Raw genomic sequence first — 72,089 nt, forward strand, 5'->3', positions numbered from 1 at the left:
ACCTTTCCTCTCTTAGGTACTGCAGTGGAGGAGAGAAGAAGATATGAGATCAGTAGTATAACAAGAACAACTGGCTTTCTGGCTTGCTCTCCTTTTCTCAGTGTGTATGTGTCTATTTCCTATCTCTCTGTCGCCTCTATCCCCTGTGTCCCCTTCCTTCCTTCTCTCTCTCTCTCTCTCCCTCCCTCCCATCCCCCTTTCTCTCTCTCCTCAGGCTGACATTGCATATGGAAATCGTTTAAAAAAAAAATCCTCCAACCCTAAACGCTACATATGCTGTTCTGACGTCTTTCTGTTGAAACTGTCTGAGTAGAGATACGTTCAGCCCAGAGAGAGAGAAAGAGAGAGAAGAAGAGAAACATTATAAATCTCTGACAGTGACTGTGTGGTTGGAGATAAGAGAGGGACCACTCTATCTATTCTTCCTCTGTCGGAGTGATGTATGCCCTCCTTTCTACCTCACGTGAAATATTATGGGACGTGTGTGTGTGTGAGATCTGAACACACGTTCAGTAATGTCTCAGCTCTTATCACCACTCACTCCATAGACACACACAGCTACACACGGACAGAGACGGGTACAAACAGGTTATTGTGGTAGAAGACTTATGGCCGCTGTGGCTGTGTGATAATGGTTAGAGGTTGGAGGAGCAAAGAGAGACATTACGAGATGGTGAGAGAAAGAGAGTTAGAGAAGGAATGCAGAGAGAGGAGAAGTATTTGACGGGAGGGAATGTGACAGAGCTAGAAAGAGAGAGAGGAGAAAGAGAGAGAGGAGAAAGAGAGAGAGGAGAAAGAGAGAAAGGAGGGAGATAGAAAGAGGCAACAGTTTTACTCAGATAATTTAGACAGTTGTGATTTATGACTTGAAGACTTCCATATTTCAAAGCTCCATATGAAGTCTTCATTTAGCTGGAACAGTATTTTCTTTACGATGCTCTATGGATCACAGCACCATATCAGAAGTGCTGGGGTCATTAAATCTTTCAGTAACATTTTTGTGTGGACCACCTGTGTGTACGGCATCTAATAAACTGATGAATAGTCACTTATATCACCCCATAGTGCAATAAGCCTTCATATCTGTTCATAACACTTTATAAATGCATGATATGCATATTGTCAGCAGTGTGGACCTCGGTATCAGGGTTGTGACTGCTGCTTTATCCCATGGGAGTGTTTGCAACACTGACTGAATCAAACAAATGTTATTTGTCACATGCGCCGAATACAACAGGTGTAGACCTTACAGTGAAATGCTGAATACAACAGGTGTAGACCTTACAGTGAAATGCTGAATACAACAGGTGTAGACCTTACAGTGAAATGCTGAATACAACAGGTGTAGACCTTACAGTGAAATGCTGAATACAACAGGTGTAGACCTTACAGTGAAATGCTTACTTACAAGCCGTTAACCTACAATGCAGTTTTCAGAAAATACAACAACAAAAAAGTAAGAGATAAGAATAACAAATAATTAAAGAGCAGCAGTAAATAACAATAGCGGGGCTATGTACAGGGGATAGGGTGGTCATAGACTGAAGCTAACAGACTACTTGTCAGACCATCTGTCCCTGAGGCGGTTATAAATTGCCAATCCACCTGTCACTCAAATGGCTTTACCAATCACACCTGCCCTCTAGAACCACCTATCACTCAGCTCTCTTCACCTAAGGCACATACATACACACACACACACACACACACACACACACACACACACACACACACACACACACACACACACACACACACACACACACACACACACACACACACACACACACACACACACACACACACACACACACACACACACACAAGCACATGTAAACTCCTTCCCTCTTCCCCCAAGGCAACTTCATCCACTTTTGCACAACTGTTATTGATGCTGAAGCTATATGACAGAGTAGTACAACATCCAAGCCTTCTCATCAGTATGGTTGAGCTACAGTTTACAGATACACAGCTGGGGTAGTCTAGGTACCTTCCCATCCCTTAGACATCCTACCATCTGCACTCTCTCCATCCCTTAGACATCCTACCATCTGCACTCTCTCCATCCCTTAGACATCCTACCATCTGCACTCTCTCCATCCCTTAGACATCCTACCATCTGCACTCTCTCCATCCCTTAGACGTCCTACCTTTTGCACTCTCTCCATCCCTTAGACATCCTACCATCTGTACTCTCTCCATCCCTTAGACATCCTACCTTTTGCACTCTCTCCATCCCTTAGACATCCTACCATCTGTACTCTCTCCATCCCTTAGACATCCTACCTTTTGCACTCTCTCCATCCCTTAGACATCCTACCATCTGTACTCTCTCCATCCCTTAGACATCCTACCTTTTGCACTCTCTCCATCCCTTAGACATCCTACCATCTGTACTCTCTCCATCCCTTAGACATCCTACCTTTTGCACTCTCTCCATCCCTTAGACATCCTACCATCTGTACTCTCTCCATCCCTTAGACATCCTACCATCTGCACTCTCTCCATCCCTTAGACATCCTACCTTTTGCAGTCTCTCACTTAGAAAAGACTGGAGGAGGAAAACGCATTCATCTTAGTGAGGAATGGAGGAGAATGACAATGTTTTCTCTATCTGTCAGACCCACACACACTCACACACACATGTTGTGTGTGTGTGTGTGTGTGAGTGGGTCTGTGGGTCTGTGTATGTGTGTCTGTGTGTCTGTGTATGTGTGTCTGTCTGTGTGTCTGTTTGTCTGTGTGTTTGTGTGTCTGTGTGTCTGTGTGTGTATCACACGTGTATCACACGTGTATCACACTGTCACATTTTACTCTCAGTACCAAAAGTCCTCACAAGAATAATAAACCAACTAACATTTTCCCTGTCCTGACTTGTAAAAAGGCTATTTTTGGGTTAGGGGTTGGTTTTAGGGTTAGAATTAGGGTTAAGGTTTAGGGGTTAGGGAATATGGGATTTTGAATGGGAACCAATTGTTGGTGCCCAAAAAGTCCTAACAGGTATAGTAAGACATAGCTGTGTGTGTGTGTGCTGCTGACATCACCAGCCCTCAGAAGGTGAAATGGATGTTAGAGAAACCTATAGGAAATGTGGACGTTCAGCACCACGTGGCAGTGGACAGCGACAGTTTGGCATGAGTTTCTATCTGAACATCTGTTTTAGTCAAATGTCCATTCAATTGGTAAACCCCTGGAGTCCTGGACAATGGGTTGTGATATCCTGACCTGAAATATATTTCCCTTATTTGTTTCCTACAATTTATAAGAAGCAGAGTAATTTCGCAGCGAGAGGAACATTATTTATTTTGCCACAAAGAGAACAGCAAACATCCAGGTTCCCTCCAATATAATTGACTCTCCAGTTATTATTTTAATGGGCTTCTGAAGGGTCTCTCTCTCTCTCTCTCTCTCTCTCTCTCTCTCTCTCTCTCTCTCTCTCTCTCTCTCTCTCTCTCTCTCTCTCTCTCTCTCTCTCTCTCTCTCTCTCGCGCAATTGGACTCAGAATTTTTTTTTTCCAAAAGTGTTCTATGGGGACAACTGAATAACCATTTTAATAAGGGTGGTCAGTGTGACTGCGTTCTTAGTGGGAAGGGGTGGGGCTTGAGATGTGTGGGTGTGGGTTTGAGGACAGACGCCTAGCCTATCACCTTGGTGTGACTTTATATGTTAAACAATACTATTTATCGTGTGTGTGTGTGTGTGTGTGTGTGTGTGTGTGTGTGTGTGTGTGTGTGTGTGTGTGTGTGTGTGTGTGTGTGTGTGTGTGTGTGTGTGTGTGTGTGTGTGTGTGTGTGTGTGTGTGTGTGTGTGTGTGTGTGTGTGTGTGAGAGAGAGAAAGAGAAAGAGAGGAGGGGTCAGACTGGTGGAATCAGATAATGGCTTTCCAACATCTGTGAGCCCTGAATGGAGCCAAACGGTGTGTGTTTTGGATTGGTAGCAGTGAGGAAAAAAGACGTCTGTTAAATCAGCAGTCGTGTTTCTGTCCGAGGGCTGTTATTGGTCATCAGAATCATATTACTGGTCCTTTGCATATAAAAAGAAAGCTGTCACAGTGAATGGCTTCTGCCCTAAGGCGTATTACACCCCTGGTGTGTGTGTGTGTGTGTGTGTGTGTGTGTGTGTGTGTGTGTGTGTGTGTGTGTGTGTGTGTGTGTGTGTGTGTGTGTGTGTGTGTGTGTGTGTGTGTGTGTGTGTGTGTGTGTGTGTGTGTGTGTGTGTGTGTGTGTGTGCGTGCGTGCGTTACTTCCATTATGAGGGAAACCGAGTGGACTACTGTTAAAGAGATCTGTCACATTTATTGTGTGATTAATATTATTTTTATTATTATAGTGATGTGGGATTTGTGTTGTACTTTTGCACACTCTTGTACACTCTTGTACTTGAGGCAGGGGCTATTAGGTGTAGGATCTTCAGACTATCTTTGCCGCTTCCTCACTGGTTCTGTAAAAGCTTCCATACACCTCTCTTTCATACATCTGTCTGATCCATGCGTGGATTCACCCATCCTTCTCGCCCTCCCTTCTCGCCCCATCCATCTTTCGCCGTCTTTCCATCAATCCCTACGTTGCTTCTCGAGTCCTCTCGTTATCTCTTCATTTTCTCTCTCACTCAATCTCTGTCTAATCCTGTCATCACTCTCTCTATTGCTTTTCTATCCTTCCATTTTTCATCCCTCTCTCTCTCTCTCCTCATGCATCTGTTGCTCTTCTTCACTGCTATGCTCATCCTCGCTCCGTGTCCTCTGTCACTTTCTCTGAGTATCCATCTAACGGTGAACACACGCGCACACACAACCACACGAACACACCCACACACACACACACTTACACAGACACACATTTCAAGCTGACCAGAATGTGTGTATGGACAAAATGGGGCAGGTAAATGAATTTCAATGATTAATAAATACTAGCTCGTTACGTCAAAAATATTGAAATTACACTACTTCTCATCTTTATTCTGTTGACGTGTAAGGTGAACAGTAGTAGCCTTTCCTCATACACAATGAGCCCCTTTATCTATACTTTCCTATCACATCTACAAGAAGTGCTAAGGTCCAGGGGGAGGATTTTGGATTGGGGGAAAGAGGTTGTTTGAGAGCAGAGACGGTCAGTAAAATATCCACAGTAGCTCCTCTCCAAAGTTATTACAATAACAGCCATGGGCCATCTGTCCATGACAGTACTTTTTAATAGCCGCCAAATTCAGTTCCAGAAGATAAAATTATATCATAACTTTAGCTGGAGATGGTTACTAAGGTCTGGTGGGCAGGACGCTCCATAAATCGAGCCCCTCTATTAAGCAGAGAGCCCCACGCAGGCAAGCATGCTTGCGCACACGCACACACACACACACACACACACACAGGCACACACACTTTGGTAACAGCCATAATGGAGTAATTATCCTTTCTCTCAGATCAGCTCCTCTGATTGCAATTTGCATTGATAACTATCTGCTGCTTTCCCAGTGCTGTGAAGCATGAGGCAAGCCATACACCAGATACACACAAAGACGATTATGCAGAGTGATATTTTAGCTCCATTGTTGTTGCATGCATTGCGACATCACCAATGGAACCTTTGGTAAAATTGAATCTGTACATTATGATGTCATACCAACACTTCAGTAGCCCGGATACTTCGAGTCGCTATACTCCGAGTCTATATTTTACGATGAATGTCTCTATTAAACGCTTTAGGTTAAAATAATTGGTCTTTCATGTTTTTTTAAACCCGCTTTGTCGTCTCTGTGCTGTCCACACCTATACCGTGGGTCTCCCATCCTCCTCAATTTTGCAAGTCACCAACCTCCATTGTTATAGAGAGATGGAATACTGTAGCACAGCATGTGCTATGTGAGTCTTAATACTGCCTCTTATACCGTAGGCCTCACATAGTAGGCTTTGCATCGCTACTGCCAATGTATTGAGAGAGTGGGATCAACTGAAGGGGGGCTCAATCTTATGATACTGCAGTGCAGAAGTGTGTACTCTACTCCATGCACTACAGAATTCCTGTCCTCGAAGGCAGTGGTAGCCTACACTGCCCCATTCTTCAACCATATAGCTTTCAATCCTCTTAGAGTGCCTAGGAGATAGGGTCTAGGCCTAGCCGAGATTTGAGATTCAGGGTATGGTCTGTGTTCTCCCCTTCTCTCATCTCATTACTTGTCTGGGTGAAGAAGATTGGGTGTGCAAGTCATTTCTTTTAAGCGAGATCACCGATTCTTCCCTGGATTTGGGCGCAGTTTACATTTTATTTCATCGGAACTATTTCATGAAGTACCTACTCACACTCGACAGCAATGCAGGCTATGAGGACTGGAGTTAAACAAAATAACAATGAAATGCATGTGGTGAAGATAAGCTAACTGCTGATCTTTGATTAACAAACATTAACAGGCTAATGTGACCGTGTTATGTTGCTGTCTGAAATCAGTTAGAAAACGATTCTTGCTTTTTTCCTTATATGTGGTGTTTTAGTTGTTGACAAGCTCCTGCCTCTATGGCACTCTATTACAAGGTAAACTCAGCTCAAACACAAACGGACCCTATGCTCTATGCACTTGGGTAGATCTGAAATGATTTGACAGGTGCTATTAATATGGTAATAACTCCACCACCTTTCCCTCTGGTAGACTAGGTGGAAGGTTCACCATATTGCTTACAGTATACAATCAAATCCTCTCATATCTTCACAAGTGCGTTAGAAACATGGTCTAGGGTTGATTTGCAATTGGACCCAGGAGGACCTTCAATGCTGCAGACATTTTTTGGTACCCTTCCCCAGATCTGTGCCTCGACACATTCCTGTCTTGGAGCTCTATGGACAATTCCTTCGACCTCATGACTTGGTTTTTGCTCTGACATGCACTGTTAGCTGTGGGACCTTATATAGACAAGTGTGTGCCTTTCCAAATCATGTCCAATCAATTGAATGTACCACAGGTGGACTCCAATCAAGGTGTAGAAACATCTCAAAGATGATCAACGGAAACAGGATGCATCTGAGCTCAATTTAATTTCGAGTTTCACAGCAAAGGGTCTGAATACTTATGTAAATTAGGTATTTTTGTTTTGTTTTTTATAAATTAGCAACAACTTCTAAAACCCTGTCTTCACTTTGTCATTATGGGGTATTGTGTGAAGATTGCTGGGGATTTTTATTTATTTAATACATTTTAGAATAAGGCTGTAACGTAACAAAATGTGGAAAAAGTCAAGCGGTCTGAATACTTTCCGAAGGAACTGTATGTTTTATAACAAGGATGGTCTTGTTGTTTGGTGGTTTACAGAAGTCGTCATCAGAGAAATGCTCGCTACAAACCCGTAGATCTAACGCACAACGTCTACAGTGGATGGGAGTGTTTATGCGTCTTTGCAGAACGACTAGCCAAACAAAGCCTAAGTAAATATGGGTCGTCCAAAGGAAGTCCGTGAAAAATGATCGGATTATATTTTATCATTGTGTTGTCACATGTTGGGATTGCACATCTGTGAACCATTTTCAGCAATATTCAGCAAATAACCTAACAACAAGTACTACTTCAGGCATGCAGTAGCGAGAGGAACAAGGAAGTGCACGCACGCATGCCAATATGCGCGTGCCAGGAATTATCGCTCAAGTTCATCAAAATGGATTATAACGTTGTGGATAAAGGTCGATATGACACAATTTCATTTGTACAACATCTAAAGACTTGCAGCACAATACTGAGAGCTTTACAGTTTGAGGAAATACATATTTGTGTCTTTTTGGAGCCTTTGTTCATGTTCTTGGACACCCTAAATCTCCAGAATGAGGCTCAGGAAATCAATTGCTGTTGGGGTAAGTTTCTCATAAACAAGTGAAACAATTGTAACCTTCTATAGCATGCAATTTACATAAAAAAATATACAGATTGGGGTCCTAAATAGTGAAATTCTGTCACACCCTGACCATAGTTTGCTTTGTATGTTTTATGTTTTGTTTGGTCAGGGTGTGATCTGAGTGGGCATTCTATGTTGTATGTCTGGTTTGTCTATTTCTATGGGTTTGGCCTGATATGGTTCTCAATCAGAGACAGGTGTTTTGCGTTGTCTCTGATTTGGAACCATATTTAGGTAGCCTGTTTTGTATTGTGGGTTGTGGGTGATTGTCTATGTGTAGTGTTTAGTGTCAGCACTATTTGTTATTTAGCTTCACGGTCGTCGTTTATTGTTTTTGTATTAGTTTCGTAAAGTGTTCTCTTTCTATTAAAATCAAGATAAACACATACCACGCTGCATATTGGTCCTCCGATCCTTCTAACTTCTCCTCCTCAGACGAGGAGGAAGACGACAGTCGTGACAAATTCTCCTTTAACATCATAAACAAGTAGTTCCCTAAACAATGGCCATCGTGGTGGAAAACAATTGCTGTTCGCCATCTTTGCCTATTCAACAAAGCCTATTTATGTAGTTGCTAATTCTTAACAAAAATGTTTTGGGGTGTTCTCATACGCTTAAAATGTGTTTTTGATGATTGCCTGAACAATGTGAGGGAAATGTTGATATAGCCTTGAATTGTACATCTTGTCTCATACAATCATTGGTTCCTGTAGGTGCTGGGTAAAGATATGTGTGGGAGATGGTCATGACCCCCTCTTCAGACCTTTTTTTCAGAACGCCCAGAATATGTTCTATAAATTAAACAAGAGACAGTGCCAGTCACATGCAGGAACCAACACTATGAACCATGCCTATGAATTTTTTTGTGTATAGCCATATATAAGAGAACTAATGGGACTGCCCCGGGAGAGCTCCTGACAGACGTGTACTACTACTACTCTCCAGCTTGCTGATAATAAAGAATGATTTATTTAAGTTAGATTAGGAGTGCCTGGTGGTAACTTCCACAATAACAGTCACTAAGATTATATTTGGTTGTGATCTTTTGCAAAATACCTATTTAGGATGCAGCAGTTGTTAGATAGAATGCTTACGTTTATTGACTTAGGCTGGTAGCAAAGATAGCCAAAGTGTATTCTTACTAGTTGATGTTTAAGTGTTTTTTAAATATAATGCAGTTGATTGGTGATAATGACACAAACATTCTATTACAATCCAATTATAATCCAAAAGTAGTGTGAAATGCACTCGTAAGCAACATGTAAATATCAAGTATTTTTGTTGGTGGTCTATGAGAACTCCCCCTCACGTGTGAAAATTGTATATAGCAACTCTGAGTATATGAGTTCCACAATAATGTCACAATGTGCAAATTGTTACATCTGAATGTTCAGATTCTGGATCTCAGGTATTCATCACCATGTCAGAAAAGTGACATCTCAATTGAGCATTGTGATGTCACGATAACATCATTGACAGCAAGTGTCTGTACTGAGACTTTATACCACAACATTTTGTGGTGCATCTGCTCTCTATATCGAAATAGATTCTGGGCACTGGCATACATACAGCTCTGGAAAAAATTAAGAGACCACTGCAAAATTATCAGTTTGGTTTATCTCTGGTTTATAGGTATATGTTTGGGTAAAATTACATTTTTTGTTTTATTCTATAAACTACTGACAACATTTCTTCCAAATTCCAAATAAAAATATTGTCATTTAGAGCATCTATTTGCAGAAAATGACAACTGGTCAAAATAACAAAAAATATGCAGTGTTGTCAGACCTCGAATAATGCAAAGAAAATAAATTCATTTTTAATCAACACAATAGTAATGTTTTAACTTAGCAAGATTTCATACATCAATATTTGGTGGAATAACCCTGATTTTCAATTACAGCTTTCATGCGTCTTGGCATGCTCTCCACCAGTCTTTCACATTGATGTTGGGTGACTTTATGTCACTCCTGGCACAAACATTCAAGCAGCTCGGCTTTGTTTGATGGCTTGTGACCATCCATCTTCCTCTTGATCACATTCCAGAGGTTGTCAATGGGGTTCAGGTCTGGAGATTGGGCTGGCCATGACAGGGTCTTGATCTGGTGGTCCTCCATCCACACCTTGATTGACCTGGCTGTGTGGCATGGAGCATTGTCCTGCTGGAAAAAACAATCCTCAGAGTTGGGGAACATTGTCAGAGCAGAAGGAAGCAAGTTTTCTTCCAGGTCAAGCTTGTACGTGGTGCTTCCAGCCTTGCTGAAGAGCCCCCAGATCATCACCGATCCCCCACCAAATTTCACAGTGGATGCGAGACACTATGGCTTGTCGGCCTCTCCAGGTCTTGCACCCACTGTGAAATTCACCAGCCAGCATTCTAAATAGTAGCATTGCAAAACCATAGGCCTATAGCTTCGTGAAACATAAACCATAGGCCTATAGCTTCGTGAAACATAAACCATAGGCCTATAGCTTCGTGAAACATAAACCATAGGCCTATAGTTTGGTGAAACATAAACCATAGGCCTATAGCTTCGTGAAACATAAACCATAGGCCTATAGCTTCGTGAAACATAAACCATAGGCCTATAGCTTCGTGAAATATAAACCATAGGCCTATAGCTTCGTGAAACATAAACCATAGGCCTATAGCTTCGTGAAACATAAACCATAGGCCTATAGCTTCGTGAAACATAAACCATAGGCCTATAGCTTCGTGAAACATAAACCATAGGCCTATAGCTTCGTGAAACATAAACCATAGGCCTATAGCTTCGTGAAATATAAACCATAGGCCTATAGTTTGGTGAAACATAAACCATAGGCCTATAGCTTCGTGAAACATAAACCATAGGCTTAACATGAGAAAATAACGACCACATAAAAATCTACTTGTTTCCATTAAAGCTATAGGCTACTATTAGCCCATTGATAGGCAGCCACGTAGACGTCGCAAATTCAGAACCATGGACAGCGATCGGTAGTCTGGGGATTTAGGCTGGGTTTCTGTATAAGCACTTTGTGACATCTGCTGATGTTAAAAGGGATGTATAAATACCTTGTGAGTGGCTGATGCAATTACTTTTTTTTGGGGGGGGGGGGCAAAACTCAGACTTTGTTGGGGGTCCAGAGAAACTGCGCTATACCAGTGCTACTCAATCAGTGTAAATTCCAGAGGCACCGCCCTCTACTTCATGAGTCGGATTGAGTAAACCACCCAAAGATATGAACCAACACATACGGATGCACCTGACCCATCAGTGTGGCCCCGTTCCCAGAGAGAGAGACATCCCTCAGCTCACCTGGGTGATTATGCTTTTGAATATCTCACTCACCAGGAACAATGCCTAGCCATATCTCAGGCACCCCTCTCACTGGGACGAAGGAGTAGTCAAGCAGACATCCAATCAGAGAGGAGTGCTACCAGCTCCAGATATAGTGCCTGCTCATCGGTGAGCCACTACCCAGACCTATCCGACCTCCAAGCAGCTATGTTGGAGGAAAGAATGAAGCTCATGGCGTTCAATGAACTACAACTTCAGCTAGAGCAATATCACGACGTCACCGTAGTGACAACACCTAGCAGCCGAAGCCAGTGAGGCTCAGCGGCAACGGAAAGAAGCTCAGCGTTGACAGGAAGAAGCTCACCGGGCCCGAGAAGCAATAGCTACAGAACTGAACAGGCAGCGGCATCTACAGAAGGCAGCTAATGAACTAGAGCTAGCCAAGCTTGTCGCATCCTTTCTTAAAGAAAAGGATGAAGGTGTTGATGCAGCCAGAACCCAGATGACTCAGCCAGAGCAGAGGAACCCTTCACCAACACCATATCATTTGGCAGCTTTGTGTCTGTCCCACAGACACAACCACAAAACACCAACCTAAGAGAAAGAGGCGGAGTCTATGAAGACTCATATCCTCTTCTCCCTGCCTACCCGAGGCACTCATCCACAACACCCATGCTTCTGCAGCCATTTTCAGCTCCTGTGGTTTCCCAACCTGCTCCAGCTCCTGTAGTGCTGTAATCTGCTCCAGCTCCTGTGGTTCCGCACCCATCTCCAGCTCCCATGGTTCCGCACCCTGCTACAGCGCCCGTGGCTCCACACCTTAATCCAGCACCCATGCTTCCACACCCTACTCCAGCACCTGCAGTTCCATATCCTGGACCAGCATTACCAGTGCCACATCCTGTTCCAGGATCAACACCATACGCTGTTCCAGGTGAACCCTATTTGCGACGTCTACGTGGCTGCCTATCAATGGGCTTACTTACTTACTTTCTTACTTAAGAACACAGTGCCCCCACTGCTGTGTTCTCCAGCAAGAAACCAAAAATGTTCACTCAAACAGAAGAGGAAACAAACAAATAGTCACTAACAACAACCAAAACGAAACAGGTGGGGTTCTAAGAGGGGTTCTGAAAGACACTCATGGGGGTGTCCACTGAAAATGGGCTAGCAACAACAACTGGTACCTAAAAGACACCCACAATGAGCATCCACTAAATTTGCCCAAGAAAAGGAAAACAAAATAAAAACCCACACCAAACTTAAAGACAGGAAGCAAACCAAAAAGTAGAGCAAAACAAAAACAGGGAAGATCAGATAAAGGATTGTTTTTTAATAAATCTAAATAGGGAGAGCCAACTAAAGGCGTTAACCCTCCACCAAAACTCAAGCCAACTGGAGCACTGGGCCAGCCGCTCTTAAATATAACCTATGCCTTCTGACTAATGAGTTGACAAGCCAGCACAGGTGCAACACATACTGAGTAATGAGTTGACACCAATTGGTGCCCAACGTGCTAACATGCTAACATCCAAACCTCGAAAAAATGTATGAAAAAACCAAAGCCTGTAACACCTTCCCCCTTAAGACAACAAATATATCCTATATTTTTGTTGGACAAGTTTGCTCACAACAAACAGATAACAACTTCCATTTCACAACAGGATCCACATAAATGTATTTCCTCCTCCAATATAAAATGGTGTTTACGGGTTCTAAACACTTAAAATCAAAACAAACAGGTGTAACACATACTGACTAACGAGGTGACACCAGCGTGCTAACGTGCTAATGTCCAACCTCGAAATATAAATGGAAAAACCAAAGCCTACAACACCACGAGCAGAGCGAGAAATCTGCTTCAATCCTCTTCAACACAAGTGAAGACCCAAGTCTCAAGGAGCCTGCTCAATCCACGGAGAATTCCAATCCCAAGCCATACTGACCTCAGTGTGACATTAAAGAACAGTTTCTTAACACGTGAAGAGTTTAACAAGCTGAACACAGGACAGATCCTCAAGTGGATAAAGGATGGACAACCTTGCTAGACATGGAGAGAGAAGAACCTAGCGATCCTTCACGACACCATACAAAAAAAACAGAAGAGCTTTCTCATTGTGAGTGTCCCTATGACCAAGGTGTACCTGGACAGGCCGAACTGTTCGCCGAAGGTAATGCTGAAGGTCGTGAAAGTCCAACTTCACTATGGAGGCGGAGTCCTGGAGACATGTGCCGTGCTCGATGATGGCTCGGAGCGTAGCATTATCCTGCCACAGGCTGTTCTTCAGCTAAACCTCACTTCTGAGCCTGAGACTCTCATTCTCAGGACAGTTTCAAAACATGTTGTGCAACTGCAAGGTGCCTCAATTACCTTTGATGTGTCCCCCCCATGCCTTTCAAGAAGTATCAGCTACGTCAGGCATTCACCACAGACACCCTAGGCCTTTCCGAACACTCCTGCCCAGTAGCAGCTCTCCAAAGGTGAAATGTCCACCGCTGCAAGCTGCCTTTGCCACCGGTGGACCACGCTCAACCTCTGCTGCTGATTGGTTCGGGCATGCCTCACCTCCTGATACCCATACAGCCAGTCTGTAAAGCCTCACCTGGTAGACCCATCACTCTCCACACTGAACTCGGCTGGACACTGCAAGTGCCTACTAGCTTTGTCCACACAACACCAGCTGAACAACAAAACCTGCTCACCACTACCATTTCACCTTCCACCAAGCTCTTTAGAAATGTGGAGCAACTTTGGCAGATCGTTACCCGTCCCTAGTTGAGTGAGAAGCTAGTGACTTGCTCAAAACAAGACCAGCAAGCCATGATGCTACTCATAACGTCCACCTCTAGGATAGAAGTTGATGGCGTTTAGCACTATGCGCCAAGGTGTACTGCCAGGAGATCAAGAATCTGGAGACGGCAGGTAGCTCCACTGAGTCCTGGTTTATATCCCACCATATTGTCCATCACAGTGGAAAGTATAGGATTATGTTTAACTGTTCATTCCAGCATAAAGGACAGTCACTTCTCCTCCCTGGACCAACCTTAGGACCATCCCTGCTCGGTGTCCTCCTCAGATTCCGTCAACATGCCGTAGCTGTGAGTGGTGACATCAAAGGCATGTTTCACCAGATCCGCCTCTTACAAGCCAACAGACCTGAGCTGCACTTCATCTGATGGAACATGAATAAAACTGAAGAACCGAGCATCTATAAGGGGCAGTTCTTGTCATTCGGCATGACTTGCTGTCCCTGTTGTGCCATCTACTCTCTGCAGAGACATGTTCAGGAAAACAGAGAGGCCAACCAAGTCCTTGTGAAGTCAGTGAAAGAGTTATTCTACATTGACAACTGTCTTCGAAGCATCCACTCTGCCGATGAAGCTAGAGACTTCGACAATGTACTGCGCCAGTTACTCCAGACTGGAGGCCTTGTGATACGCCAGTGGGCAAGTAACATACCAGCTGTCATTGAGCACTTACCCCCCAAGGCCAGATCAGAAAGCAGCGAACTGTGAATATCCCACAGTAGCATGGATCTCAAGGAGCCTACCCTTGGGAAATATTGAAACTGCCTCTGAGACTCCATGAGATACAAGCACCGCAATGTGGAGCGCTCCGAACCTACAAGGAGGAATATCTACAGCGTGCTCGTCTGTCAATACGACCCACTAGGCTACATCGTGCCTTTCACAACCCGAGCCAAGGTACTCGTCCAGGACCTGTGGAAAGAAGAAATAGGTTGGGACGACCCCTTTCAGCCTCAGAGCCTCCTGGGTAGATGGCTTGTCTGGGAACAAGAGATTACTGACTTGGTCCAGATGGAACTCCCCAGAAGTCACAGGCCACCATATGCTGACACCCCAAAGTCGACCAGGGACCTCCACATATGGCTATGTTGCCTACATGCGGACTGTGGATGACCAGAAGCAGGTACACATCTCCTTCATTCTGGCCAGGTCTCGCGTCGCACTAAAGAAGCAGCTGTCGATGCCACGCTTGGAGCTGAGTGCCGCCCTCACTGCAGCTCAGCTGGCCAGCGTCCTCCAAGCAGAACTCACCCTGCCCATTGGACAAGTCATCCTCTGGTCCGATTCCACCACAGTCTTTCATTGGCTTATGTCAGAATGGTGTAGATACAAGGTCTTTGTAGGAACTTGTGTAGCAGAGATTCAGGACCTTACAGATGTAGCCAACTGTAGGTATGTGGATCCCGCGAACAACCCGGCGGATGACATCACTTGGGGAAAGACCTTGAAATAGGTCTGCATCGAAGGCCGCATTGATAGCACCAAGGCCTTGAGTTCCTACAACACTCGGAAGATCAGTGGCGATCAATGCCTTCTGCTGGCCCAGAGCCTGACAACAGTGAACTGAAGAAATCAGCCTTCTGCGTAAATGTGTCGGTCAGTTCCAGTCCTCAGCTCCCAGATATCAGCAAGTTCGATACATGGAAAGGCAACAACTAGATCCCCACACGGGGCGGATGATCCACATTCCAGTTCACCTAGCAAAGTAGCAGACTACATAGCTGCAGAGAACCTCTTCCTGAAGCAAGCACAGAAATAGTTTCCTGAATAGGTCAAACTGGTCTAGACCCTCTAACAGTCATCTGGGTCCCTTGTCTGCTGAGGACGATAAAGATTCAGGAATCCTCTGAGTTGGTGGTAGACTGCACAGAGCAGAGCACCTGGAGATGGATGCTATGCACCCCATCATCTTGAATCCGCATAATCTGCTGACCAAGTCTCTCATTCAAGATTTCAACGAGACTCTCCTCCATCCTGGCCCAGAGAGGGTTCTGGCAGAACTGCATTGCAGATACTGGAGGCCATCCAGAAGTTCCAGCAGACAGACAATGCCAGCCCTGTTGCGCCAAACCTGAAGTTCCTAAGATGGCAGACATTTTTTTATTTAATTATTTAACCAGGCTAGTCAATTAAGAACAAATTCTTAATTGCATCAACGACCTGGCAAGAGGCAATAGGCTTCTTGTGGAGACGGGGGATTAAAAAAAAACAATGGCAACAGCACAAACACAACAGCAAACAAACTGTGGATGTGTGTGTGTGTGTGTGTGTGGTGTGTGTGTGTGTGTGTGTGTCTGCAGACATGTGTGGTGTGTGTGAAGTAAAACGACATGCTTCCTTACATAAGGTAATGCAAACTAGTGGCAATTAGAAACAACTACATGTCTCAACAACCTGCTCATCTACTGTATTTGACCTTTGAACTCCTCCAGGGTCACCAGGTCCTGTGGCTTTAGGTTGGCTTGGAGGGAATTCCAAGACCAGGGGGCTGAGTAATGAAAGGACACTTAAAACCTGTTAAGGCTAGACGTTCCGCTAGTGGAATTATATTTTTTGAAATATTTAACTTTCATAAAATCACAAGTGCAATACACCAAAATAAAGCTTAACTTCTTGTTAATCCAGCCGCCATTTCAGATTTCAAAAAAGCTTTATGGCGAAAGCAAACCATGCGATTATCTGAGGACAGGGCCTCATCATACAAATCATTTTCAACCAGGGAGGTGCGACACGAAAGTCAGAAATAACGATATAATTCATGCCTTACCTTTGAAGATCTTCTTCTGTTGGCACTCCAAAATGTCCCATAAACATCACAAATGGTCCTTTTGTTCGATAAATTCCTTTGTTATATCCCCAAAATGTCCATTTATTTGGCGCGTTTGATTCAGAAATACACCGGTTCCAACTCGCCCAACATGACTACAAATTATCTAATAAGTTACCTGTAAACTTGGTCCAAACATTTTAAACAACTTTCCTAATCCAACTTTAGGTATCCTAAAACGTAAATAATCAATACAATTTAAGACGGAATATACTGTGTTCAATAGCGGATAAAATCAAAGTGGAGCGAGTTCCAGGTCGCGCGGACCAAACAAAAGAGTCCACTTGGCTTGACACTCAGTCTGAACAGCCCTACTTCTTAATTTCTCAAATTAAAAACATCAACCAATTTCTAAAGACTTGACATCTAGTGGAAGCCAAAGGAACTGCAACCAGGTGCCTCATAAATCTAGTTTCCCATAGAAAACCAATAGAAAACACAGTGAACTCAAAAAAAAGAATTCCTGGATGGTTTGTCCTCGGGGTTTCGCATGCCAAATAAGTTAAGTTATGTTATACTCACAGACATTATTTTAACAGTTTTAGAAACTTTAGAGTGTTTTCTATCCAAATCTATTATATGCATATCCTAGCTTCTGGGCCTAAGTAGCAGGCAGTTTACTTTGGGCACGCTTTTCATCCGGACGTGAAAATACTGCCCCCTATCCCAAACAGGTTAAAACTTCTTGAGAATACAGGGGGTGCTATTTTCCCATTAGCATAATTTGCTCTACAGATTAAACTGCCTCTTATTCAATTATTGCTCTTACTATATGCATATAAATAATACCATTGGAAAGAAAACAATCTCTAGTTTCTAAAACCGTTTCAATTTTGTCTCTGAGTGATACAGAAGTCATTTGACAGCACTTTCCATGACCAAGAAGAAAAAAGCAAGATGTGTATGCCAGCTTCAACGCTCTGCCTATATATGGTCGTGCCCCCTATGACCCGAAACACACCTCATTGGCCTTCCTCTGGGTGTCAAGAGGACGTCAGAGGAAAAATATCTTGTTTATCTGGGACTGACGTGAAATGAGAGCTAATTCTTTGGCGTGACCGACAACTTCCGGTTGTCTAAATCGTGCGACTTGTAGCTGCGATTGTCTTCTGTTGTGCGGCCATTATGGATGAAAACTATCTCCGTCTCGAAGTTTGTTTGATACATGTGACCAGATCATCGTAATGTATGTTTTTTCAATATAGTTTAATCAGATTATTTGAATTTTTTCGGGAGTTTTGTGGTGTTCCGTTGTCTGATTTTATTTACGTTTGAGAGATCCGTGCCACTCGACCAGTACCTGTGCTAAATGGAGTGGGAAAGGAACAATTCTGAACGGAACCAACGACTCATCTTGACAAAGGACACTTTGATCAACATTCTGATGAAAGATCAGCCATAGTAAGACCCAATTTACGATGTTATATCATATCTGTTGTGCATGTGAACTGGCCGTGGGCGCCTAGCCGAATCTGCCTGGTATAGCTATGCTAATTTAGCGCTACATTTTGTTTTCGTTATAAAACATTTAATAAATCTGAAATATTGTTTAGATTCACCAGATGTTGGGCTTTCAATATCTGTACGCTGTGTATTTTTCTGAAATGTTTTAAGATGAGTAATTCGTTATATGACGTTGGTCTCTGTAATTGTTCTGGCTGGGTCAGCACTATTTCAGATTGCAGCTGCAATGTAGAACTGTGATTTATACCTGAAAAATGCACATTTTTCCCAAAAAAAACTATGCTATACCATAAATATGTTATCAGACTGTCATCTTATGAAGTTGTTTCTTGGTTAGTGGCTATATATATTTTTATTTAGTCGAATTAGTGATAGCTACTGACGCAGGAAAAAGCTGTTGGGAGTAAAAAAATCGTGTCCTTTGCTAACGTGGTTAGCTAATAGATTTACATATTGTGTCTTCCCTGTAAAACATTTTAAAAATCTGAAATGGTGGCTTTATTCACAAGACCTGTATCTTTCATCTGGTGTCTTGGACTTGTGATTTAATGATATTTAGATGCTACAAGTTACTTGTGACGCTATGCTAGCTATGCTACTCAGTGGGGGGGGGGGGGGTGGGGGGTGCTACCGGATCAGGGTTGGTGACTCGTGAGAAGTTAATCAAGTCAATACGCAGCTTGATATTCCTGACAAGGTTCTCTACATGGGTGGTGAAGCTCAACTTCTCATCCACCCAAACTCCCAGATATTCGTAAGTTTTGACTTACTCTATAGAATGTCCTTCCAAGTAGTAATAATGTGGTTTTTAGTGTTTAGTATTACAAAATACCATGCATTTTGTTTTACCTACTGCTCATCGGCAGCTGTACAGTCGTGGCCAAAAGATTTGAGAATGACACAAATATTAATTTTCACAAAGTTTGCTGCTTCAGTGTCTTTAGATATTTTTGTCAGATGTTACTATGGAATACTGAAGTATAATTACAAGCATTTCATAAGTGTCAAAGGCTTTTATTGACAATTACATGAAGTTGATGTAAAGAGTCAATATTTGCAGTGTTGACCCTTCTTTTTCAAGACCTCTGCAATCCGCCCTGGCATGCTGTCAATTAACTTCTGGACCACATCCTGACTGATGGCAGCCCATTCTTGCATAAGCAATGCTTCGAGTTTGTCAGAATTTGTGGGTTTTTGTTTGTCCACCCGCCTCTTGAGGATTGACAACAAGTTCTCAATGGGTTTAAGTTCTGGGGAGTTTCCTGGCCATGGACCCAAAATATCGATGTTTTGTTCCCCAAGCCACTTAGTTATCACTTTTGCCTTATGGCAGGGTGCTCCATCATGCTGGAAAAGGCATTGTTCGTTACCAAACTGTTCCTGGATGGTTGGGTGAAGTTGCTCTCGGAGGATATGTTGGTACCATTCTTTATTCATGGCTGTGTTCTTAGGCAAAATTGTGAGTGAGCCCACTCCCTTGGCTGAGAAGCAACCCCACACATGAATGGTCTCAGGATGCTTTACTGTAATATGACTTTACGTCTGAACTTTTGCCTGGACCTGCCCGTGCGTCGTGAGTTTAGATTGTGTACTGAACGCGCAAATAACAAGGAGGAATTTGGACATAAATGATGGACATTATCGAACAAAACAAACATTTATTGTGGAACTGGGATTCCTGGGAGTGCATTCTGATGAAGATCATCAAAGGTAAGTGAATATTTATAATGCTATTTCTGACTTCTGTTGACTCCAACATGGCGGATATCTCTTTGGGTTGATTTGTCGTCTGAGCGCCGTACTCAGATTATTGCATGGTTTGCTTTTCCCGGAAAGTTTTTTTAAATCTGACAAAGCGGTTGCATTAAGGAGAAGTGGATCTAAAATTCCATGTATAACACTTGTATTTTCATCAACATTTATGATGACTATTTCTGTCAACTGATGTGGCTCTCTGCAAAATCACCGGATGTTTTGGAACTACTGAACATAACGCGCCAATGTAAACTCAGATTTTTGCATATAAATATAAACTTTACCGAACAAAACATACATGTATTGTGTAACATGGAGTCCTATGAGTTTCATCTGATGAAGATCATCAAAGGTTAGTGATTAATTTTATCTATATTTCTGCTTTTTGTGACTCCTCTCTTTGGCTGGAAAAATGTCTGTGTTTTTCTGTGACTTGGCTCTGACCTAACATAATCGTTTGGTTTGCTTTCGTTGTAAAGCCATTTTGAAATCGAACACTGTGGCTGGATTTACAACAAGTGTATCTTTAAAATGGTGTAAAATACATGTATGTTTGTGGAATTTGAATTATGGGATTTCTGTTTTGTTTTTATTTGGCGCCCTGCAGTTTCACTGGCTGTTGACGAGGTGAGACGCTACCGTCCCACATACCCTAGAGAGGTTTTAATGAGAGAATCACTGACATGATGTCAGCTGGTCCTTTTGTAGCAGGGCTAAAATGCAGTGGAAATGTTTTTGGGGGATTCAGTTCTTTACATGGCAAAGGGACTTTGCAATTAATTGCAATTCATCTGATCACTCTGCATAACATTCTGGAGTACAGTAATCCCTCGTTTATCGCGGGGGTTACGTTCCGAAAATGACCCGCGATAAGTGAAATCCGCGAAATAGAAAACTTTTTTTTTTTTTACAATTAGCAACTATTACATGTATACAAATACAGTGACTCACGTGTAGGCCGTTTCGTCGACATTATGGGTTTAGGAGATGTTCGAAATTACAAGATAATTTGGCCAACTTAATGTAAATTTGCCAAGCTGTTTTATGTACGTACACATAACTGCACGAGACGACAAAATGATAGCACAATTCGTAGCATGTTTTGATACAAGAAGCGGGAGTGAGTTTTTAGCGAATCAGAATGCAGAGCACAATGCACCAAAAAAAAAAAAAAATGCATTATGAAAATCCGCGAAATAGCGAATCCGCGATAAGTGAACCGCGAAGTGGCGAGGGATCACTGTATATGCAAATTGCCATCATACAAACTGAGGCAGCAGACTTCGTGAAAATTAATATTTGTGTCATTCTCAAAACTTTTGGCCACGACTGTAGAAGCCACCCTTCTACTCTACCAGAGTGAATTGTTTCGGACCATTCGTTGTAACGAAAAGACATGGGACATTGTCTACAAATGCATGACCTATCGCTGCAGCCACCTGGACCTCCTGGAGAGCTTGGATGCTGATGCCTTCCCGATGCCTTTAAGAAGGTTCATTGCACTTCAATGGAAGTCCTACGAGCTCCTTTCGGACAATGGAACAAACTTCATTGGAGGAGACCGAGAACTGCGAGAGGCCTTTGAAGGCGATGGCCCCCCACCCAAAGGAACAGTTGGGTAAACAGAAGGTAACATTCCAGTTCAACCTGCCAAGCGCTCCTCACTTTGGTGAGACGTGGAAAAGAGAGGTGAAATCAGCAGACTACTCTCATGGTCATACTCAAGGAACAGACCGTCACTGAAACTATGCTACACCGAGCCTCCTACTCATTGGACGCTATGACTCATCTCTCCCTCGGGCTTTATATGACTCCAGTAGCATCGTACAGAAATGCAGCTGGAGGCATAGCCAAGTCCTTGAACAATAACGTTTGGCCCAAGTTCATTCACCACTACCTGCCAAGTCTACAGGAAGACAGAAGTGGAGGAAGGGTTAACAGGAATTTACTGTGGATCAAGTGATTCTCATCATGGACTCTCAGCTCCCACAAGCTCTCTGGCCTGTTGGAAGGGTGACTCATACTTACCCTGGAGCTGATGGCCGTATTAGGACTGCTGTTATCCAGGTCAAGGGTCGGACTTACCAACGTCCAGTAGCCCAGCTGGTGCAGCTTTCAGCCATCCTTGATGATGATGCAGCAGAACCTTCTACCTACAACGGATTTTGTCTCTGGTTAGAATATCTTAGCAAACAATTCTTATTTTCTAACCATTATATTAATCACTGCGAGTGAATACCAGAAATGTAAGTACAGTATTTGTTTTCCCCATGTTTTACTGACAAGTGGTCAATAGTTTAATAATATTTTAGTTATTATTACAGCATTTTTTGTAGCTACACTACGTGAACAAAAGTATGTGGACACCTGCTTGCCGAACATCTCATTCTAAAATCATGGGCATAAATATGGAGTTTGTCCCCCCTTTGCTGCTATAACAGCCTCCACTCTTCTTGGAAGGCTTTCCACTAGATGTTTGAACATTGCTGTGGGGACTTGCTTCCATTCAGCCACAAGTGCATTAGCCTCTCTGGTACAAGTGGGACGGTAGCGTCCCACCTCGACAATAGCCAGTGAAATTGCAGGGCGCCAAATTCAAAACAACAGAAATCCCATAATTAAAATTCCTCAAACATACAAGTATTATACACCATTTTAAAGATAAACTTCTTGTAAATCCAACCAAAGTGTCCGATTTCAAAAAGCCTTTACTGCGAAAGCACACCATGCGATTATGTTAGGTCAGCGCCTAGTCACAGAAAACCATACAGCCATTTTCCAGCCAAGGAGAGGGCTCACAAAAGTCAGAAATAGCGATTAAATTAATCACTACCCTTTGATGATCTTCATCTGATGGCACTCCCAGGTCTCCATGTTAGACAACAAATGTTTGTTTTGTTCGATAAAGTTCATCTTTATGTCCAAATACCAAATTTTTGTTTGCGCATTTAGTCCTGTAATCCAAATGCACAATGCGCAGACACTAAATCCAGACGAAAAGTCAAAATAGTTCCATTACAGTTCGTAGAAACATGTCAAACGATGTATAGAATCAATCTTTAGGATGTTTTTGTTATAAATCTTCAATAATATTCCACCCGGACAATTCCTTTGTCTTTAGAAATTAAAGGGAACGGAGCTCGTGCTCACGGCTGCGCACTTGACTAAACTAAAGGCTTCCAACCAGACCACTGGTTCAAACAGCTCTTATTCGCTCCCCCTTCACAGTAGAAGCCTGAAAAAACGTTCTAAAGACTGTTGACATCTAGTGGAAGACTTAGGAAGTGCAATCTGACCCCATAGACACAGTATATTGGATAGGCAATCACTTGAAAAACTACAAACCTCAGATTTCCCACTTCCTGGATGGATTTTCCTCAGGTTTTTGCCTGCCATATCAGTTCTGTTATACTCACAGATATTATTTTAACAGTTTTGGAAACTTTAGAGTGTTTTCTATCCAAATATACCAATTATATGCATATCCTAGCTTCTGGGCCTGAGTAGCAGGCAGTTTAATTTGGGCACGCTTTTCATCCAAAATTCCGAATGCTGCCCCCTACCCTAGTGAAGTTAGTGAGGTTGGGCCATGATGTTGGGCAATTAGGCCTGGCTCACAGTCGGCGTTCCATTTTATCCCAAAGTTGTTGGATAGGGTTGAGGTCTGGGCTCTGTTCAGGTCAGTCAAGTTCTTCCACACCGATCTCGCCAAGCATTTTTGTATTGACCTGGCTTAGTGCACAGGGGCATTGTCATGCTGAAACAGGAAAGAGCCTTCCCCAAAGTGTTGCAACAAAGATGGAAACACAGAATCGTCTAGAACGTCGTTGTATGCTGTAGCATTAAGATTTCCCTTCACTGGAACTAAGGGACCTAGCTCGAACCATAAAAAACAGCCCCAGACCATTATTCCTCCTCCAACAAACTTTATAGTTGGCACTATGCATTGGGGCAGGAATCTTTCTCCTGGCATGCACCAAACTCAGATTTGTCCGTTGGACTGTCAGATGGTGAAGCGTGATTCATCACGCCAGAGAATGCGTTTCCACTGCTCCAAAGTCCAATGGTGGCGAGCTTTACACCACTCCAGCAGATTGGCATTGCGCATGGTGGTTTTAGACTTGTGTGTGGCTGCATGGACATGGAAACCCATTTCATGAAGCTCCCGACAAAGTTATTGTGCTGACGTCGCTTCCAGAGGCAGTTTGGAACTCGATAGTGAGTGTTGCAACCGAGGACAGACAATTTTTTATGCGCTATGTGCTTCAGTACTTGGCGGTCCAGTTCTGTGAGCTTGTGTGGCCTACCACTTCGCGTCTGTTGCTCCTAGACGATTCCATTTCACAATAACAGCACTTACAGTTGATCGGGGCAGCTCTAGCAGGGCAGATATTTGAAGAACTGACTTATTGGAAAGGTGTAATCATATGACGGTGCCACGTTGAAATTCGATGAGCTCTTCCGTAAGACCATTCTACTGTCAATGTTTGTCTATGGAGATTGCATGGCTATGTGCTCAATTTTATACACCTGTCAGTAACGGGTGTGGCTGAAATAGCCTAATCCACTAATTTGAAGGGGTGTACACATACATTTGTATATATAGTGTATCTAATGTTGTTTGCTACATTTTCACCTGTTCTTGTTGCTAACTACTTGTATTTTCGTTTCAGTCATTGGAATATTATAACAGATGAGAGCTGTACATCTTGTTTTGTTATTGCTCATTTAATATGTGCCTTATCTTAGTATTGATGCCATTGTATTCCTGTTTATTATTTCCAGACCACATTTTATATTGATAAATGGACAGTTAATTGGATAATCACAGCTGAGTGACATTTGTTCATCTTCAATCAACATTAAAGAACCCTAAATCATAATTCAATGACTCAATCATGGACACTCTTACTGACAGTTGTGGCTGCTTTGTGTGATGTATTGTTGCCTCTACTTTCTTGACCTTTGTGCTGTTGTCTGTGCCCAATAATGTTTGTACCATGTTTTGTGCTGCTACCATGTTGTGTTGCTACCATGTTGTTGTTATGTTGTGTTGCTACCATGCTGTGTTGTCATGTGTTGCTGCCTTGCTATGTTGTTCTCTTAGGTCTCTCTTTATGTAGTGTTGTGTTGTTGTGTTGTCTCTCTGTTCGTGATGTGCGTTTTGTCCTATATTTATATATTTTTTTGTGTTGTGTTCAGTTGCCTATCACTCCATGAGGTGTGATGATGGGCATACCTGTGCACATAACACTAGCGCCCAAGTTGGAGCTCCACTCTCCTCTTGAAGACATTGCCTGCTTCCTGACCTAATAACAAGCTAGCATGTTCTGCTAAAGTGCTTTGTATAGCCAGGGGTTGGTCCTCATGCAGTTGGAAATTTGGGACAAAATATCCAAAGGTAAGTATTATTAAATCAACTTTTCAAAATGCTGATAGGCCTAGGCCTTTTCTACTAGTTTTGAACATGTGGTTTATTTAACCTTTATTTAACTAGGCAAGTCAGTTAACAACAAATTCTTCTTTACAATGACAGCCTACATATGAAGTAGGCTATTGATAGCAAGTGCCCAGTTATAATTGTCCTTCCATTTGTGCATATATTTTGAGTGTTTACTGTGTTTATTTGTTGCTGCTTCTCAGAGCTATGCTCATGCACCTCCGCGCTCTACAAAGAACCTCACCTGCGTATGTGTATGTGCACGAGAACTCAATTTATTATTTTATTAAATGAGATGTCTCAAATTGAGTGTATCCCGGTTTGATTGAGAAAGTCCTGTGAATATTATGTGACGTTAATTTATGATGCTTCTAGACTTTTATGGCCTTCAGTTTATATACTGAATGAGATGTGTATGTACTCCTGCTCGTTGAGTCAATGGTTTTGCCCAGGTTGTTGCCTAAGGTATTTCGACAGGCTTTGCCAGTGTTCTGTAAACTCTAATGGGATAGTGTCTGAAATGTAGGCTGTATTTTAACTCTCCACAGTAGCCTAGGCCTACGGGCCTATCCGTAGCATGTTTCCTTAGACCAATTGTTGTTGCAAGCCCTTTTTTCATTATTTGTTGACATTATCCACTGCCACCATCACTACTATATTATATTTGTATGAAGAGAACCACAATTTTTTTACCTTATCCTCTGTCTCCTGCCTGCCTACCAGCCCGATCGTAAGACACGTTTACCCTTTCACCAGGAGTTAAGATATACACACACATTCACACACAAAAATCAATAGGATATGGCCATGACAAGGTCTATCTCTGGGAGAGAGCGGGCTACAGCCTGGCCGTCTGCAGGTCTATCTCTGGGAGAGAGCGGGCTACAGCCTGGCCGTCTGCAGGTCTATCTCTGGGAGAGAGCGGGCTACAGCCTGGCCGTCTGCAGGTCTATCTCTGGGAGAGAGCGGGCTACAGCCTGGCCGTCTGCAGGTCTATCTCTGGGAGAGAGCTGGCTACAGCCTGGCCGTCTGCAGGTCTATCTCTGGGAGAGAGCTGGCTACAGCCTGGCCGTCTGCAGGTCTATCTCTGGGAGAGAGCGGGCTACAGCCTGGCCGTCTGCAGGTCTATCTCTGGGAGAGAGCAGGCTACAGCCTGGCCGTCTGCAGGTCTATCTCTGGGAGAGAGCGGGCTACAGCCTGGCCGTCTGCAGGTCTATCTCTGGGAGAGAGCAGCCGTCTGCAGCAGTAGGTGGCTGAGAGAGAATTTCATTTAAACAGTACCACATCTTCTGCCTATCTCAGAGGCTTAGATGCTGTACTTTAAATCAGTGTTTCTTTGCACCCCTCCCTCCGATGGTCAGCTGACACAAATGTAGTCAGTGCTCATGCTACTTTTAATCTAAGAGTAGAATCATAGCTTGCCAGTCCATGCTTTAAATAGGGTTGATAAAGTCTGCTTTACAGCTTCTACTTGTTCGGCGGTTCTGTTGTTGTTTAACCTAATAACCTATAGGAGAAGATGAACTGATGTTGTTTCAGCTGATTGTATCAACCGTCAGCATTCTATACTTCCCTATTTCACTTTTCACCTGGTAGCCTATATCTCTCAAAACACACACACACACACACACACACACACAGTGGTGACAAGGTAAAAATTATTTCGTTCTGCCTCTGAACAAGGCCCACTGTTTCCTGGCCGTCATTGTAAATAAGAATGTGTACTTATGTCACGTTCCTGACCTTATTTCCTTTGTTCAGTCTTGTTTAGTTGGTCAGGACGTGAGCTGGGTGGGCATTCTATGTTATGTGCTTCTATGTTGGGTTTATTGTTTGGCATAATATGGTTCTCAATCAGGGGCAGGTGTTTGTCATTGTCTCTGATTGGGAACCATATTAAGGTTGACTGTTTTCACTGTTTGTTTGTGGGTGATTGTTGCCGTGTCTGTGTTTGTTCGCCACACGGTACTGTTTCGTTCGTTCGTTTGTTCCTGTTCGTTGCGTTCTTTGTTTTCTAGATTCACATCTTCAGGACTGTAGCGTCGTTGGTTTCGTTTTGTTTATTGTTTTTGTTCGTGTTGAATAACTGTTCGAATAAATATGGATACATACCACGCTGCAATTTGGTCCTCCTCTCCTTCAACCAACGACGAGAGTCATTACAACTTAACTGACTTGCCTAGTTAAATAAAGGTTAATTAACAATAAATAAAAACATGAGAGAGGGGAGGGAACAGAGAGACAGGACAGTATCATAAGCTTTTATTATGATATTCTTTCAGGCCTACTCTACCCTGACAAAACGTTTTGTGAGGTGGTCCTAGGCTTTATGTTTGGTTTGTGTGACAGTTGACAAGAAAGCAAGTAAAAGCACCAACACCATAGAACAGCTCCAAGGCACTCACGTGGAGCCGAGGGGGAGGGAGTTGACCCGTTGTCATGGGAATGAGACTTTGTTTTCTCTTCTCATGTTTTATGAGCCACTAAACTTCCAAGCAACACAGTAAGCTAGCTAATGTTACTACGACTCCATCGATAATACAAAGAAAAAGATTGTTTTATATAGAAATATTTATTGTTAAACTTTATCGGACTGCTCGGGGGTTTGGTAGTAATCGAGAATCGGCTAGATGAGCAGGTGAGCCAGCAAGCTATTCAGCTGAGCATTACAGTAGCTAGCTAACGTAGCTAGTTATTAACGTGAGTTATTGGTTACAAATATGATGTGCCAATGTGACAAACACAGTGCTTGCACAATGAATCGCTGATATGACAGGCAAAATTTTTTCAAACGAGACATTGTGTCTCCAAGAGGTATCAACTAGGCCTAGTATTAACGTATGTAGTTGGGAGAGTGCTTGCATGTAACGACGTTAGCGCGCTGTCAGTAAGTGTCTAATGTTGTTGTTTCCAGACTTGAATGTGTGGGGAAGTCTTCCAAGGTTCCACAGAAGCAGGTAAAACGTGTTTATTTTGTCAAAGACACGATGAAACAAGACATGTTGGGAAGATGATTTTATTTCAGATAAATATTTAATTTGTATGTGAACAAACAATGAAATACATATATTCATATTTTCCCTGCTATTGATATAGGTGGCCCCTGCACTTCTTGAGACACACATGCCTAAAGGTATGTAGGCCTGTGTAAAGATCTGGTATGCAGGGTGAAACAAACAACCACTGCTGTACTTTCCATTCTACTCTGATCTGGATTTATGACACCCTCCCTTTCTTCTTTTAGTTCTAGAAGCCGTGGGAGCCAAGTATTTTACTGCCGCACCCCGGTAAGAATTACCAGCAAGACCAGTTCTAACTATGTCATAAAACATCAGACATGGTGTTGAGTTTCCATGACAGAAAGTTGCACATCACAAGTTGATGTGATGCAAACGTTTACATATTTTTGTGTGTGTGTGTTTTGGTATTTTTCAGAAGTAGCCTTCCTACACAAGCAGTATCAAATCCTATGAAGGTCGGTAAATCAACACTAAGAAAGCACAAAAACCCTAACCCCCCCCCCAAAAAAGAAAACCCTATGCTATTGCATTTATCATTTATTAGTCTGTATATCTAATTTGTTTTCCACCCAGGTCACTCCACCGGGGAGATTCGACGTGCTCTGTGAAGGAGGTGTGAATAACATTAGTGTTGGGTTCGCTGGACCGCCTGTGATCCTCAGCCAAGACCTGAAGATGAAGGATAATAAGAAACCACAGCAGTCGGCTTCAGCTGTTACAGGTCAGTAGAATATGACAGGACTACTAGAGTAGAAGAGCATTCCCACTGGGCACACGTTGGTTGAATCAAAGTTGTTTCCACATCATTTCAATGAAATTATGTTGAACCAACAAGGAATAGACGTAGAATTGACATCTGTGCCCAGTGGGTTGTTATAGATAGATTGGTAGATTGAAACATAGAGAATCTAACTTTGCACCAATGTTTCGATCTTTTTTGCATGACTGCTGAAAAATGATGATGATGTTTTGTGGGGCAGGAGGAAGAGTGTTTGTGCAGCCACGGGCCCAAACTACCCCCTGCTCTGCGTGTGTTCACCCTCCAGCGGAGCCCCTCCCCCCTCTTGAACCAGAAGGGGAGGAAGAGCACACTGAGGAGGATGATGATGATGGTGGTGAGGCGGATGATGATGAGGAGGAGGGATACAGGGCTCCGCTGGAGCTGATGGCTGAGGTAAATTAACTCTTCAGTTCATGTCAGACCAAGTCCCACATTAGACTGACTAAAAATGAATACATTCATATCAGATGTCATTTTCCCTGATTAATGGAGGAATTCAGATTGCTGGTTAACAATGAGAGGCTGGGTCTGCCTGGATGGACTGTGACTCCCATCTGTGTCTGTGATTTCAGTTCCTCAAGTCTGTAATGGAGAAAGACTTTGTGCTGGCAAAGAAACTGTGTCAGATGAGTAAGCCTGTTTCTCAAATGAAAAAGTTCTGTCATTCATTGTTTTGATTATATGTGTGCATTTTGTTCATGTGTCTCTCATTGCATCAATCAACCAATTAATGAATGAATTAGCCAACCAGTGGATGATTGATGTGTCTATGCTCTGTTCTTCCAGTTCTGGTCTATGAACCAAATAATCCAGAAGCCAAACAGTTCATTCCTCTCATCCAGGAGAGGCTGGAGAGAGGTGAGTGGCTCCCTCCAAATCATACACATGCACACAAAGGTTATTGTGGGAGAAGACTTTTGGCCACTGTGGCTGTGTGACAATTGTTGGAAGTTGGATTCAAGTGGTCACACTAACCCTAGTTCTGGAGAGTTACTATGTGTGCAGGCTTTTGTTCCAACACTGACACACCTGATATAGCTAATCAAAGTCTTTGCTTTGTTCCTATACAATGTTCCATCAGAGCAAGAGGAGAAAAGCCAAGATGATGATGATGATTGTTCGGACTCCGGTGATGAAGATGACTCTGGGAGTGATCAAGACTCTCCTCAGAGCTCAGATAGCTCCTCCTCCTCCTCCTCCTCATCGTCGTCAGATGAGGAAGAGGAGCAGGAGAGGAGACACAAACCATGTCCACCCTCTTACCTTTCCCCATAGCTGTCAGTCGCCAGCACAATGCCCAGTCTGACAGTGGAAACATCAGTTAGTTTCTTTTCCTTTTGTATGAGTATATAGATATTAATTGTGTCACTGTTTTGCATTTCACATTTGCACATTGCCTTGGTGAGGCCATCACAGCATACACGGTTTCCTCATCACCATGTCCCTGTTTAATCTTCATGTAAATAACACAATAAAGTTCAGCATCATGACATCTGTGTCTTTCTGGTTTCTTCTACACAAAGGGTTCGTTTGACAGAAGTACTCAAAGACTAAGTGGAAACGTACTCTACATTTCTAGTAGAACCAGTATTATTAATAGACCCTTCAACACCCATACATTTCAACATAAACGCAACCACACAGATCATTTTCAAAGTGCCTGTTAATTTCTGAGGAGGTTGAGTAATAATGATCTCTAAAAAGTCCTGACGGTGAAGAGAACAAGTAGAGGGAGAGAAGACCAGAAAAGTAGGAGATGATTGAAAGAGGACTGAGAGGGTGAAAGAAGAGGCATTCGGCAGTGGAGTGCACTGTGTGGAGTGGACTGTTTGGAGTGGACTGTGTGGAGTGGACTGTGTGGAGTGGACTATTTGGAGTGGACTGTCCACTCCAAACGTCACTTGCACCTTTCTGTGTGGAGTGGACTGTGTGGAGTGGACTGTGTGGAGTGGACTGTGTGGAGTGGACTGTGTGGAGTGGACTCTGTGGAGTGGACTGTGTGGAGTGAACTGTGTGGAGTGGACTGTGTGGAGTGGACTGTTTGGAGTGGACTGTGTGGAGTGGACTGTGTGGAGTGGACTGTGTGGAGTGGAGTGGACTGTGTGGAGTGGAGTGGACTGTGTGGAGTGGACTGTGTGGAGTGGAGTGGACTGTGTGGAGTGGACTGTGGAGTGGACTGTGTGGAGTAGACTGTGTGGAGTGAACTGTGTGGAGTGGACTCTGTGGAGTGGACTGTGTAGAGTGGACTGTGTGGAGTGGACTGTGTGGAGTGGACTGTGTGGAGTGGACTCTGTGGAGTGGACTGTGTGGAGTGAACTGTGTGGAGTGGAGTGGACTGTGTGGAGTGGACTCTGTGGAGTGGACTGTGTGGAGTGAACTGTGTGGAGTGGACTGTGTGGAGTGGACTGTGGAGTGGACTGTGTGGAGAACACTTCCCATTGGAGCCCTGCTGCTTAGGACCTTGAAGTTTACAAGTGAATTCCCAAAGATCCCTCAGGTGTGGCTACTCTATTTTAGTTTGTTTTTTACTATTCAGCCCATAGGCCTAGGCTAGGAGGTATAGGATATTTATTTCCAAACATGTGGTTTCAATACAGCATAGATAAGAGCTATTACATGACTCACAATTTTTGGAAATAAACTCCATCAATGCTCCTGACCACATAGATCTATCAGCATAGTCGTTCCCGCCACCTCGTGGTCTAGAGCCAACATATCATTCCCAATCTAGCTTCACAAGCCACAAAACTGAAGATGATACACACACTGTAGCCTAAATGTGGACAATGACACAATAAGAAAATGAATAGGCTATCGATTGTCCATTTCTTGGTAATAACATTTCAGGCATATGTCTAGTTGCACAAGAATCGAGCTGAGCAAAAATGAGTCCACCCCAAGTCTATATCTGGTAGGCTACGGTTGTCCAACTAATTTTTTCAAATGTTTCCTTTGATTGAAAGGTGCAAGTGACGAAAAGAAAACCTCCTCTGTTGTTTTTGGTCGTTCCCTAAGATCACCTTTTAGCTCTAAGTTAGTAAGTAGCCTATTGAGGACGTGATGTTTATCAAACTTCCCAAGAGTGACACTTAGTGATTTTATCTTACAGGAGAGGCATTTCTCATGACAATCACACCTTCTGAAAAAAAGTCTCCCTGTGTCACAGAAAAAGGGGACACGTCCGTGCTTCTACACCTGCATTGCTTGCTGTTTGGGGTTTTAGGATAGGTTTCTGTACAGCAGAAACCAGCTGATGTAAGAAAGGCTTTATAAATACATTTGCTTTTGATTTGATTTGATTTGTCGGGAAGTGGGGAGGTTTTTCGTATCCTTTTTTTCTGTCACGAGCAGGAGAAGCTTAATTTTGCGCCAGAGGGGGGAAATGCTATGACTCACGCGTGCGTGCGTATATAAGGGGATAGGCGATTCACGCACTAATAAATAAATTAAAAATGAAACATTCTTGAGGGAAAAAAGGTCACTGGCACGCTACTGGATGTAATTTGTCTCGATGTCGTTATTCCGGTGTTGTTGGCTTTGAACTGTCTTGCGTCTCAGAACGTTGGGTGGATAGAGAACTGTAATTCGGTTGTTTGGTGGTAGTTTCTCTCGACACGACAACCTGTGCACCCGCAGACGGTAAGGTAGCGTATTGCCTCCTAGCGCCAGCGCTCTCACGTTTCCTAACAGCTTTTTTTTGTAATAGGCCTATTGATTGATTTTTCCATAATAGTGAGATATTTGTATTTCTTTTTTAAAGATAATGTTGCACAGCGCCCAGCAACTGCAACATTTGTTGCGATCCACATTATTATTGGGGTAGAAAATAGGATGGGATTGGATAGGAAGGAATAAATATTATAGCAAACGACCTGTCGCTTAAATGTTCGGATTTCCAAATCTCTCTTGTTCAAAAGTGTGTTATTATGAAAAAATTAACATGTTAATAGCAATGGCAGTCAATTGTTATTTATTAACCTATATGAGTGGCAGGATTCATTCATTAGCCTTACTATTTTCTTATCAATAATGACATTAACTGATGCTGGCTTCGCTGTGGTTATTCAAAGATCATCATAATTGAAAAATCGATATGCTATATGTCAATACATTTTCCAACGGATTTCAGTAGAATATCATTGATCAAGTGTCTGTCCAATATATAATTTTTTCTCACAAAACCCAGATTTGTTTGAGAAAATTAGTCAAAGAATTCCATAGCGCGTAATTATGAAAGGCTATTTCGTTTTGCATATTCCTAATTCTGAATAGGTCTGATAAGGATTATTTGTTTGTGGATTAGACGTATTTATTTACTTTATATTGAAGACACGAAGACCTTTGTTTTCGTGCTCTTTGATCAAAAAGTAGACTGAACAGTCTGGTGCTCTTCGCTTAGCTTGAGCGCCCAAGACTGATGTCTCAGAGATGGGGATGATTTCGCTCTAATGACCCATAAAAACGTCACTGGGGACAAGGTTCTATGTCCAATTTACTGCTTAAAACATGTTTTTTTCGTTCATTTATATAAGGTAGAATATAGTGGCTATACATTTGTCAGATTTGCAGCCTTTATTTTGGTCCAATAGAATTGAATGCACGCGATGTTATCGTTCAAAAGCATTTATCTCGCTTCGGCATGTGCATGCAGCTCGCAGCCTATTGACGTTCGAGAATAAATGATTCCGATCGTAGAGGCAGATAATAACAGCAAATGATGCATCATCCTCTTCCTTCACTGCACTGATACTAAAGCTCGATTTCACTGATCAAATTCAGCTTAGGCTGCCTATTTTAGGCTATTCCAAATAAATAATGCATAGCTTTCAGAAATAAATGCAGTTATTTATTTGTTTAATATTCAGAGCCATCAATCTTAACCCTTGGCCGTTTGTTTTCAGAAACCGGTTGGATATTTCCGTTGAGAATCTGATAAGAGTCCCGGAGCGCACGGGAATAACGGAGGACTAATGGCCACGTCTGAACCGACAGCCACTGGCGGGGACCAGGACCCCAACTCTGCCAATTTACGACCTTCATCTACAAGTAAGTCTCTCCTTCCTCTCTCTCTCCCTCTCCCTCCCTCCCCCTCTGCCTGATAAAAACGAGTCTCACCCAGGCTTTTTACCGTGTGGGCCCTGTCGTTAATCATTCCGGTTAAAAACAGAGCTATCACAGCTGCCTGCCGCTGTCTAACGGATCAGCGGCGTGCACTGAGAAACGGACCTCCTGTAATCGCCTCAAAGAGCGTCGTTATAATGTCCTCAGCGCTATGGATCCAGAAAGGAAATAGTTTTGGAATATAAAATATACAATTATTTGGAATAACCCTATCGAATTTCCTTTTTCTTTTTTTCTTTTTTTTACCAGACCTATCAAATAATGTTTTTAAAAGATGTATGTTGTAAAGCCTATAACCAATAGCCTAAATGTATGTTCATGCACTAATTTATTGGCTAACGATATTTTGTATGCAAGCATTTCAATTCGTATTTTTTTATTTTAAATTTAGATCATTTATCCCCTCAAAATCCTTGCATCATGTAGTCAGTCCTGCATGAGAGAGCTGTTAACAGCGCAATTACGCAGGGAATGGCTGGTAATTGCAGCCACTCCGGTGTTCGTGATGATGGCTTGCACTCGTTTTGTAGAGACCCGCTTGGATCATTTTGCCACCGAACACTGAGAGAAGGGGACATTTAGAAACGGATTACTGAAATTAGCATATTTGTCTAGGCTACCACTGAAAGTTCAATTTTCGTAAAGAAAAAGCCCCAAACCCTCCTCTCTACAGGCCTAGTCATATTTCGTTTGGAAAATGTATAGGCCTGAAGGGCTAGTTAACCAGCCAACATGTCTGCCATTAAAACCATTGGCCTAATATGGAAAAATGGCATCATAGGCTCAATCAACAGAGGAAGAATGTGGATACATTTGTAGAACAGTAATACGTCTGACATTTTTTCAGGTTTGACAGAGTGCATAATGGTTTGAAAAAGCCTGTGATGTTGTTTTTGTGCTCTGCCTGTTTCTCTGCTGCTGCTGTTGGATGTTGCTATTATCTCGCTGCCACGCTCTGTCTCACTCGCGCTGACCTGAGGCGGCTCGTGGTGTCTCTGTGTGTGAGTGTGTCTCGGGTAGCGCTCGCCTTCATGCGCTCTGAGTGACACCTCGAGCCGTTATGTCTGGGTCTTGCATCCTAGACAAATAACACCATCATGAAGCTCATATGCATATAGATATGCCTTGTTACCGTCCCATCGCTTTGCTCTGTATGCTTGTGTTTTTGTGTTGCTATGATGGCATTCTCCATCATACAATTCCAAAATAAGGTAGCCTATATGCCTAGTTTTCACTATACTGTCTAGTGTGTGTGTGTGTGTGTGTGTGTCCCCGAACAGCCAGCTAGACATCGCCAGCTCGCGCCAGTCAAATACTGTGTTTCACCTAATTAATTTCTGCTCTCTTTCGCGAGGTCATTTCACGGGTGTTTATTTCAAACCGCCCCTTCACCGGGTGCGTGCCAGTATTTATTAAACCGGCGAGCCTCTGATGGCCCATTATGATTGGACTGTGTGGATTCGGACCATTCGAATGTTGAGGAATAATAACCGCGAGATAGGGTGAAGTTCCCCAAGACAATGATCTACTGCTGCAAGTGTCTGCTTCATGCTTCTTCACTCCGTTGTGCCATGCATTACCATACGCTTTATAAAAACTCATCCGCTGTCACCCAAATCACACTATTCATATATTTCAGAATTTGATTTTCAAACGTTCTCCCCAAACATTCTGTTTTAGACTATGACGCGTGGATGCAAGGCTGCACGCGGAAACTGGGTTTGAAGATCTGTGGTAAGTTTTAGACCCATAAACCATCATGGATACTATATGGAATACTCTGATGTTAGAGCAGGGCCGTCCCGGACTGTCACTCCACATTCTCATCTCCTAAAGGTCAGTTAGCGATTAGCTTTAGGCCACGCGATGCGCGCCGGGGTTCCCGCGCCGACCACCCCATGTCTCTTCCTATCCATATCTCTACAGTTAGCAAAGGATAGGATGTAGGCCCACAATACGGCAAGTAACAATACGCCTCAGAAATATAGAAACATGTCTAAACAAAGAAGATTTATCGTGAGATGGATGTGTCCAATATAGGCTAGTTGTTTTTTATGCTGAGTTAGCTGGTAACATGTTTTGTGCACATAGGCTAGGCCTAAATGTTGCACCTTCTAATACCTTTTTATTTTATAAAGCCCTTATCATAGATTTTTTAAAGCATTCATTTCCTCTCCTTTCCGTTTGGAGGCGACTATGGATTTGGGTCCCTTCATGCAAAACTGCATTTTTTTATATCATGTAAGAAATTGTATAAGATACTGGTAACTTGTTTTAAACGGCCTTATTATAAAATTATCCACCTCGTCCTATTGTCTCCTCTTGTTCTCCTGTCAACAGTAAACGTTTTACTAACAATCACCTGCGAGCCTTTTAAATGAAATGTGACGATGTCGATGAGATGACGTGGAGTTTTAGGTTTGGTAAATCTGGGAGGTTCCATAAGGTCTCTGTTATCCAATCAAGCCAAGGTGAAACGATTGAATTCAGGATTTTTCCAACAGGATTCTTAGACGACCTGTGTTTCCTGGGCACTATACGTCTAGGATTGGTTTGACGTCAGCATTCACATTGAGAAAAATATCCTTTCTTTAAAAAATCCTTCCTACCTTCACTGATGTCAGACCTACATATTTTTTGTGGCAGGATTTGATCATGTCAAGAATGTCAATGTCATTTAATTGGAAATGTAGGCATTGTTACCATGGCTTCAATCCAAACACAAACAGGGGATGTAATTAGCCTAAAATAAATGGATTTGAACTCGAGAGTTACGATGCAGGCCTGTAATTCGTACCGAGGGCCAAAGGAAGTAGGGCACCTGCCCCTTAATGTGGAGGACGTCCCCTGCCGGAGAATAATAACACAATGTAACCACCCTCATAACCCTGAACATAACCTTAATAACGAAATAATTCACCACAATGCACGAAGAAACATGTTTATTCGATCAATTGATTGACTCGTTTTATAGAGGACATTGTTTTGGCCCTATGAGTCATTTTCACATTTGTGTGCGTTGTGCATCAGGACCAATAATTTACATAGCCTACCTTATCATTCGAATATGTGGACATAGGGCTAAGTGCTTATAGGGTACTTTTATGCACGATAAAGACATTATTTCGTTTCTATAAATATCCCCTCGGGCTGATAAGTAATATAGCTTTGTGCTCGAGTTTGAAATAATTTTTGTGAGGAGGAAAAAACAGAACAGTGACAATGGTCATCATAAATGGTTCCGAGTGTTAGATTTTGTTCTATGACAGTGTGGATTTACAGCCCATAATAGTTGTCAGGTCCTATCAATCAGTAAAGAAACACGTTCTGTGGATGAGGGAAGATTAACGAGAACCATATCAACCGGTAGCTTTTTCGAGGCCGCTGCTCTCGTGAGATAATCAGTGCCCAATGTGCCAACCGAGATTAGCGGAATAAATTTTAATGAAAGGATCTCTGAAACAGAGACAGAGTTTGAGAGAGCCTGCTCTCTGTCTTATTCGATATTGTAAAACATTTTTTTATATCAGATTTTCATAGAATAATTTACTGAAAACTGCATGATGTGAAAATAAGTGTTTAAATCCTTCCATAATTATTAGGCCTAAAATGACCTTCTCTGGTGGTAGCCTGCCAGGTTATAGGTTTTTCTCTATAGGTTTTTTTCAAAGATCAATGGGCTATTAATAGACACGGACTTTCATAAAAAATAGACTAGCCTATCCAGAGGTCGTAAAATATCTCGCATCCTTCATTAACCCCACTCCATAATGTCTGCTCTATGAGTCGGTAATGACATGGACGCTGCGCTGGGCCCTCCACACAGCCCCTGCACGCTCAGGCGTGAAAAGTCCGGGGGGAAAGGAGGACATTCACCGCTGGAATAAATGGGGCATTTCTCGCTCTCGCATGACTGGGTTATGGGTGGATGTCACCGGGCAGGGTAGGGCCTGAGCCTGCCTGGCCTGTGAGCCTGAGGGCAAGACACCCATGCAAGCACACACACACTACCCTCTTCCATAGATTGATCCAAAACCCATCCACTGTGGGGATCACCACCCGAGGTTATAAGCGCTGTCTGGGAGAGGACACCATAAATAATGTGTTGCCTTTGTAACAGACCTAGATAAACTCAGGTCTCTGAATAAAAGTTATTATCGGGTTATTATCTAGCGATGTTGGGCGGTGGTAACCGAGCATGTTCCCCTTCTCGTGCCCCTCTGTGTAACACCCTAGGGTTCCTGCAGAAGAACAACAGTCTTGGGGAGGAAGGCCGGCTCGCAGGCTCACTCTCAGAACGCCAGAAGAACCTGTACTCCTGTGACAACAGCGACCGGGATGCCCGTTTCCGCCGCACTGAGACCGATTTTTCCAACATGTTCGCGAGAGGTGAGAGATAAGGAGTTCATTCTTGCGAGACTTTTAATATAACCCTACACGTTAGTTATCTAATTCTTACATTTTCTAACATTTAGTGAACCGTAGCCTAGGCCTATATTTATAGGCCCCCTTCTGTAAAAGGGCGTTCAGCCTCTACTTTCGATTTTCTTTAAGTTTTGTAAATGCTTTTTCCGTAATTCTTCTAGACTTACTTCCCGCCAAAAACGGAGAAGAGGCGACTATGCAGTTCTTGTTGGAACTTGTGGGCATCCTCACCAACTACGTCAGGAAGACGTTTGACCGTTCCACCAAGGTTCTGGACTTCCACCACCCTCACCAGCTGCTCGAGGGCATGGAGGGATTCAACCTCGAGCTCTCTGACCAGCCAGAGTCCCTCGAGCAGATCCTCGTGGACTGCAGGGACACGCTCAAGTACGGCGTGCGAACAGGTATATACATTAGACTACTAAACTGGCCACAACTAAGTTACATGAAACAGGCTACAGCTGTAAACCAGACGTTTCCTTTTCACGTTTTCAGGACAGTTTGTGTGCATTAATTACGTTTCCAATCTTTGCATTTCTTATATTTCCCATTGTGCAAGTTCTTCCATAGTTCTTCCTTTGAGCAGTTTAAATGAGTGTGAAATGAATAAAAAAGTAATTCTCTCACCAAGCCAGGCAGACTCAAATCTTATTGCCATTGGAAAAAGCATTAGCCTATAAAGATAATTAAGATAGGCTTTTGTTTCTCTCCTTCCTTGATAGGAAATTACATGAGAAACAAAGACGGTTCATTCTGCATTTTTAGGATACATTCCAATCCAAAACAACCAATATTGCTGTAGGCTTAAATGGTTAGCTTAGTCTACATGAAACTTGACCAACCAGTAGGTCTATAGTCTACAAATATTTCCATATTGTTTAGGCTTCTTAAAAATGTTTAACGCACCGTTGTATTTTTCTTTTTAGATATGAACATTTCTTCAGACGTTATTGGGATACAATTTGTGTTCTCTTTATCACAGTGATCTGCTCGTGTTCACAACACTTGAGTGAAATGGAATGCTACACAAAACCATTTAAGCATAAGCTGTTCCCTTGATCAGCAACATCCAATCACAATGACGGGTCATTCCTTGATTTTATTAAACCAAGTACCGCCCGCGGGGACTCAAGCCTGCGTGGGATTTTACAAGCCGTTAGGAACGACAACAGTCAAACTGTCCTTTGGGTTTACTTCCTAAAGACCTTTAACTTAATTCACTTGACATTTACACACAAAGTGACGATAGTTTAAAAAACATTGTCGCACGATTTATGAGTTTGTCTGAACAATTAGCCTATGGCAGTTGAGTCTCATGCCTTCATTCCAATGAGGCTATCACGGGCCCCTGTCCACGGTGCTGAAATATAGCCTATCACGCGGGAGCAAATCCACTTCGCTTTCGTATCTCTGATATTGCGCTCTTTAGTTAGTTAGTCAGTCCGTTCGTCTAGGGGGCTACATGACATAAATACAATATTAGTAGCCTAGTGATGATTGTTGTTGGTGAATTTCATTCAAACATAAACTTCAAGCTCTGTGAGCATCTAGGCTAGCCTACTCTAAATGTCATGTAACCTTGTTATCAGTGGATAAGTGCAGTGTCCCCATCTAGTACCTCGAAGGCAAATGTTCCACTGCATCTCAGGTCCCAATAGGAATACAGCAAAGAGTGAATGTGGGAGTTTCAGAAAATAACCTGTCTGAGTTCATATCAAATGGTTTGTTTTCATTACAGGAAAGAACACACACTGGTTCAACCCTTGTAGTAGATGTGTGTTTTTACAAGGTTATAGAAACCTTGCAGGCAAATATTCCACTATGTTTAATTTTCCTTTGTAAAGTCCCATTCAGATAGAATCTCTTATCTCTGTCTCTCTCTGTCCCAGGTCATCCACGGTTCTTCAACCAGCTGTCCACGGGGCTGGACATCATTGGGCTGGCTGGGGAGTGGCTCACCTCCACAGCCAACACCAACATGTGAGTCATACACTGCTATTTTTGTGTGCCTAAAGGTGTGTCGACATCACTGTGCTGACTAGCCAACGTTTTCAGGATTGTTCTTCGTATAACGATACAGTCGGAAAGATAATATGATGATTATAGTTTGCGAGAAAGTCCCAGTGGTTTGTTGTTGACATTTCAAGGATTTACGCCATGAAGCAAAAATAGAATCAAATCATTAGTTCTCAGTTAGTGTGGCTCTCCTCATATCTGCTCAGTTACAGTACTTTAGGGTTGAATGAAGGCCAAGGCCTTTGATTGGCTAGGTCAGAGAGGTTTAAGATGGCTGTCATATGGGCTTGTTATATAAAATGTTTGTTTTTTCATGTGACTGCTGTTGGCACTGTACCAACCGTGTATTGAACAGCAGCCCTGAATACCATACATCTCGGATAACACGCACACACCTTCACACACACACATAGACACACACACAGACACACACACATGCCCCATGGGCTGGTTAGATTGTATATTGATCAAAGCTCAGTGTCATGGTGGTCTAATCTGATAGAGGTTATGAAGCCCTGCAAAGCTAAACAACACCAGATACAGGACACATCATACAGGACACATCATACAGGAGCGTGAGTGTGTGTGTGTGTGCGTGTGTGTGTAGGTGTGTGGGTGTTATCTGAGATGTATAGTATAGGCTACATAGGCTATGGCTATGGAATGGGCCTACCATTGCAATTGTGACATTGGCTACTATAACATACATATTAGGCTATAGCCTTGACACTTAATATCACCAGTATTACAATAAGTGCTCTATAAAGTGAAAGCATTATTACTACTCACCAATGTGTGTAAGCTAGGCCTATTAGATATTAGAATCATGCCACTTCACTTGCGCATTGATTCTGTCTGCAATTTTCTGCCAGGCTCCCTCTCTGGCTTTTGTGACGGCGGATGTATTACCTTTTTCAGTAAATGGAACATATTTGTTGTATTTTGTTACAATTGTTTCTTGTTCTAGAGTAGTGAAATTTTGGTCTCTGTCTTTTGACTCCATATCTATCGTTTTCTCTGTCATCGACATGTGGACCTTTTTGAATGTTGCGTGCTCGCGCCAGTTGTCAGATCAACCAATCTGCGCTTCTCTTAGCCTAATAGCTTAAAGGGGAAGCAGCCGTTCTGGAACCAATAAATCCTGGACTCCCTCATCTGGTTAAGACAAGCTGGATATCTTCAGGAAATCCTGAATTTGATAAATCATCTTTCTGGAATACCCCTCTGGACTACAAGAAAGACCATAACAACAACACAGGAAGAGAGGAACAACGTGTAAATAACACAAGACAGGACTATGAGAGACCAAATTAACAACAACACAATACAGGACTATCTATGAGAGACCAAATGAATAACAACAACAATACAGGACTATCTATGAGACACCAAATGAATAACAACACAATACATGACTATCTATGAGAGACCAAATGAATAACAACACAATACAGGACTATCTATGAGAGACCAAATGAATAACAACAACAACAATACAGGACTATCTATGAGAGACCAAATGAATAACAACACAATACAGGACTATCTATGAGAGACCAAATGAATAACAACACAATACAGGACTATCTATGAGAGACCAAATGAATAACAACACAATACAGGACTATCTATGAGAGACCAAATGAATAACAACAACAACAATACAGGACTATCTATGAGAGACCAAATGAATAACAACACAATACAGGACTATCTATGAGAGACCAAATGAATAACAACACAATACAGGACTATCTATGAGAGACCAAATTAACAACAACACAATACAGGACTATCTATGAGAGACCAAATGAATAACAACAACAATACAGGACTATCTATGAGACACCAAATGAATAACAACAACAATACAGGACTATCTATGAGAGACCAAATGAATAACAACAACAATACATGACTATCTATGAGAGACCAAATGAATAACAACACAATACAGGACTATCTATGAGAGACCAAATGAATAACAACAACAATACAGGACTATCTATGAGAGACCAAATGAATAACAACAACAATACATGACTATCTATGAGAGACCAAATGAATAACAACACAATACAGGACTATCTATGAGAGACCAAATGAATAACAACACAATACATGACTATCTATGAGAGACCAAATTAATAACAACACAATTCATGACTATCTATGAGACACCAAATGAATAACAACAACAATACAGGACTATCTATGAGACACCAAATGAATAACAACAACAATACAGGACTATCTATGAGAGACCAAATGAATAACAACAACAATACAGGACTATCTATGAGAGACCAAATGAATAACAACAACACAATACAGGACTATCTATGAGAGACCAAATGAATAACAACAACAATACAGGACTATCTATGAGAGACCAAATGAATAACAACAACAATACAGGACTATCTATGAGAGACCAAATGAATAACAACAACACAATACAGGACTATCTATGAGAGACCAAATGAATAACAACAACACAATACAGGACTATCTATGAGAGACCAAATGAATAACAACAACACAATACAGGACTATCTATGAGAGACCAAATGAATAACAACAACACAATACAGGACTATCTATGAGAGACCAAATGAATAACAACAACACAATACATGACTATCTATGAGAGACTAAATGAATAACAACAACACAATGCAGGACTATCTATGAGAGACCAAATGAATAACAACAACAATACATGACTATCTATGACAGACCTATCTATGGAAAACTGAAACAGGTTTCCCTCAAGAATTTCCCTGTATTTAGCGCCATCCATCATTCCTTCAATTCTGACCAGTTTCCCAGTCCCTGCTGATTAAAAACATCCCCACAGCACGGGATGGTGTTCTCAGGGTGATGAGAGGTGTTGGGTTTGTGCCAGACATAGCATTTTCCTTGATGGCCAAAAAGCTCAATTTTAGTCTCATCTGACTAGAGTACCTTCTTCCATATGTTTGGGGAGTCTCCCACATGCCTTTTGGCGAACACCAAACGTGTTTGCTTCTTTTTTTCTTTGAGCAATGGCTTTTTTCTGGCCACTCTTCCGTAAAGCCCAGCTCTGTAAAGCCCAGCTCTAAGCGTACTATGGACAGATACTCCAATCTCTTCTGTGGAGCTTTGCAGCTCCTTCAGGGTTATCTTTGGTCTCTTTGTTGCCTCTCTGATTAATGCCCTCCTTGCCTGGTCCTTGAGTTTTGGTGGGCGGCCCTCTCTTGGCAGGTTTGTTGTGGTGCCATATTCTTTCTATTTTTTAATAATGGATTTAATGGTGCTCCGTGGGATGTTCAAAGTTTCTGATATTTTTTTATAACCCAACCCTGATCTGTACTCCTCCACAACTTTGTCCCTGACCTGTTTGGAGAGCTCCTTGGTCTTCATAGTGCCCCTTGCTTGGTGGTGCCCCTTGCTTAGTGGTGTTGCAGACTCTGGGGTCTTTCAGAACAGGTGTATATATACTGAGATCCTGTGACAGATCATGTGACACTTAGATTGCACAAAGGTGGACTTTATTTAACTAATTATGTGAATTCTGAAGGTAATTGGTTGCACCAGATCATATTTAGGGGCTTTATAGCAAAGGGGGTGAATACATATGCACCCACCACTTTTCAGTTTTACATTTTTACATTTTCTATGAAACAAGTAATTTTTTTATTTCACTTCACCAATTTGGACTATTTTGTGTATGTCCATTACATGAAATCCAAATAAAAATCAATTTAAATTACAGGTTGTAATGCAACAAAATAAGAAAAACGCCAAGGGGTTGAATACTTTTGCAAGGCACTGTACATGACTACACGAGAGATCCCAGACAATCCAGTGTCACAACACATGGTTATGAGAGACCAGACATGCTAATAAAACAAGATAGTGACAGAACAAGATTAAAAATGAGAGATTTCTTTCTTAAACATTAGCTTAGCCAATCACCCTGCTAGGAAAACTCGATATCATCTTTCTGTTGGAACATTGGAACGATGCTCAGAGAGAGAGAGAGCGAGAGAGAGAGAGAGAGAGAGAGAGAGAGAGAGAGAGAGAGAGAGAGAGAGAGAGGGAGAGGGAGAGGGAGAGAGAACAGGGACACAAAAGTGTGACGCACACACACTCATCTGCACACACACACCCAGTCATATTCATACACACTCACACGCACACCAGTTCAGCCTGGCCCAGATTCAACAGATAGTGTTAGCGCCCCATTGACGGCAGGCTCATTGTGAGCTGGTCTTAGCAGATAGCCCAGCTGGGCCCCACACTGACACACAATGGCCGCCCGGCGGCACTGAAAACCCTGTCACACTCAGCGACTGCCTGTCCCGGCTCCCTGTGGAGGACTCATCCTGGCTCTATTGTCCCTGTGGGTACGGACTGGCTCTCTCTCACACTCGCACAAGCGCACACACACACTCTCACACACACACATGCACACGAGTGACACAATGATTCGCAGAGTCACTTAGGGGGTATGGGTTGGGGAGAGTGCCCTTGATGATTATAATAAGGGCATTTAAGGGCTGTCCCATGGGACAGGCAGGTGACTGAAGGGTAATTTTCACCCTGAAAAGACCAATGATTGGCTGTGATTGTGATAATGATCGCCATTATAGCTATTATTGCCCGAGACGAGAAGAAAAGACAGTGATTTCTACAAAAGATTTTCCCTTGGTCTCAGCCGAAATCGGTAGATCTGTAAAAGATGCTGTCTTCCTTATATAAACTGATGCTCTGCTTGTAAATAAGTCAAATAGGATGTTTTTCTACAGTAACATTTTGTAACATGGTTATAACATTTAGTCTTAGTGTTTACTCTAGGTCATTGATGCATTTAGTATATATATTATAGTACTGCTACAGCACAAAATACATGCTTTTAAATCAGTCCATGACAGTGTGTGTGTGTGTGTGTGTGTGTGTGTGTGTGTGTGTGTGTGTGTGTGTGTGTGTGTGTGTGTGTGTGTGTGTGTGTGTGTGTGTGTGTGTGTGTGTGTGTGTGTAATTAGGGCCCATCAGTCATAATCTGTGCTGGCGTATTGAATGGTACTTCATGTTCTAATCAAACCCTCCCCAGGGTAGCTGCTCCAGACTGTCTTCCACTCCTCTCTCATTCACGTCTCGTTCCCCTTCCCCTCTCTCCTCCTCCTCTCTTCTGTGTGTAACTCTCCATCAGTGCTGCTCTCCCTGTCCCCAGTTGAGAGGAGGGGGGTGGGGGTGGCCTGCAAAGGGTAGAATGGGGGATGTGTGTCTGTTGTGTAACTGTCTTTGTAACACAAGGGGGGGGGGGGGGGGGGGTCATGCATCAGAGGGACATAGCCTTAGGGCCCCAAAATTCACACAACCCACAAACACATACTGTACGTATGTAACACCCAACCTGGAGACTCTTTGCCCTATCTTTCTGAAATTATGAAATTATAAAACCACAACATTCAATAGAGATGGAAATAAAAGCTTCTCTATTGTCCTCTCCTTCTCCTCTCTCCCTCTGTCCCTTTGTCTGCTTCTTGTCGTCCTTTTCTCTCCATTCCATTGGTTCCGCATCGGTGCTCCCTCTCTCTCTCCTTCATTTTCTCTTTCTCTCTTTCCACTCTCTGAAGCAGGAAATAGATTTGAGCTTTCTTATCTCTCCCCAACAGAAACCATCCCGTTCCTCCCCTCACACACGCACGCACACACACACACACACACACACACACACACACACACACACACACACACACACACACACCCTTCAGCTGGTCTCATCAAAAGCCTCCATTGAGATTGACAGAATTGACAGATAGCTATCAGAGTTCTGTGTGCTTTAATTAGACGTTGACTGAAACTTTATAGGGATTTGAATATGAATGTCTGCTCTCTATCTCACATCAGACAGATTTTAATTAGTTCAAGTCTGTCAGAAGAATTGTGTGTGTGTGTGTGTGTGTGTGTGTGTGTGTGTGCGTGCGTGCGTGCGTGCGTGCGTGCGTGCGTGCGTGCGTGGCTAATTTAATGGAGCTCTGGGTTCTCAGCTTAGCTTAGCCATGCAAAAATAACATCCTGAATATTTTGTACTTTTCTTCACCTGAAGTAAAGTCTTAGCTAGATAGCATGTGTGTAGGAGAAGGATCAAAGGTCTATGTAACTGAAACATTTTAAGCAAAATGTTGCAATTGTCAATAAATGTTTGTGTTTACAGCTTTTATTTCTTTCATCACATTCCCAGTGGGTCAGAAGTTTACATACACTCAACTAGTATTTGGTAGCATTGTCTTTAAATTGTTTAACCTGGGTCAAACATTTCAGGTAACCTTCCACAAGCTTCCCACAATAAGTTGGGTGAATTTTGGCCCATTCCTCCTGACATAGCTGGTGTAACTGAATCAGGTTTGTAGGCTTCCTTGCTCACACATGCTTTTTCAGTTCTGCCCACAAATTTTCTGTAGGATTGAGGTCAGGGCTTTGTGATGGCCACTCTAATACCTTGACTTTGTTGTCCTTAAGCCATTTCGACACAACTTTGGAAGTATGCTTGGGGTCATTGTCCATTTGGAAGACCCATTTGCGACCAAGCTTTAACTTTCTGACTGATGTCTTGAGATGTTGCTTCAATATATCCACATAATTTTCCTGCTTCGTGATGCCATCTATTTTTGTGAAGTGCACCAGTCCCTCCTGCAGCAAAGCACCCCCACAGCATGATGCTGCCACCCCCGTGCTTCACGGTTGGGATGGTGTTCTTTGGCTTGCAAGCGTCCCCCTTTTTCCTCCAAACTTAATGATGGTCATTATGGCCAAACAGTTCTATTTTTGTTTCATCAGACCAGACGACATTTCTCCAAAAAGTACGATCTTTGTGCTCATGTGCAGTTGCAAACCGTAGTCTGGCTTTTTTATGGCGGTTTTGGAGCAGTGGCTTCTTCCTTGCTGAGCGGCCTTTCAGGTTATGTCGATATAGGACTGGTTTTACTGTGGATATAGATACTTTTGTACCTGTTTCTTCCAGCATCTTCACAAGGTCCTTTTGTCACGTTTGTCATACAAAGGAGACCAAAGCGCAGCGTGATGTGAATACATCTCCAATGATAACGAAGAACAATAAACAAACTAATACAAAATAACAAAACGAACGTGAAGCTAAATATAACGAGTGCAGACATGCAACATCACATAGACAATCACCCACAAACCAAACTGGAAAATGGCAACCTAAATAGGATCCCCAATCAGAGACAATGATAAACAGCTGCCTCTGATTGGGAACCAATCCAGGCCACCATAGACCTACGTATGCCTAGACTGCACACACAACCTAGACATACAAAACCCTAGACCAGACAAAAACACACATACCACCCTTGTCACATCCCGACCTAACCAAAATAATAAAGAAAACAAAGATAACTAAGGTCAGGGCGTGACACCTTTGCTGTTGTTCTGGAATTGATTTGAACTCTTCGCTCGAAAGTACATTCATCTCTAGGAGACAGAATGCGTCTCCTTCCTGAGCAGTATGACGGCTGCTTGGTTCCATGGTGTTTATACTTGCGTACTATTGTTTGTACAGATGAACGTCGTACCTTCAGGCATTTGGAAATTGGTCCCAAGGATGAACCAGACTTGTGGAGGTCTACAATTTTTTGGCTGATTTCTTTTGATTTTCTCATGATGTCAAGGAAAGATGCACTGGGTTTGAAGGTAGGCCTTGAAATGCATCCACAGGTACACCTCCAATTGACTCAGATGATGTCAATTAGCCTATCAGGAGCTTCTAAAGCCATGACATAATTTTCTGGAATTTTCCAAGCTGTTTAAAGGCACAGTCAACTTAGTGTATGTAAACTTCTGACCCACTGGAATTGTGATACAGTGAAATAATCTGTCTGTAAACAATTGTTGGAAAAATTATTTGTGTCATGCACAAAGTAGATGTCCTAACCGACTTGCCAAAACTATAGTTTGTTAACAAGAAATTTGTGGAGTGGTTGAAAAACGAGTTTTAATGACTCCAACCTAAGTGTATGTAAACTTCCGACTTCAACTGTATGTATGGATTGATTGATTTATGGATTCATATATTGATTGGCAGGTTCACCTATGAGATTGCTCCAGTGTTTGTCCTGATGGAGCAGCTGACGTTGAAGAAGATGAGAGAGATGATTGGCTGGCCCTCGGGAGAGGGGGACGGCATATTCTCACCAGGTATGTAAGAAGAGAGAGTTGCTGTGTTCGGGTCTGTGTGTGTGTGTTATGTTTGTTTCCACAGCTTTATTTTAGCAGGGAGTCCCATTGACAACAAGGTCTATTTTACAAGGGAGGCCGGCATGTGTGTTACTACATGTCCAGTACCGTTTGATACCTTTACAATATTCAATTGATAACGTACAATATGATTTGATTGTATTTATTTAACCTTTATTTAACTAGGCAAGTCAGTTAAGAACAAATTCTTATTTACAATGACGGCCTATACCTTTTATTGTCCTCTCATGTGGAAATGTGTCGTTGTATAGTGCAAATATGAGGTTGTTCTGTCCAGGGGTTGGAACCCAAATTATTTTACAATCGTTTTCATTCTGAACAGAACCATTATTTATTTAGTTCCGTTCCACTGTTCCGACCAGGAAAATAAAGTTCTGAACCGGTTCAAACCCCCAAAAAGTAAATGTTTAAATTCTTCCTTTTTGTTCCTTTTTCAACCTCTGAAATAAACATTTTTCTTTTTACATTAAATTACTTCACCAATAGAGCAGCTTGCCGTGGAGCGGGAAAAGCTATAGTTGTTTACATGCATGAGACAGACAAGTATAGAGTACGAGATGCGACTGAAGTTCTGCGGGTGGAGGAGGAGGCTTTCTTTGACGCTCCAGACATCTTTTTGTTATGACATGCATTATTTGAATTAGTTCCACAGAATTATACCTACGGAGGACCAGCTTCTATGAGGGACCTTAGAACGTCTTTAAACTCCAGAGAGTTGGTTTAACGTTCGACCAAAATGAGCTAGTTAGCTAACAAGCGTGTGTGTGCAGAGCGGCACCAGAATGTTTATAAAAACACATCTTACCTTTTTGTACTTAATAAATCCAATGTGAAACGTAATAACTATAGTATCCTTAACTAGCGTTGAAAATATGTATACATTCTTCACTAATTAAAAATGTTACGGTTTTCCTCCTCCTCTTCATCCGAAGAGGAGGAGTAGTGATTGAACCAAGGCGCAGCGTAGTGAAATGACATGATGCTTTATTAAATAAACAAAAGAGACAAAGACGAAAACGAACTATACTTGATTAAACTAACAAAACAACAAACGGAGTAGACAAACCTGGACATGCGAACTTACATAAAACGCAGAACTCACGAACAGGAAAATGACTACACAAAAGACCGAACTTACAAACAAACCGAACAGTCCCGTATGGTGCGACAAACACTGACACAGGAGACAACCACCCACAACGAACACTGTGAAACAACCTACCTAAATATGACTCTCAATTAGAGGAACGCCAAACACCTGCCTCTAATTGAGAGCCATACCAGGCAACCCTTAAACCAACATAGAAACAGACAACATAGAATGCCCACCCAAACTCACGTCCTGACCAACTAACACATACAACAAACTAACAGAAATAGGTCAGGAACGTGACAAAAAATCTCTCCCTAATTTCTGAATCATGATAGCCTACACGCACTCACGGTGGCAAAGATTTTCAGCTGGCAGACGGGCATACACTGGAATAAGAGTGAGGGCTTTGCATAGGTGCTTTGTTGTGTTTTTTGTGTGACTGGGAAAAAAATCCAGAATGATAAAAGAACGTTATTAACCGATTCACATGATTTTACAATAACTGTTCTGTTCAGGAGCAGTATAGATCACTTTCATTCCCGTTTTCGATTCTGTTCCCTGAATCGGTTCCTACCCCCTGGTTCTATCTCTGTGTTGGACTAGTTGCTGTCCCAGTCATGGGCTGACCAGTCATTCCCTCTCCGTCCACAGGGGGCGCCATCTCTAACATGTACAGTGTGATGATTGCTCGCTACAAGTACTTCCCAGAGGTCAAGACCAAGGGCATGTCTGCCGCTCCCCGCCTGGTGCTCTTCACATCAGAACATGTATGTCATGCACACACACACAGCCACACACGCACAAACACATTTGAAGAAATTAAGGTTTTAAGTTGTTTATGTTCCGGTATTTTCCTGTATTCCTACAGAGCCACTACTCTATCAAGAAGGCCGGGGCAGCTCTGGGCTTTGGCTCTGAGAACGTGGTCCTGCTGAGCACAGATGAGAGGTACACTAGAACTACACACACACAAACACTTCCATGCGAGAAACTGCCAAGAAACTGAAGATCTCGTACAATGCTGTGTACTACTCCCTTCACAGAACAGTGCAAACTGGCTCTAACCAAAATAGAAAGAGGAGTGGGAGGCCCCGGTACACAACTGAGCAAGAGGACAAGTACATTAGAGTGTCTAGTTTGAGAAACAGATGCCTCACAAGTCCTCAACTGGCAGCTTCATTAAATAGTACCCGCAAAACACCAGTCTCAACGTCAACAGTGAAGAGGCGACTCCGGGATGCTGGCCTTCTAGGCAGAGTTCCTCTGTCCAGTGTCTGTGTTATTTTGCCCATCTTAATCTTTTATTTTTATTGGCCAGTCTGAGATATGGCTTTTTCTTTGCAACTCTGCCTAGAAGGCCAGAATCCCGGAGTCGCCTCTTCATTGTTGACATTGAGACTGGTGTTTTCAGGTACTATTTAATGAAGCTGCCAGTTGAGGACTTGTGAGGTATCTGTTTCTCAAACTAGACACTCTAATGTACTTGTCCTCTTGCTCAGTTGTGCACCGGGGCCTCCCACTCTTTCTATTCTGGTTAGAATAGCCTTCATTTCTCAGAACAAGAATAGACTGACGAGTTTCAGAAGAAGGTTCTTTGTTCTGGCCATTTTGAGCCTGTAATCGAACCAACAAATGCTGATGTTCCAGATACTCAACTAGTCTAAAGAAGGACAGTTTTATTGATTCTTTAATCAGAACAACAGTTTTCAGCTGTGCTAACATAATTGCAAAAGGGTTTTCTAATGATCAATTAGCCTTTTAAAATAATAAACTTGGGTTAGCTAACACAACGTACCATTGGAACACGGCAGTGATGGTTGCTGATAATGGGCCTCTGTACGCCTATGCAGTTATTCCATTAAAAATCATCCGTTTCCAGATACAACAGTCATTTACAACATTAACAATGTCTATACTGTATTTCTGATCAAATTGATGTTATTTTAATGGACAAAAATATGCTTTTCTTTCAAAAACAAGGACATTTTGACGTGACCCCTAACTTTTGAACGACAGTGTACATTTAAGATGGATCAGCTGATTCTCTGTTCCTGCTCTCTCTCAGGGGGAGAGTTATTCCTGCTGATCTAGAAGCTAAGATCCTCGATGTCAAGCAGAAGGTGAGTCTTTCTCTCTCTCCTCCCCTTCTCTCTCTCTCTGCCTCTCTCTCTCTCTCTCTCTCTCTCTCTCTCTCTCTCTCTCTCTCTCTCTCTCTCTCTCTCTCTCTCTCTCTCACTCTGTCTCTGTGTCTCTCTCTCGAAATCTCTCCCTCTCTCTCTCGCTCTCTCTTTCTGTCTCTCCCTCTCTCTCTCTCTCTGTTTCTCACATGAAAGCTTACATCCCATTGTGACTTCTGTGATATTGTGTTCCTCCAGGGTTACCATCCTCTGTTTGTGAATGCTACAGCTGGTTCTACAGTCTACGGAGCATTTGACCCCATCAATGAGATCGCTGCCATCTGTGAAAAATACGACATGTGGCTGCACGTAGACGTGAGGACTGTGTGTGTGTGTGTGTGTGTGTGTGTGTGTGTGTGTGTGTGTGTGTGTGTGTGTGTGTGTGTGTGTGTGTGTGTGTGTGTGTGTGTGTGTGTGTGTGTGTGTGTGTGTGTGTGTGCGTGCGTGCGTGCGTGCGTGCGTGCGTGCGTGCGTGCGTGCGTGCGTGCGTGCGTGCGTGCGTGCGTGCGTGCGTGCGTGTTTCGGGACAATATTGTTTTGTCCTATTGATCTAATGGTTGGTGTGTTCTTTCTCCAGGGTGCCTGGGGAGGTGGTCTTCTGATGTCCAGGAAGCATCGCCATAAGTTCAGCGGAGTAGAGAGGTACTGACACACACACACACACACAGTTTTGTACAGCTAACCTTGTGGGGACACACAATTCAGTCCCATTCAAAATCCTAACCCTAAACCTAACCTTAACCCAAAAACCTAACCTTAACCCTAGCACCTAACCCTAACCCTAAAACCTAATTCTAACCTGAACCCAAAATAGCATTTGACCTCGTGGTGACAAACAAAATGTCCACAGTTGGTCAAATTTTGTTTGTTTAACACGTACACACACACACACACACACACACACACACACACACACACACACACACACACACACACACACACACACACACACACACACACACACACACACACACACACACACACACACACACACACTAACAGCTGCATTTCCTCTCTCAGGGCTAACTCTGTCACGTGGAATCCTCACAAGATGATGGGAGTGCCTCTACAGTGCTCCGCCATCCTAGTCAGAGAAAAGGTGAGGAACCACACACACACACACACACACCACAGGAGGTTGGTGGCATCTTCATTGGGGAGGACGGGTTTGTGGTAATGACCAGAGTGGAATCAGTGGAATGTTATTAAATACATCAGACACAAGGTTTGCAGGTGTTTGATGCCATTCCATTTACTCTGCTCCAGACATTATTATCATCCTCCTGTGATACACACACACACACACACACACACACACACACACACACACACACACACACACACACACACACACACACACACACACACACACACACACACACACACACACACACACACACACACACACACACACACACACACTTTAACCCTGCTCTCTCTGTGTGTAGGGTATTCTGGCAGGCTGTAACTCGATGTGTGCTGGGTACCTGTTCCAGCCCGATAAACAGTATGATGTCAGCTATGACACGGGAGACAAGGCCATCCAGTGTGGCCGACACGTTGACATCTTCAAGTTCTGGCTCATGTGGAAGGCCAAGGTGAGCTCGTGTAGCCAGTGTAGGTCATATCCAGCCTTCCATTTACATACAGTATAGGCCCAGACCACAATGAGGTTTCCACACTTATAGGGATGCCCTTCCGTCCCCAGCTGGCACATCTGTCATTTCATCCCTAAATAAATCATTGTAATATTCTCCTTCTTCCACAGGGCACTATAGGGTTTGTAATATCCTCCTTCTTCCACAGGGCACTATAGGGTTTGTAATATTCTCCTTCTTCCACAGGGCACTATAGGGTTTGTAATATTCTCCTTCTTCCACAGGGCACTATAGGGTTTGCAATATGCTCCTTCTTCCACAGGGCACTATAGTGTTTGCAATATTCTCCTTCTTCCACAGGGCACTATAGGGTTTGTAATATTCTCCTTCTTCCACAGGGCACTATAGGGTTTGTAATATTCTCCTTCTTCCACAGGGCACTATAGGGTTTGTAATATTCTCCTTCTTCCACAGGGCACTATAGTGTTTGTAATATTCTCCTTCTTCCACAGGGCACTATAGGGTTTGCAATATTCTCCTTCTTCCACAGGGCACTATAGGGTTTGTAATATTCTCCTTCTTCCACAGGGCACTATAGGGTTTGTAATATTCTCCTTCTTCCACAGGGCACTATAGGGTTTGAGCAGCACATTGACAAGTGTCTGGACCTGTCTCAGTACCTCTACGACAAGATCAGAAACAGACAGGGATACGAGATGGTGTTCCAGGGAGTGGTAAGCTACTGTCCTCTATCCTCTCGTCCCTCAGTCATCCCTCATTCCATCCTTCTTTCCTTCCTTTTGTAGTTCCATAGGTCCAACTATTCCAAATGTGTGTCTTCTCTCCGTAGCCCCAGCACACCAACGTGTGTTTCTGGTACATCCCACCCAGTCTGAGAGGCTTGGAACACAACAGTGAGGAGTATCGAGAAAAACTTCACAAGGTAAGTGTTATACAATATTCTAACTTTTCAAATTTTCATTAAACATTATCTCAGAGTTCTAAATATGTTCAATTCCACTCCCATGCTTCAGGTGGCGCCCAAGATCAAGGCAATGATGATGGAGTCAGGGACGACCATGGTGGGCTACCAGCCTCAGGGCCAGAAGGTCAATTTCTTCCGCATGGTCGTCTCCAACCCCGCAGCCCTCCAGTCAGACATCGACTTCCTCATTGACGAAATCGAGAGGCTGGGGCATGACCTGTAAACAGTGCCACCCCAGTGGGCAGAGGCCAAAACTGTAGTTTTCAATGTTTTACCTGTGACCATAAGAATCGGCTCTGAGATAAAAACAATTTTAGCTGTTCTTGATTTGTCCTAAACAATTCTCTCCATAGGTAGAATGTGTAAACCAGAGCCTTCATGGTGTGGTGGGTACACACTGCGATACTACATTTTTACTAACGTGTGTAGAGTCCTGTGTTGTGTGTTTGTGTTCTAGTCCGTCAGTCGTCCAGTAATCATCTGTCTATCTGTGTTGTACAGAGGATTCATAAGAGGAACCATGGTAATGTAACACAGGGAAACCATCTACATCTGTCTGTGTCTGTGTTGTACAGAGGATTCATAAGAGGAACCATGGTAATGTAACACAGGGAAACCATCTACATCTGTCTGTGTCTGTGTGTGTGTCTGTGTGTGTGTGTGTGTGTGTGTGTGTGTGTGTGTGTGTGTGTGTGTGTGTGTGTGTGTGTGTGTGTGTGTGTGTGTGTGTGTGTGTGTGTGTGTGTGTGTGTGTGTGTGTGTGTGTGTGTGTGTGTGTGTGTGTGTGTGTGTGTGTGTGTGTGTGTGTGAATACAAAGAAATGCTTGAGAGCACATATAGTATAGTGTACACATTTTGCCCCCAGAACAGCCTCAATTCATCGGGGAATGGACTCCACAAGGTGTCAAAAGCGTTCCACAGGGATGTTGGCCCATGTTGACTCCAATGCTTCCCACAGTTGTTTCAAGTTTGCTGGATGTCTTTTCGGTGGTGGACCATTCTTGATTCACACGGGAAACTATTAAGTGTGAAAAACCCAGCAGCTTTGCAGTTCTTGACACAAACAGGTGCGCCTGGCACCTACTACCATACCCTGTTCAAAGGCACCTACTACCATACCCTGTTCAAAGGCACCTACTACCATACCCTGTTCAAAGGCACCTACTACCATACCCTGTTCAAAGGCACCTACTACCATACCCTGTTCAAAGGCACCTAATACCATACCCTGTTCAAAGGCACATAATACCATACCCTGTTCAAAGGCACATAATACCATACCCTGTTCAAAGGCACCTAAATCTTTAGTCTTGCCCATTCACCCTCTGAATGGCACACATACACAATCCATGTCTCAATTGTCTCAACGCTTAAAAATCCTTATTTAACCGGTCTATTCCCCTTCATCTACACTGATTGAAGTGGATTTAACAAGTGACATCAATAAGTGATCATAGCTTCACCTGGATTCACCTGGTCAGTCTGTCATGGAAAGAGCAGGTGTTCTTAATGTTTTGTACACTCAGTGTATTGTGATATTATGATATACGAGATACTTCATTTGAGTTCAGTGTATATATAGGATCATTCTAGAGCCAGATGTACCAACGCTAAGCGTTAAACCTTGAACTCCAGTGTGTGTTTTGTGGAGGTGTGTGTGTGTGTAACAGTGTGTGTACCCTGTGCTGTAACCTAACGCTGTATTGACCTTTGAACTATGACCTTAGTGTTAACTGTCAGATGACGTTGCCCCTGTATACTGATCTAGGGTCACTGTTATGTTTTTCTGCCTTATGGTTAATATTTGGGTTTGGGGGAGGGTGAGCTGATCCTAGATCTTTGTCTAAAAGCGACTTCTACTTGCAGCGTGTAAGAAACGGTCTCCTTGCGTGTGTGAAACAAGCATACAGTATGGGTCAGTGCTATCCGGGTTCATTGGGACGTCCCTACCCCGTACCCTAACCTTAACCATAACCATAACCCTTACCCAATCCTAAACCTTTACTTAACCATTTAAAAGTTCTACTTCAATGGGGTAAGGACGTTCCAAGTATCCCGGATAGCATGGACCAAACAGTATGTGACCATTTTTGCAAATGTTTAAATACTAACATGATAATGATATGTATAAATATGCTTAATTTATAGCATTACGAGTGTTTTAAAAGTCAGGTATTGTCTTCCATTTGTATGAGTATCTTTGATTGATATTCTATAGCCTCTATGTGTTCTGTAGATTCTGATTAGTAATGTCATTAATCAATTATATTATAGTGAATTTGTGAGCCAAAGAAAGTTAATGTTTTGCAGTGATCAGATTGTCTGTATGATACTTACTTATTATGAGATTATAAAGAAATAGATCTTGTCTGACAGGAATATAATTACATTAATGTAATATACTAAATTATACTGTCTGTATTATATACCTTCGGTGTTTTGGGAACTCATTGAGAAATCAAAGAGTTTCAGTTCGTGTCTTTGCACAATACTATCCTTCTTTCTTTATTTCATTTTAAATGGATGTGTATTGCAGTAAGTTAAGAATTATGTCATAATAAATATATCTTTATGGTATGTAGGAACCAGCTAAGTAAACTGCACAATGACCTAAATCATGTGACCAATTTGGATGTGTATGAAGCCGTAGTGGGAGGTTTGTCATTAGGAAGGTACAGTAGGCACTTTAACTCACAATCATGCAATGTTGCAGCTCCAATAAAGTCTATGTCTGTTGTTTCAACTGTTTCTGGTAAGACAGGACTGTGTTGACATTTGCACCCCTTTATGCTGATAAATGTACAGAACACATAGAACTCACAAGCACACACACACACACACTGACAGTAAACACAAATATTGTAGGCCTACATAAAGCACTGGAAACAGCCACACACACACACAATAAACACACATACTATAGGCCTACATAAAACACAGGAAACAGAGACACACACAAAAGAGCACATCGCAAAATTAACTTGATCTAGGAGAAAGAAGACAACCCCCCTTTCCTCAATTACAGTCAGGAGCTCTCTCTCTCTCTCTCTCTCTCTCTCTCTCTCTCTCTCTCTCTCTCTCTCTCTCTCTCTCTCTCTCTCTCTCTCTCTCTCTCTCTCTCTCTCTCTCTCTCTCTCTCACAAACACACACACACACACACCATCGCACCTGCCTAATCACCCAGGAAAATAATTTGGTTGGCCCCCAGATGTCTACCCCTGCCTGATGAGCTGGGACAGCTCTTGTTCTCTCAGCACTTTCTTTTCCATCTCTCTTCCTCTCCCTTTATCAGCCCACTCTCCTCCACCTCTCTCCCTCTCCCTTTATCAGCCCACTCTCCTCCACCCCTCTCCCTCCCTTTATCAGCCCACTCTCCTCCACCCCTCTCCCTCTCCCTGTATCAGCCCACTCTCCTCCACCTCGCTTCCTCTCCCTGTATCAGCCCACTCTCCTCCACCTCTCTCCCTCTCCCTGTATCAGCCCCCTCTCCTCCACCTTTCTCCCTCTCCCTGTATCAGCCCACTCTCCTCCACCTCGCTTCCTCTCTCTGTATCAGCCCACTCTCCTCCACCTCTCTCCCTCTCCCTGTATCAGCCCACTCTCCTCCATCTTTCTCCCTCTCCCTGTATCAGCCCACTCTCCTCCACCTCGCTTCCTCTCCCTGTATCAGCCCACTCTCCTCCACCTCGCTTCCTCTCTCTGTATCAGCCCACTCTCCTCCACCTCTCTCCCTCTCCCTGTATCAGCCCCCTCTCCTCCACCTCTCTCCCTCTCCCTGTATCAGCCCCCTCTGGCGCTCAGCCACCCATCTGAGTGGAATGATGTGGTATGACTCCCCCTGGTGGTGGCTCTCGACCATGCCTCCACCAGAGATAAGCAAGCATGCCGATTGCCGAATAAGGAACCCTGTAATCTCTAAGACATTTCTACCTCAAAGTCATGAAGATATAAATGTGTAGTGAAATTAAATTTCAATTTAAGAACAGAAAAATCTTCATTAAGTAAACAAAAAGACTATTGGCAGCATCCGCACAGTAGAAGGTGATGATATTGTCTGGAGTGTAATTGCTCATTACAGCAGTAATTTGGAAGCAGGTGTTCCAATCCTGGGACAATAATGAGAGCTAATGAATATGGAGGAGGCAGCCGGAGGAAAAGAGAGAGAGAGAGAGCCAGCTCCTGACCATAATGGAGGAAGGGGGGGTTGTCTTCTTTCTCCTAGATCAAGTTAATTTTGCGATGTGCTCTTTTGTGTGTGTCTCTGTTTCCTGTGCTTTATGTAGGCCTACAGTATGTGTGTTTACTGTGTGTGTGTGTGTGTGTGTGGTGAGGGGGGGAGTAAAGCGAGAGAAGGAGAGAGAGAGGAGAGAGAAAGAGAGAGAGAGGGAGAGTAGAGAAAGAACAAGGGAGAGAGACAGGAGAGAGGGAGAAGGAGAGAGAGAGAAAGAAGGCGAGAGAGAAACAGAGGAGCGATAGAAGGAGAGAGAGAGAGAGAGAGAGAGAGAGAGAGAGAGAGAGAGAGAGAGCGAGAGAGAGCACAGACAGAGACACACACCGAGACAAAAACAAGTCTGGCTGCTTGTATGTACACACACAGACATCACACCAAAATACATCAGACTGGTATAACATTACATGGGCTCAACACAATTACCCAGTAAAAATAACAGTCAATAAGAGTAAACTCCATTTAGCAGAGGGCAGTCTGAGTGAGGGCATCATGCTCTGTCCTCTGTCGAGTGTCACGATGTCTGAAGATTTGGTCATTGGACACATTATATACAAACCCAGTGGAGGCTGCTGAGGGGAGGACAGCTCATGACAATGTCTGCAACGGAGCAAATGGAATGGAACCACATGGAAACCACGTATTTAATGTATTTGGTATCATTCCACTAATTCCGCTCCAGCCATTACCACGAGCCCGTCCTTCCCAATTAAGGTGCCACCAACCTCCTGTGAAACATACAGTGAGGTCAAGCATGGGTCAAACTTGTTCCACATAATTATTATTCTTTACGCATTGTTGTGGTTATCATACTTTCCTTGTTTATTTGAAGAGTGTCATCAATATTAACCCCTTCTGTTAACTGACTGGATTTTATTTGGAATTTATTTGTGCATTTAGCTCCTAGCCAGACTATCCTATTTGAGCTGACTATCAGTTACTAGTAAATACTTCAGATGGAAGCTACATATAGTTATAAAATACACAATAAACACACTTCCACACTCTTCACATAACCTACTGCTACTCTGTTTATTATGTAACCTAATTGCCTAGTCACTTTTACCCCTATATATACATACTGTATTATCTCAATTACCTCAACTACCTCCTACCCCTGCACATTGACTCGGTACTGGTACTCCTTGTATATAGCCTCATTAATGTTTTATTGCGTTACTATGTCCTTTTTAATTTAGCAAATATTTGTTTTACTTTTTAACTCTGTGTTGTTGGGAATGGGCTCGTAAGTAAAGTCTACACCTGTGCATGCGACAAATAAAATGTGCTTTTTTAAATTTAACTAGGCAAGTCAGTTAAGAACAAATTCTTATTTACAATGACAGCCTAGGAACAGTAGGTTAATTGCCTTGTTCAGAGGTAGAATGACAGATTTTTACCTTGTCAGCTCAGGGATTTGATCTTGCAACCTTTCGGTTACTGGCCCAACACTCTAACCACTAGGCTACCTGCCCCCCCAACCACTAGGCTACCATTTGAAGCGCACCATATTACCAAAGATGTTTAGAAGTAAACAAGGATAGACCACAGCCTGTCGTTTCCAATGGGAAAACATTTGTCATCATGGGCAGAGAAAGGAAAGCGGTGGGCAGAGCCAAGCACAAGCTAGCGCGATCCTATTGGCGGATTCTAGCATCATCCGCATATTCCCGTTATGGAACGCCTACTCTGTGAAATGACTTTGCACTTTTGCCTTTGCACTCCTTCTAAACAACGCAATTTTTAAAAAACTTTTGCAAAGGGTAAAGTCTACAAAACTTAGTCTGTGCATCACTAACGTTAAAGCATGAGCCTCAGGATGAGACAGAAAACACTTACATATACCATGTTATAGTATCCCCATCCTCTGTAAGCATCCTCACCCACACACAAAGCCCTGCATGCCAATCAATACTCTCCTACAAAGACTACCCCACTGCCGCCATCAACTTAACAGTGCAATGCGGGGAGAGGGTAAGCTGCAACGGGTGCTCGGTCCATGGACCTTGCGTGATAAAGCCAGAATCTCTGGTGGAGGCAGTAGAAGACTCCCAGACGTTATGTTACAGTGATAGAGGTTCAGATGAGTGTCATGTTGTCTGTCCTGTTTCTCCTGTAATTTCAGACCAGGCAGGTTCACATCTGTCATTATTCTCTCTCCACCTCCTGGCTCCACCGCTTCGCCTAACGTCTGCCTTCATGTGGAGTTTGGCTCAGCAAAGTGAAGTGATGCATTATGGGAAGCTGGAGGAGATTGTGACCATTGTGACAGAAATGGTTCTAGGGCTGCTGACTTCCAGGCAGAGGACCCAACTCATCCTGGGATTGAGAGCCAGGATGGCTTTAAAGATGTTTCGCTTTGAAAACCCACCGGGTCCCCAGACCATTCAGCCTCATTTCAATGGAATCAAAGTTTCTACAGTAACAGTATCCCTCCACCACCAGAAATAACAGTCCACAGTGTAGAAATGAGTTGGAGTTGGAGGCTGCAGAGTGTAACTTTGTGGAGCTGGTCCAAACCCTGCTGGAAAACCCTTCTGAGAGGGAGCACTTCTTCCACGTAGGAAATGTTTCTCACAAAATACCAATGACTTTCATGTGCATATTTATACACATCCACAAGTGTTATCTGGCATAGCAATCACATCCAATGTCTTATTAATTTATTAAATGATTTATTATGTTACACTTATTGTGTGCTGGATGATCTGTTTTCTCAGGAGTGTCCTCTGTATTACACAGCACTGCAGATACTGGTGTGGCAGTTCCTCTCCAGACTGGAGGAGCTGCTGCCTGTACCAGACCTCCATCAGACAGCCTCCTATCTCCACAGCTGCCCCTCTGACCTGGAGGATCTCTGGTTGTCCCACGCTGACCCTGAGCAGCTGAAGACCCTGCTGCAGCATCACAGACAACTGGGACACCTGAGTAAAGGTACCGTTGTTGTCTCCAACAACCGCGTGGCAGACACCATCTTGTCTACATTGTCACTGCCTCAAACCCACCACCCCAAGTCAAGTTTAGAGGGACATGAACGATTGGAAGTAAGTACAGAAGGAAAACAGCAGGTTGTGGTGGGGAGAAAAGGGATAGGGACTGTTGCATAATGACGAGGAAGGCCAAGACAAAGGAGGAGAGTTGAATTGTGAAAATAACTTGGAAGATGACATTGACAGTGGTGAGACAGGAGGTGGTGAGACAGATGGGAGGTGAGACGGGGGAGGTGAGACATGAGGTGGTGGACAGGAGGTGGAGAGACAGGGGGAAGGTGAGACAGGGGGAGGTGAGACAGGAGGTGGTGAGACAGGAGGTGGTGAGACAGGGGGAGGTGAGACAGGAGGTGGTGAGACAGGGGGAGGTGAGACAGGAGGTGGTGAGACAGGGGGAGGTGAGACAGGGAGAGGTAAGAGAGGTAAGGTAAGAGGTAAGACAGGGGGAGGTGAGACAGGAGGTGGTGAGACAGGGAGAGGTAAGACAGGGGGAGGTGAGACAGGAGGTGGTGAGACAGGGGAAGGTGAGACAGGAGGTGGTGAGACAGGGGAAGGTGAGACAGGGGGAGGTGAGACAGGGGGAGGTGAGACAGGGGGAGGTGAAACAGGAGGTGGTGAGACAGGGGGAGGTGAGACAGGGGGAGGTGAGACAGGAGGTGGTGAGAGAGGACCGGAGGATGAAGGTGATGCACCAAACGTGGGTCAACAGGAACAAAGAGTGACCTCCTCACCGTCAGTGACCTCCTCTCTTAGTGAACACGAGGACTCAGGAAGACAGACTAGTATATTGTCCTCTCAGGTCTTCTCCTGACACCAGTGTCCATTCTCCCATGGACACATGGTGGAGCTCATCCAGCAGATCTGGAAGAAACACCCAGAGAAGAAGGGCTCCTCAGCGAAGAAGTACACCTGCTTTAAATGTGGGAAGGCGTTTAAAGGCCCAGCACACATGAAGCGACATCAGAGCGTTCACACAGTAGCATGGTCCTTCTACTGTGACCAGTGTGATAAAACATTTCAATCAAGAGGAGAGTGCACCAACGACATTACGCAGGGCAGTCGTTTCTGTGTAGCGTACGTGGAAAGGCTTTCAAAAGCCCAGCACACCTGAAGCGACTTCAGAGCGTTCACACAGCCCTTCCACTGTGAATAATGTGATAATAGATTTAAATTAAAGACGGTCTAACATTGCAACGACATCACGTGGGGAAAAGGCCACCTGTATGTCCACACTGTGGCAAGGGTTACACTGCTGCACAGGTCTTAAAAATAAACCTTCACATTCACAATGGAGGACGGCCTTACAGGTGCTCTGTCTGTGGGAAGAGGTTCATTCAGAAGAATCCATTGGTTCGACACCTCATGATGCACAAAGGGGAGAAGTCGTTCCTGTGTAGCGTATGTGGGAAGGCTTTTCTAGTGTCCGGGAGCTGCACAGGCACCAGCGTTATGAGACAGGAGAATGACCTTTCATTTGTACACACTGTGGAAAAACTTTCATGACATCCATGGCTGTCAAAGTACATGAGCAATGGCACACAGGTGAGCGCCCGTTCGCCTGCTCTGTGTGCCCAATGCGGTTGAACTAATGAACTGGCCTTAAGAGACACAGGTTTGTTCATACTGATGAGAAGCTCTATCATTGCTTGTGGGAAGGGTTTTACTCAAAAGTCCAATATGAGAATCCATTTGAAAACTCATCAGAAATAATCTAATACATGGAGCTATATTGCTGTCATTCATTTTTGTCTGACTAAAGTGATTTATTTTTATTTATTTTGTATTCAATTCACAGAGATTGAATTAATGCATAGTTACTATTAATTTACTAGTTTTTCTTATTTTGGTAATAAATAGTGATAAACACAATTTGTGTCGGAGATGTACATTTACATTTACATTTAAGTCATTTAGCAGACGCTCTTATCCAGAGCGACTTACAAATTGGTGCATTCACCTTATGACATCCAGTGGAACAACCACTTTACAATAGTGCATCTAAATCTTTTAAGGGGGGGGGGGGGGGGGTCAGAAGGATTACTTTATCCTATCCTAGGTATTCCTTGAAGAGGTGGGGTTTCAGGTGTCTCCGGAAGGTGGTGATTGACTCCGCTGTCCTGGCGTCGTGAGGGAGTTTGTTCCACCATTGGGGTGCCAGAGCAGCGAACAGTTTTGACTGGGCTGAGCGGGAACTGTACTTCCTCAGTGGTAGGGAGGCCAGCAGGCCAGAGGTGGATGAACGCAGTGCCCTTGTTTGGGTGTAGGGCCTGATCAGAGCCTGAAGGTACTGAGGTGCCGTTCCCCTCACAGCTCCGTAGGCAAGCACCATGGTCTTGTAGCGGATGCGAGCTTCAACTGGAAGCCAGTGGAGAGAGCGGAGGAGCGGGGTGACGTGAGAGAACTTGGGAAGGTTGAACACCAGACGGGCTGCGGCGTTCTGGATGAGTTGTAGGGGTTTAATGGCACAGGCAGGGAGCCCAGCCAACAGCGAGTTGCAGTAATCCAGACGGGAGATGACAAGTGCCTGGATTAGGACCTGCGCCGCTTCCTGTGTGAGGCAGGTTCGTACTCTGCGGATGTTGTAGAGCATGAACCTACAGGAACGGGCCACCGCCTTGATGTTAGTTGAGAACGACAGGGTGTTGTCCAGGATCACGCCAAGGTTCTTAGCGCTCTGGGAGGAGGACACAATGGAGTTGTCAACCGTGATGGCGAGATCATGGAACGGGCAGTCCTTCCCCGGGAGGAAGAGCAGCTCCGTCTTGCCGAGGTTCAGCTTGAGGTGGTGGTCCGTCATCCACACTGATATGTCTGCCAGACATGCAGAGATGCGATTCGCCACCTGGTCATCAGAAGGGGGAAAGGAGAAGATTAATTGTGTGTCGTCTGCATAGCAATGATAGGAGAGACCATGTGAGGTTATGACAGAGCCAAGTGACTTGGTGTATAGCGAGAATAGGAGAGGGCCTAGAACAGAGCCCTGGGGGACACCAGTGGTGAGAGCACGTGGTGAGGAGACAGATTCTCGCCACGCCACCTGGTAGGAGCGACCTGTCAGGTAGGACGCAATCCAAGCGTGGGCCGCGCCGGAGATGCCCAACTCGGAGAGGGTGGAGAGGAGGATCTGATGGTTCACAGTATCGAAGGCAGCCGATAGGTCTAGGAGGATGAGAGCAGAGGAGAGAGAGTTAGCTTTAGCAGTGCGGAGCGCCTCCGTGATACAGAGAAGAGCAGTCTCAGTTGAATGACTAGTCTTGAAACCTGACTGATTTGGATCAAGAAGGTCATTCTGAGAGAGATAGCGGGAGAGCTGGCCAAGGACGGCACGTTCGAGAGTTTTGGAGAGAAAAGAAAGAAGGGATACTGGTCTGTAGTTGTTGACATCGGAGGGATCGAGTGTAGGTTTTTTCAGCAGGGGTGCAACTCTCGCTCTCTTGAAGACGGAAGGGACGTAGCCAGCGGTCAAGGATGAGTTGATGAGCGAGGTGAGGTAAGGGAGAAGGTCTCCGGAAATGGTCTGGAGAAGAGAGGAGGGGATAGGGTCAAGCGGGCAGGTTGTTGGGCGGCCGGCTGTCACAAGACGCGAGATTTCATCTGGAGAGAGAGGGGAGAAAGAGGTCAGAGCACAGGGTAGGGCAGTGTGAGCAGGACCAGCGGTGTCGTTTGACTTAGCAAACGAGGATCGGATGTCGTCGACCTTCTTTTCAAAATGGTTGACGAAGTCATCTGCAGAGAGGGAGGAGGGGGGAGGAGGGGGAGGAGGGGGAGGAGGATTCAGGAGGGAGGAGAAGGTGGCAAAGAGCTTCCTAGGGTTAGAGGCAGATGCTTGGAATTTAGAGTGGTAGAAAGTGGCTTTAGCAGCAGAGACAGAAGAGGAAAATGTAGAGAGGAGGGAGTGAAAGGATGCCAGGTCCGCAGGGAGGCGAGTTTTCCTCCATTTCCGCTCGGCTGCCCGGAGCCCTGTTCTGTGAGCTCGCAATGAGTCGTCGAGCCACGGAGCAGGAGGGGAGGACCGAGCCGGCCTGGAGGATAGGGGACATAGAGAGTCAAAGGATGCAGAAAGGGAGGAGAGGAGGGTTGAGGAGGCAGAATCAGGAGATAGGTTGGAGAAGGTTTGAGCAGAGGGAAGAGATGATAGGATGGAAGAGGAGAGAGTAGCGGGGGAGAGAGAGCGAAGGTTGGGACGGCGCGATACCATCCGAGTAGGGGCAGTGTGGGAAGTGATGGATGAGAGCGAGAGGGAAAAGGATACAAGGTAGTGGTCGGAGACTTGGAGGGGAGTTGCAATGAGGTTAGTGGAAGAACAGCATCTAGTAAAGATGAGGTCAAGCGTATTGCCTGCCTTGTGAGTAGGGGGGGAAGGTGAGAGGGTGAGGTCAAAAGAGGAGAGGAGTGGAAAGAAGGAGGCAGAGAGGAATGAGTCAAAGGTAGACGTGGGGAGGTTAAAGTCACCCAGAACTGTGAGAGGTGAGCCGTCCTCAGGAAAGGAGCTTATCAGGGCATCAAGCTCATTGATGAACTCTCCAAGGGAACCTGGAGGGCGATAAATGATAAGGATGTTAAGCTTGAAAGGGCTGGTAACTGTGACAGCATGGAATTCAAAGGAGGCGATAGACAGATGGGTAAGGGGAGAAAGGGAGAAAGACCACTTGGGAGAGATGAGGATCCCGGTGCCGCCACCCCGCTGACCAGAAGCTCTCGGGGTGTGCGAGAACACGTGGGCAGACGAGGAGAGAGCAGTAGGAGTAGCAGTGTTATCTGTGGTGATCCATGTTTCCGTCAGTGCCAAGAAGTCGAGGGACTGGAGGGAAGCATAGGCTGAGATGAACTCTGCCTTGTTGGCCGCAGATCGGCAGTTCCAGAGGCTGCCGGAGACCTGGGACTCCACGTGGGTGGTGCGCGCTGGGACCACCAGGTTAGGGTGGCCGCGGCCACGCGGTGTGAAGCGTTTGTATGGTCTGTGCAGAGAGGAGAGAACAGGGATAGACAGACACATAGTTGACAGGCTACAGAAGAGGCTACGCTAATGCAGAGGAGATTGGAATGACAAGTGAACTACACGTCTCGAATGTTCAGAAAGTTAAGCTTGCGTTGCAGAAATCTTATTGACCAAAATTATTAAAATGATACAGTACTGCGGAAGTGGGCTAGCTAGCAGTGGCTGCGTTGTTGACTTTGTTTGAGAGTGTCGCTGGCTAGGTAACCTCGGTAGCTAGCTATGTAACCTCGGTAACTGGCTCGTTAATTAGTATAAACTACACAATTGTCTTAGATACAAGGACAGCAAAGACAACTATGTAGCTAGCTAACACTACACTAATCAATCGTTCCGTTGATCCGTTGAATGTAATAGTTTCTACAGTGTTGCTATTCGGTGGCTAGCTGGCTAGCGAGCAGTGTTGACTACGTTACGTTACGTTAAAAGGACGAAAAATAGCTGGCTAGCTAACCGAATTAGTCTAAACTACGCAGTTATCTTAGAAACAAAGACAGCAAAGACAACTATGTAGCTAGCTAACACTACACTAATCGAGTCGTTCCGTTGAATGTAATAGTTACTACAGTGTTGCTGTTCGGTGGCTAGCTGGCTAGGTAGCAGTGTTGACTACGTTACGTTAAAAGTTACGTTAAAAGAACGAAGAATAGCTGGCTAGCTACGCAATTATCTTTGATACAAAGACGGCTAAGTAGCTAGCTAAGATTAAACAAATCAAACCGTTGTACTGTAATGAGATGAAATGAGAATGTGAAAATGTGATACTACCTGAGGAGCGAAGCGGAATGCGACCGGTTTCCACTCTAGCTTCCGGACTTTTTTTTTGTAGAATTGTTCCACATAATTCTTATTCTCTATGCATTGTAATTATCATACTTCTCTTGTTGTTTATTTGAAGAGTGTCATCCATTTGAAGTCTATTTTTCTGTTTGTATTTAGGTCTTATTCTGTTGGGGCTGATGACCATCAGTCAGAGACTAGGATGGAAACTACAGTACTACTTATGAACACAGTAATGCTTCAACTACCTAAATTAATACCAGACAGGTTTATTTTTCTCTTTCTTATTTGTTTCTATTAGTTTATTTACCCTAATCTATATTGTATGTTGTTGTTGTAGATGTGTAAATGTTATTATTTTGGAAGGGGGGGCTTTTTGGTCTAATGTGATCATGATGTGGGCCTAGTCCACATGAACAGTTAATCTTTACATACTTTTGCTGATGAGACTGAAAAGATTTGGCATGGGTCCCCAGATCCTCAAAAGGTTATATAGCTGCACCATCGAGAGCATCCTGACCGGTTGCATCACAGCCTGGTATGGCAACTGCTCGGCATCCGACCGCAAGGCGCTACAAAGGGTAGTGCATACGGCACAGTACATCACTGGGGCCAAGCTTCCTGACATCTATGCATAGTCACTTTACCTCTACCTACATGAACAAATTACCTCGACTAACCGCCACACATTGACTAGGTACAGGGAACCCCTGTATATAGCCTCGTTATTGTTATTTTATTGTGTTACTTTTTATTATTTTTTACTTGAGTTTATTTGGTAAATATTTTCTTAACTCTTTCTTGAACTGCATTGTTGGTTAAGGGCTTGTAAGTAGGCATTTCACGGTAAGGTCTACAGCTGTTGTATTCAGCGCATGTGACAAATAAAGTTAGATTTTATTTGAGACCGTATACTAGTAAGACTGTATATTAGTAAACCAAATAAAAAAAATGTTGGTCTCAGAAGAGGACATTTTCCTCTTTGAATCCAGAAGTTAAACTCACTTTCTTTTCTATTCCCAGAGATTGAAACAATGCATTGCCCATAGTTACTCATTCGTATAGTTTTCAATTTAGGTAATACAAATTAATACACTCAACTTGTATGTGTCAAGAGGAAGGCTGTCATTATCTGACCCTGTTAACACAAATATAAAATCAAAGTTTATTAGTCACGTACACCAGTCCTTGACTTGAGAGTACCGGCACCTCAAATGTTCTACTGCTTGAGCTCCTGTTTCTCTTATAGAATAATAGCTCAACAATATTGTGGAGCTCCTGCACCTAAACATAAACAGTACTGGCACCCAAAATGAGAACTGGCACCTATTTCAGTCCAAGCACGGGCATTCACAGATTTGCAGATGTTGTCGCAGGTGTAGCAATATATACAGTGAGTGTACAAAACATTAAGTGTACCTTCCTAATATTGAGTTGCACCCCCCCTCCCTTTTGCCCTCAGAACAGCCTCAATTCGTCGGGGCATGGACTCTACAAGATGTTGAAAGCGTTCCACAGAGTGGTGAACCATTCTTCATACACACGGGAAACTGTTAAGCGTGAAAAAGCCAGCAGCCTTGCAGTTCTTGACACAAACCAGTCAACCTGGCACCTACTACCATACCCCTTTCAAAGGCACTTAAATCTTTTGTATTGCCCATTCACCCTCTGAATGGCACACATACACAATCCATTTCACAATTGTCTCAAGGCTTAACCTGTCTCCTCCCCTACCTTCTTACGGCTAGGGGTTCCTCGACAAGGCAGAGCGCGAAATTCAAGAATATTTTTTATAAATATTTAACTTTCATACATTCACAAGTAAAATACACCAAATTAAAGCTTAACTTATTGTTAATCTACCCATCGTGTCCGATTTCAAAAAGGCTTTACAGCGAAAGCACATCATATGATTATGTTAGGTCAGAGCCTAGTCACAAAAAAACACACAGCCATTTTCCAGGCAAAGAGAAGAGTCACAAAAAGCAGAAATAGAGATAAAATTAATCACTAACCTTTGATGATCTTCATCAGATGGCACTCATAGGACTTCATGTTACACAATACATTTATGTTTTGTTCGATAAAGTTCATATTTATATCCAAAAATCTCAGTTTACATTGGCGAGTTATGGTCAGTAATGTTGTGCCTCGAAAACATCCGACAAATTTTCAGAGAGCCACATCAATTTACAGAAATACTCATCATAAACTTTGATAAAAGATACAAGTGTTATGCACAGAATTAAATATATACTTCTCGTTAATGCAACCGCTGTGTCAGATTTCAAAAAAGCTTTACGGAAAAAGCACACCATGCAATAATCTGAGTACGGCGCTCAGACACAAAAACAAGCCATAAAGGTACCCGCCATGTTGTGGAGTCAACAGAAGTCAGAAATAGCATTATAAATATTCACTTACCTTTGATGATCTTCATCAGAATGCACTCCCAGGAATCCCAGTTCCACAATAAATGTTTGTTTTGTTCGATAACGGGGCTGGTTTTCTTTTTGTAATCCGTGATTGACTGTAGACCCTGCCACATACAGTGAGGGAAAAAAGTATTTGATCCCCTGCTGATTTTGTACGTTTGCCCACTGACAAAGAAATTATCAGTCTATAATTTTAATGGTAGGTTTATTTGAACAGTGAGAGGCAGAATAACAACAAAAATATCCAGAAAAATGCATGTCAAAAATGTTATAAATTGATTTGCATTTTAATGAGGGAAATAAGTATTTGACCCCTTCTCAATCAAAAAGATTTCTGGCTCCCAGGTGTCTTTCATACAGGTAACGAACGGAGATTAGGAGCACACTCTTAAAGGGAGTGCTCCTAATCTCAGTTTCTTACCTGTATAAAAGATACCTGTCCACAGAAGCAATCAATCAATCAGATTCCAAACTCTCCACCATGGCCAAGACCAAAGAGCTCTCCAAGGATGTCAGGGACAAGATTGTAGACCTACACAAGGCTGGAATGGGCTACAAGACCATCGCCAAGCAGCTTGGTGAGAAGGTGACAACAGTTTCTGTGATTATTCGCAAATGGAAGAAACACAAAAGAACTGTCAATCTCCCTCAGCCTGGGGCTCCATGCAAGATCTCACCTCGTGGAGTTGCAATGATCATGAGAACGGTGAGGAATCAGCCCAGAACTACACAGGAGGATCTTGTCAATGATCTCAAGGCAGCTGGGACCATAGTCATCAAGAAAACAATTGGTAACACACTATGCCGTGAAGGACTGAAATCCTGCAGCGCCCGCAAGGTCCCCCTGCTCAAGAAAGCACATATACATGCCCGTCTGAAGTTTGCCAATGAACATCTGAATGATTCAGAGGACAACTGGGTGAACGTGTTGTGGTCAGATGAGACCAAAATGGAGTTCTTTGGCATCAACCCAACTTGCCGTGTTTGGAGGAGGAGGAATGCTGCCTATGACCCCAAGAAACCATCCCCACCGTCAAACATGGAGGTGGAAACATTATGCTTTGGGGGTGTTTTTCTGCTAAAGGGACAGGACAACTTCACCGCATCAAAGGGACGATGGACGGGGCCATGTACCGTCAAATCTTGGGTGAAAACCTCCTTCCCTCAGCCAGGGTATTGAAAATGGGTCGTGGATGGGTATTCCAGCATGACAATGACCCAAAACACACAGCCAAGGCAACAAAGGAGTGGCTCAAGAAGAAGCACATTAAGGTCCTGGAGTGGCCTAGCCAGTCTCCAGACCTTAATCCCATAGAAAATCTGTGGAGGGAGCTGAAGGTTCGAGTTGCCAAACGTCAGCCTCGAAACCTTAATGACTTGAAGAAGATCTGCAAAGAGGAGTGGGACAAAATCCCTCCTGAGATGTGTGCAAACCTGGTGGCCAACTACAAGAAACGTCTGACCTCTGTGATTGCCAACAAGGGTTTTGCCACCAAGTACTAAGTCATGTTTTGCAGAGGGGTCAAATACTTATTTCCCTCATTAAAATGCAAATCAATTCATAACATTTTTGACATGCGTTTTTCTGGATTTTTTTGTTGATATTCTGTCTCTCACTGTTCAAATAAACCTACCATTAAAATTATAGACTGATCATTTCTTTGTCAGTGGGCAAACGTACAAAATCAGCAGGGGATCAAATACTTTTTTCCCTCACTGTACCTCT

At 43.5% G+C, this 72,089-nt stretch overlaps 2 protein-coding genes across 11 annotated transcripts; both read left to right on the plus strand.

Annotated features, from left to right (window-relative positions):
* Nucleotides 1–27,848: 27,848 nt before the first annotated feature.
* Nucleotides 27,849–30,740, plus strand: erich2 (glutamate-rich 2). Of its 6 annotated transcripts, none has more exons than XM_071361193.1 (10): nt 27,849–27,952; nt 28,364–28,406; nt 28,546–28,582; nt 28,694–28,736; nt 28,885–28,924; nt 29,043–29,190; nt 29,450–29,643; nt 29,823–29,880; nt 30,037–30,108; nt 30,332–30,740. In XM_071361193.1, exons 1-10 carry the CDS (start codon nt 27,918–27,920, stop codon nt 30,523–30,525), a joined length of 864 nt encoding a protein of 287 aa, XP_071217294.1. In that variant the 5' UTR covers nt 27,849–27,917; the 3' UTR covers nt 30,526–30,740. The 6 variants fall into 6 exon arrangements, with proteins under 6 accessions (XP_071217294.1, XP_071217289.1, XP_071217293.1 ...); XM_071361188.1 differs by having other exon boundaries at nt 27,866–27,952; nt 28,700–28,736; XM_071361189.1 differs by having other exon boundaries at nt 27,910–28,087.
* A 1,648-nt stretch (nt 30,741–32,388) lies between these two features.
* Nucleotides 32,389–57,676, plus strand: LOC139550349 (glutamate decarboxylase 1-like). Of its 5 annotated transcripts, none has more exons than XM_071361196.1 (17): nt 32,389–32,505; nt 34,152–34,296; nt 36,052–36,105; nt 38,608–38,760; nt 38,958–39,200; nt 40,686–40,776; nt 48,908–49,020; nt 50,825–50,940; nt 51,042–51,121; nt 52,239–52,293; nt 52,549–52,665; nt 52,928–52,992; nt 53,371–53,449; nt 53,799–53,948; nt 54,575–54,682; nt 54,799–54,891; nt 54,983–57,676. In XM_071361196.1, the coding sequence occupies exons 2-17, from the start codon at nt 34,221–34,223 to the stop codon at nt 55,154–55,156; spliced, it is 1,767 nt and encodes a 588-aa protein (XP_071217297.1). In that variant the 5' UTR covers nt 32,389–32,505; nt 34,152–34,220; the 3' UTR covers nt 55,157–57,676. The 5 variants fall into 5 exon arrangements, with proteins under 5 accessions (XP_071217297.1, XP_071217299.1, XP_071217296.1 ...); XM_071361195.1 differs by lacking the exon at nt 32,389–32,505 and adding an exon at nt 32,617–32,894; XM_071361194.1 differs by lacking the exon at nt 32,389–32,505 and adding an exon at nt 32,617–32,889.
* Nucleotides 57,677–72,089: the final 14,413 nt, after the last annotated feature.

The sequence above is a fragment of the Salvelinus alpinus genome, chromosome 23, assembly GCF_045679555.1.
Source record: "Salvelinus alpinus chromosome 23, SLU_Salpinus.1, whole genome shotgun sequence".
NCBI classification, from domain to species: Eukaryota; Metazoa; Chordata; class Actinopteri; order Salmoniformes; family Salmonidae; genus Salvelinus; species Salvelinus alpinus.

Excerpts from the sequence above, each read along its gene's own strand:
- erich2 (XM_071361193.1), top strand. The coding sequence starts at position 27,918 with ATGTTTTATGAGCCACTAAACTTCCAAGCAACACA. Across the intron at positions 28,737-28,884 it reads TATTTTACTGCCGCACCCCG|AAGTAGCCTTCCTACACAAG; the intron begins GTAAGAATTACC and ends GGTATTTTTCAG. Across the intron at positions 28,925-29,042 it reads CAGTATCAAATCCTATGAAG|GTCACTCCACCGGGGAGATT; the intron begins GTCGGTAAATCA and ends TTTTCCACCCAG.
- LOC139550349 (XM_071361196.1), top strand. The coding sequence starts at position 34,221 with ATGGCCACGTCTGAACCGACAGCCACTGGCGGGGACCAGGACCCCAAC. Across the intron at positions 36,106-38,607 it reads ACTGGGTTTGAAGATCTGTG|GGTTCCTGCAGAAGAACAAC; the intron begins GTAAGTTTTAGA and ends GTAACACCCTAG. Across the intron at positions 53,949-54,574 it reads GGCTCATGTGGAAGGCCAAG|GGCACTATAGGGTTTGAGCA; the intron begins GTGAGCTCGTGT and ends CTTCTTCCACAG.